The 72,089-nt window shown below is 39.5% G+C and overlaps 4 protein-coding genes across 4 annotated transcripts; 2 read left to right on the top strand and 2 right to left on the bottom strand.

Annotated features, from left to right (window-relative positions):
- Positions 1-17,846: 17,846 nt before the first annotated feature.
- nsun3 (NOP2/Sun RNA methyltransferase 3) lies at positions 17,847-23,768 on the bottom strand. The gene is made up of 6 exons (XM_058089523.2): positions 23,537-23,768; positions 22,764-22,858; positions 22,182-22,681; positions 21,169-21,323; positions 19,862-19,983; positions 17,847-19,167 (listed from the first exon to the last, which is right to left on the bottom strand). The coding sequence occupies exons 1-6, from the start codon at positions 23,735-23,737 to the stop codon at positions 18,828-18,830; spliced, it is 1,413 nt and encodes a 470-aa protein (XP_057945506.2). The 5' UTR covers positions 23,738-23,768; the 3' UTR covers positions 17,847-18,827.
- A 542-nt stretch (positions 23,769-24,310) lies between these two features.
- On the bottom strand, positions 24,311-26,055 carry LOC131139423 (ATP synthase F(0) complex subunit C3, mitochondrial-like). The gene is made up of 5 exons (XM_058089051.2): positions 25,960-26,055; positions 25,595-25,686; positions 25,023-25,094; positions 24,756-24,955; positions 24,311-24,682 (listed from the first exon to the last, which is right to left on the bottom strand). Exons 2-5 carry the CDS (start codon positions 25,631-25,633, stop codon positions 24,568-24,570), a joined length of 426 nt encoding a protein of 141 aa, XP_057945034.2. The 5' UTR covers positions 25,634-25,686; positions 25,960-26,055; the 3' UTR covers positions 24,311-24,567.
- A 1,519-nt stretch (positions 26,056-27,574) lies between these two features.
- rrad (Ras-related associated with diabetes) lies at positions 27,575-30,295 on the top strand. The gene is made up of 5 exons (XM_058089185.2): positions 27,575-27,674; positions 27,782-28,175; positions 28,902-28,975; positions 29,073-29,277; positions 29,376-30,295. Exons 2-5 carry the CDS (start codon positions 27,803-27,805, stop codon positions 29,651-29,653), a joined length of 930 nt encoding a protein of 309 aa, XP_057945168.1. The 5' UTR covers positions 27,575-27,674; positions 27,782-27,802; the 3' UTR covers positions 29,654-30,295.
- A 234-nt stretch (positions 30,296-30,529) lies between these two features.
- Positions 30,530-68,767, top strand: cdh16 (cadherin 16, KSP-cadherin). Its single transcript, XM_058089181.2, has 18 exons — positions 30,530-30,574; positions 30,794-30,840; positions 30,935-31,030; positions 31,796-31,930; positions 33,654-33,783; positions 35,454-35,612; positions 37,331-37,527; positions 44,574-44,699; positions 46,893-47,043; positions 49,184-49,396; positions 52,934-53,010; positions 58,532-58,723; positions 62,657-62,898; positions 62,974-63,104; positions 64,035-64,274; positions 67,215-67,331; positions 68,279-68,395; positions 68,539-68,767. The coding sequence occupies exons 2-18, from the start codon at positions 30,796-30,798 to the stop codon at positions 68,637-68,639; spliced, it is 2,469 nt and encodes an 822-aa protein (XP_057945164.2). The 5' UTR covers positions 30,530-30,574; positions 30,794-30,795; the 3' UTR covers positions 68,640-68,767.
- The last annotated feature ends 3,322 nt before the right edge of the window (positions 68,768-72,089 follow it).

The following is a 72,089-nucleotide window of genomic DNA, read 5'->3' as shown; positions in this document are numbered from 1 at the left end:
CATCACTGCATGTACTCCATTGTGAATCTTATATTAGTCCCTTGCTTGGTATACATTACTGTCCTGTCAGTAGATCAACTGCCTTATTTTCCCGACAATACACACATCATTGGTTGTCCGTGCAACAGGTGAAACATTTTGAGAAGCTGACACAGATTGTGACTGTGAGAATAATTATACACCGCCTAAGTGTGTCACTAAAATCTCCAAGCACCTTTTGATTATACATTTATTATGCATGATGATAACTGGAGTACTTGTGTAGATCCATTAATTCATATGCATTATTCATATAAGCGAGCCACGCTTGATGAATGTGGCAAATCAGCAGCAACTCTAAAGAAATGTCTGTTTATGTTTTCACACCCATTCTTTTGATTACAGAGCTCCCCCAAGGTGCTGCTTTTTTCCTGGCTTAGATGGCTGATATAGTTTCTTCACGCAAATTAAAACATAAAAACAGTTTTATATTACATGGGCCTTTTTGCTGTTTTGCCTTTGGTTTGCTTTTCCAATGTATATGTGTCCAATAACATACAGTATACTCACCAGATATATTACGTACACTTTAAAGGGGACCAATTATGCTTATTTTTGTCCCTTTGTATTGAGTTGTGGACTCATATAGAGCTGCTACACACAATAACCTGCATAGAAAGCTTTGCAGATCTTCCAGAGTCTGCACCTAATCCAGTTGTATTTCCTTGGAAATACAGGTTTTTACAGATGGGTGACAGGGGATCATGCAGGAACATGAATTATTATACATGATGTTATTGTGCCCCTCACATGTACACAGGGACTTTAGTGTATTTATGCAACTCTTCAGACTGGAGTCAGCCTCCCTTCCTCCTTAGTCTTTCTCCTCTGGGTGCATGGCCTGAAAATGTATGTTATGGGTCTTGAGTGCTGAGTGCACTTGTGAGTTTCACAAGAACATCAAAACACAATCAAGTTGCGTGGATCCCTGAGGCTCGCGGCCGGGAGCCAGCACTTAGGGAAAGAGAGGATTGGATGAGGAGGGTGAGGACTTGAAGGGATTAGGGCAAAAAGGGGAGCATGTGCTGTTTGGAGATGGATGAATAAAAAATGGTGTTCATAGTGGATGCACGTGTTGGAACCTGAGGTGCAATTTAAGAACTTACATTACATGACATAAAAGTAAAGACTTCCTAAGTATTTATTTTTTTAGTAACTTTTGACGCATACATTTTAACCCATAAAGCCAGTACTTTCTTATAATTGCTTTTGACAAGTATGCAGAATAGCTGGAATTGCCTGCAGTTCCACTTAACACATAACCAGATAGCCACTTTCTCCCTTCTTTTCCTTTTGGTTACCAAATTCAATACATTTTAGAATAACATCAGTAAATACCAATACAATTCGTATTAAATTAGTACTTAACCCATCTTCAATAGTTCAAGAGCAACAGAACACCGGCTCTTTGTGATGTCACAGTGAGCTCACAGTGAGCACAAGCACTGAGTGGAGATGTACTTTTTAATAAAGTCCAATTGTAGTTTTAATAATGCTGCAAGATGGATGCACCTGTGCTATAATAACCCTGGACTCTAAATTATACAGTATGTATATTATAAATTCATTCATTCATTTTCTACCGCTTATCCTCACGAGGGTCGCGGGGGTGCTGGAGCCTATCCCAGCTGTCTTTGGGCGAGAGGCGGGGTACACCCTGGACTGGTCACAGGGCACATATAGACAAACAACCATTCACACTCACATTCATACCTATGGACAATTTGGAGTCACCAATTAACCTAGCATGTTTTCGGAATGTAGGAGGAAACCGGAGTACCCGGAGAAAACCCACGCATGCACGGGGAGAACATGCAAACTCCACACAGAGATCCCAGAGGGTCTCCTAGCTGTGTGGCCTCTGCGCTTACCACTAGGTCGCCATGCAGCCCTAATTGTGTTAACTAAAAAAAATATATAACATTTAGAACTTTCAACTTACATTCTTACATTTCTGCTATCAACTTGGAGCATTAATAACTGGTGATTGCCGATGCTTGTAGAGTTGAAGGGGGATCAATATTTAACTAACATGACAAAAAATGAAAACTTTTCAATTAAATACATCTGCTCACTATGAGTTAAAATATCTGGTTGACAATCTGACCAACAAGACTAGGGGCCTCCAATTTGCTCTATCAACCAATCAGAGGTGGGGGCCTGCAAGTTGGCCCTCAGTAATCTAGCTAGTAATCTAGCTAAAAAAACAAACAAACAAACAAACAAAAAAACATTGCTAATAGCGTGTTTATAGTATATATGTGATGGGACATGCACCTTGATTCTGAAGGCTCTGGGCAGATTACGTTGATATTGTGATAAATAGAAACTGAAATCTGATTGGACAAAAAATATATAACATACACATTCATGACTGGAAACAGTGCAGCCAAGAAACAAACTATTAAATGAAGATAATAGATTTTTGGGAATAAACTACCGTAATTTCCACATTATAAGGCGCACTTAAAAGCTTTTAATTTTCAAAAAAAAAACATTGAACATTGAAAAAAACACTGAATTCCAAAATCTGTAAAAATGTTGTTTTGCTACTTTGTTAAGCGGTCCACTTGATTGACTGTGGGACCATTTCCCACTGACACAGTAATACGTACTCTGGCAGCGATAAACCAATCAGACAACATGACTTAATATGTACAGTACATACGCTTAATGTCCACCACGCCTACGGGGCTGCAAACCAACATTGCACCCATCTCTCCAATACTGTGAAAAACCAAGTGAAGCCATCATTCCAAGAGGATTAACAAAATAATTCAAACCGCTGGCCACTGGTATAAACTGGCTGTGCAAAGTGACGTTGCAGACTGCGTGAGAGTGATGGATGAAAGACAGCCACCATATGTGAATGGATTGTGGATGCTGGGGCTAAGGTATCTGCTTTAACTGTTGTCCAAACTTTAGCAAATGCTGGCATCATTGCTGAACAGCCACCTGACAACGAGACTGACTCTGACAATGATAAGAGGGAACCCGGCATGTTTGATGGTGAAGTGAATAAAGTAAATGACTTTTATGGATTTGTGGGAGAAGATTAATGAAAAATTATGGTGAGTGTATTGTTAAATAGTGGAATAAAGATTGACTTTACTTCTGTTGACTTTTTTTTTTTTATGAATTCACCCCGGAACTATCAAAGTTGAGGGTGTTGCCCGAGTAAATGATATTGCGCCTTATAATTACACCATAATTATGCTGTGGGAAATACAGTAATCCAAATATATGGAACAAATATTACAATTTAAGTTAAGTTAAGAGATTGGCCCTGATTGCTCACCACTGTTATTTTATAGTGCATGTTGTTCAAATAAGGTAAATGGCTCCCTCAAGGGCCAAATAAAGCACCTCTTTTTAAATTATATGATTGTAGCAAGGAAAAATACTTTATTACCTTGTTTCACTCCGCTGCTTTTCGACTATAGAATAAATTAAAGAGATATGTGACATTTATTCAGGTGTGTCTTGTACCTAAGAATACGTTGCTTGATTCTTGATCACTGCAAATGAAAAAAAAATATTAAAAAAAACATATTGACAAACGTTTTATACATCTCTTCTAACAAATGTAATCTTGATAAACCCCTTTCCTAATTCCAATACCTCAAACTCTCTAACACAAAACATATTATTTTGTGTGCACCACTTGTAGTTGTGCAGCTAAAAAAAAGTGTGCTGTATTTCCCCTGTGGAAACTAGACGTGGCTGGGTGTGTTTGTTGTTGATAAGGACAATCAAGAGTTTTGCTGTCACCATATTTATTTTACCGTGTATGAATTTCAGACCTTTTCTCCTCACCTCATTTAAATTTACCTGGCTCTTCCAACGCACCCACACACATAATAAAGACACATCGGGGGGGTGTCATTAAGCAGTGGAGGATGGGGGAAGTGATGTCTTAGTGTATGCTGCACCACAAGGCAGGGCAAGCCTTAAGACATTAATAAGCAGAGAAAAGCCATGCAGCATCACTGTCTGCCTCCATGTAAGGACCTGGAAGATCAGAGCGTTTGTATGAGCCAGACGAGGTGGGGGGGTTGGGATAGAAGAAGACACAGACAGAAGTAGGAAAAGAAAAAGTTATCCGGTGACAAGGAGACAGAGGGAGAAGCACAGAAGGACCCAGAGGAAGGTAAAGAAAACACTGACAGGGAGGGAGGATAAATAGAAGACATGTTCCTTCTGCCACTTGCCTTTGCTGACTCCAGATTATGCGCTTCATTGGCCTCGTGTCACCTTGTGTACGTCTTGTGAAAAACATTGCAAAAGCCAGCCACTGAATGCATATGGCCAGCGCACTGACAAGTGAGTCGGACAAAACTTTCTGTAACGTATACAAATGAAAAAAAACAAAACAAGAACTAAGAAACTTTGTTATGTTTGCTGTACTGGTCCACTGTGCATTGGGATGGAGCCATTTACATGATTAATGAGGCACAGACCTTCAGCGTGATTGTAATGTAATGTAATGTAAAGGCACTGTAGTGCATAAGAAGGCTAACTGAGGTATTCCGTAATTATATTTAAATATGACCAGGAAGATCACAATTTGGCAGATTCAAACATAAGGCTTTATAAGGAAGAGAGTAAAGTCAAAGGGTAAGGGAAGGTTCCTTTTAGCACACTTACAATTTAACTTTTACGACTACGTTTTACGCTTCAAATTTTGCGGTTTCACTCATCACGGTTTTTCAAAATATATTAATGAATAAATCAGCTCCGTTTTGTGGTTGACTGTGGTCTATTATCAGCCAAATATGCATATTTAAGCAAAGTTTAGGTCATTTGTACATATTTCTGGCCTAAATTGAGCTTTTTGGAGCATAAAAATGGTGTATTGTTGTATTATTGATGGTTAGCATGTGATGTGATAGCGGTGGTATTAAGAGGTGGCTCGCTTAAGTCCCCACTGAATGCCCAAGCACAAAATGCACCTCCCGCCCATTTTCTATACTTAAAACAAAAAATCAGTAAGCGCATTACCTTTTACATTACCTAATATTGTGGCAGTTATACATGTACATTATAAATAACATTTCATATACTATAAGGCAGGGGTCTCAAACTCAATTTACCTGGGGGCCACTGGAGCTAGAGTCTGGGCAAGGCTGATGCGGATCAGGTTTTCCAAAAACAACAAAAAAACGCATTTATTAAAAACAGAAAAATCTACAAACTTTTTCAGTGCTTTGGTTCTGATTTTCTACAATAAAAGCGCTGATAAAACATTCCACTGTTTATTAAATATCTAATTATATAATTAAATATCTTAATTTTTATTTTTCTGCACAAAATAAGATGAAAAATAAAAAAACAAATCAAGAATAAAGAAAATCAATCAATCAGTAATAAATAAATATAATAATAATAATAAAACGGCAAATAATAAAAAACGTAAGAAACCACATATTGTTGCTGGGTAGACAAATTATTTTTTTCAGATTAAAATTAACAAAGCATTATTAGAGCCCTGTAGACATGACAAAACATGACTATAGTCACATTTATACTCTTTTTATTGACAACATATTGCGCAACTGCAGGGTCTTGAGACACATGCTAACTCGCAAACTAGAGAGCTAGCGACCTAAACGGTAGCCTTCAAGTTATTTCCTTTAAACTTAAATAGCCAAAAACTTACCACTTCCACACGGATAGGATAACTACTAACAGTTATTTAACCTTTGACATGAACATTAATCAAACGTAATAATTTTTTCTGGGTACATGATACCATACAGCATCCATATCAAACTTGCGCGGGCCGCACTAACATTAAACTTTCATATCAAGGTGGGGGCCTCAAACTAGTGTCCTGCGGGCTGCGTGTTTGAGACCCCTGGTATAAGGTCAAGTCAAAAACATTGTTAATGACTCCTAACCATGTGAATTATACCCCCTGACAACTGGATGTTATATAGCAGTGACCTTTGGATGAAGAAGTTAATGCTCATACTTTCCCCTCACACCAGGAAGGCCCACTCCAAAAATGTTTGAAGTCTGCAAGTATGACGTAAATTATTTTTTTTTCAAAGTGAGATGAGGGAGCTCATTTTGCGAACATCATTTCTGGGTGAAGACTTCATTTGAGAGCCTGTGTATGCTGAAGGAACCGAGGGTGCAAAACAGAAATCCTTATGTGGACCTTATCGGATCAGATCCACATGGCCCGCCGCAAAGAGAGGGGTGCATTATTTAAATTATATAAAAGGGAGATGAACTAAACCCGCATTATTATTACTATTTTCCATTTCAATTATATATTTGATATCATTAGAGCGTGTCTTTAGTTCTATGAGCTATTATTACGTTTGAGATGGTGACACTGCACCGCTTTCATGCTGACAATGAAAACGTAATGACATTTAATTATCTGTATGTTATTTTTAAAGCAAAATCTTAATTCAATATGCAGACTTACTTACTGTAGATCCCTGCTTTGCATGGCTTTACGTTACGGGACCACAAGCGAATTAGTGTGTGATTGGTAACCCATAAAAATGACTACTTTTGACACAAGGCTCGCCCCCACCCCAAACTTGACGCTGATATTCTCTTCTTGTCCTCACAAAGACTTATGACAGCTGTTTTTGGACGAGAGGCAGGGCCTTGGAGAGCCACCAAACTTGATGAAAAATAAAAATAAAAACTAACAAGAACATAAAAAAATAGTAATATTTGTCCTTGAACTGTACAAATTTTAAATGTATTTTTGTACAAGTCCAATAATTTCCAACATATTAAGTAAAAAGGGCTAAATTTGCACAATTGTGAGGCATGCTTGCCTGAGTTGGATCATGGCACCTGCCAGTTTCTGTTTGTCAGTTTCTGTTCCTGCCATAATGTTGCCATTACCAATGACATTTTACCGCCATGTAGTGTCTTTAATGTCATTTCATTCATTCATTTTCTACCGCTTTTCCTCATGAGGGTCGCAGGGGGTGCTGGAGCCTATCCCAGCTGTCTTCGGTCGAGAGGCGGGGTACACCCTGGACTGGTTGCCAGCCAATCACAGGGCACATATAGACAAACAACCATTCACACTCACATTCATACTTATGGACAATTTGGAGTCGCCAATTAACCTAGCATGTTTTTGGAATGTGGGAGGAAACCGGAGTACCTGGAGAAAACCCACGCATGCACGGGGAGAACATGCAAACTCCACACAGAGATGGCCGAGGGTGGAATTGAACCCTGATCTCCTAGCTGTGAAGTCTGCGCGCTAACCACGGTATAATTAATTTTGATAATCAGACAATAATATATAGGAATGTTGTATGAGAGATGGTACTGCTGCACCCTGAAAGGGTTAGTGTCACGCCACGGAATAGGTTGGACCCCAAAGGATGCACGCAGCTTTTTTGCTCTTAATGACGCGGCAACAAAAACACTAAAGGCACCATGAAAAAAGGCTAGCAAGGTTACACAAGCTCAGGTAAGGCTAAAGGGGGCTATGAGCAGGGAGCAGCTACCTGGCTGGCATAGGTGTGCCTAAATGGGAGAAGTGACAATGGAAAACACTTGTGGGTGGCCGGGTAGCTCCTCCCATCAGCGCTGAGGGGAGAGAGAAACCAATGAGCTGCTCACCTGGAGTGGGAAGGTGGTGTCACAGCAGAGCATGGCAGGTTAGGTGTGCGTGACCTGGAAGGTGATTGTCACTGCCGTTCTTCCATACAGAAAACGACCAGCCTTTTTTTTGTTGTTGTTATTTTTAAACCAGCAGCAAGAGCTAGAAAAAAGTCAAATGCATTCAAGATATTTTGATGCTCTGCTGAAGGAATGAAGGAATTTGACTGCCAAGATGGAGGATACATACCCAAGCTCACCAGGACGTGATCAGACTATTGCAACATAGTATCAGAACCTGGATTTTCCTATAGAAGGAAAGTCTGCATGTTTTTTCTTTAATAAAAAATGTAATAAATGGGACTAAGAAAAAAAATAAAAAATAAAAAAATAAAAAAATAAAAAAATAAAAAAATAAAAAATAAAAAATAAAAAATAAAAAATAAAAAATAAAAAATAAATAATAAATAATAAATAATAAAAAATAAAAAATAAATAATAAAAAAAAACAAATTAAATGTTTTTTTTTTTTTAATTTTAAAAATGATCCAAAAGAGTCAGTGGCTGAGCAGCCATGAACCGCAAAGCACTGACAGAATCAGCACACGGGACACAACTATGGTGCATTCAAGGAGAGCTGACCAAAGTGCGAAATCTGAACACTATTATTAGTGAAGTGTCAGGACATAAACATGTAAAACAGGTGTGATTCTCTAAGAATAGTACATGTATGCTGCATATTGTCTTGTATTATCAAGTATTTAAAAATGACCAATTAAAGTGAATGTGACCACAACTCTCCAAATTTGCGGGGGTCATGATTCCCGAATCGCAAATGTGTGGAGATCTACTGTATATTTCATTGGTTTGGTCTAAACTAGATTGTTTATTTACGCTTTCAAGACTGTATGTGGAAGTTTTAACATCATAACGTGTCATCGTAAAGTCATGTTTTCAGAGCTTTTGAGGTTGAAGTTCATTGTTCATTTCAAAGGTTTTGTCTGTTCAAATTCGAACCATATCAAATCAAACGACTCACCTGAGAATGAGAAAACATCTGAGTGTTTGTTCAAGGCTAACTGCAGAGTGCTATGTGATAAAGTGTGCTGAGAGACTTGTGTAATAATACCCTGAACTGTACGTCCTTTGGAACTGCGAGAAAGAGGTAACATCCATAAAAGCTGCATGAGAAGACAAAGCGCACACTCTGCAGACTGAAGGCAGGACAGATTACCCCGGCGCAGACTTTCATCCATCACTGAGGAAACAAAATTGATTGGAAAAAATAAAAATAAGCTCTACTGATGTTTTTTTTTTTGTATTAAGCAACAGACCATCATCTCTCACTAGAAATGAAATGCAAAGTACAGCATAAGATGAGTAAACGTAGGCAAGAATTATGCTAATTTGCAATACAGACTCACACTCAAAACCACTCTAATTTATCAATGACTAAGCACTTATGGGATCCTATTCAGGTTCAGGGGGCTATCACTATTCTGAGTCTTATTAGAATATTTTAGTGCCTGAGATCTCATTCATTTAGTTGTGTAAAGACCCAACTGGCTATTATGGTGTGTGGCTCACTGTCGGCCACAGCAGGTCAATCAGATGAGTGGTTTAGTTTCTGCCGGTATTTTATTTCTGTGCTTTTATTTTGAAGGCCTCACTTTAGTGGCTGTAAAATGTGGACTGGAAGGTTTTTTTTTTTTAATCATGAAAGTTAAACTATGGGAAACAATTCAAATGGGTGTCTTGACAGGTATGATTTATGTTTGTGAGGTGTTGTTTAGTATCATGAGGTATTTTTTGTCAATTTGGGCCCCACAGTTCTAATATTATTTTAATATTTAGCGTACCTATATTGAAACAGAGCGTAATAAATGTGTGTTTTTAAAATATATTTTAAAAAAAAGTGCATCCTGTGTATGCGGTGTGTTTTTTTTTTTATCTGACAGATATCAACTGGGAGGGATGGGAGGGGGTGTCTTTTCATTTCCTTGAACTTGAAGTTGCATCAGTAACTTTCTCCCTCCATCCATTAATTTTCCTCTGGCGTTGCCTGTCACTGCTGACATTGATGGTACTGATGTCTCAATAATGAAACTCAAGAGGAATGTTTTCTTCCACATTGAGGAAAACAGTCTGCTCAATGCAGGATTAATCAGAAATGCTATTATGCATATTTGTCAACACCAAATGAGAGATGGTTCGGACTACCTTGGTAGTCATGGAACAGCTGATTGTTTATTATAGCTCTGTTGGACTAGAGGTGCCAGTATCATGGTTCCCTAGTGGTCTTTGACAAAGAAACTGCAAATAACGCTAACATGTGTAATATCTTTTGCAATGAATGCAGCCTAATGAATAGTACTGGCCCAAAGTCAAATGCGGTGTGACTGGAGCTGTATCTGTATTGATCCTCCCCCTGTTTCTACCCTCTGAGGTCCGTCATGTAACAATCAATCAGGTGCAGCAATCCCTGCCTCTCACATCCACTGATGGAATATTGACAAATTATGACATTTGAAAAGAATGATGGGTGCCCTGAAATGTTGTAAATCTATGGGGCCACTTGTTAACTGTCCAGCACCTCAAGCATTTTCACTGGCTAGAAAAATGTTGGATTGATGGATAAATAAAAGAAACTTGAAACTTCCTCACACCATGTTCTTCACGGAAAAATCCAAAACCAAGTCAAGTTCATTCATTTATTTTTGACTTTTTAGGACTAAATTGTCGGGGTACTGATCTGTTGCTGAGCTTCCCAATTAGCACCCCAATGTCAAATTCACATTTAGGTTAGATTAGAACAAGTTTCATCATAATTCATCCATTCATCAATTGTTTATACTGGTCATGACACGTGGGGGACACCCTAGATTTGTCATTAGTCAAACACAGGACAAATACAGTAATGTGAAAAAGTGTTTCCTCCCTTCCTGATTTAAAAAGGTGATTGCTCCCGCTGTTAAAACAACTTAACTGAGATTAATTGAGCTCTATGAGTCTAGAAAAGGCATAGAGCCATGGCAAAAACATGGAAAAGTAGTGAACCTTCCCAACAATGGCCGGCCAGCCAAAATTGCTTTAAGAGCGCAGGGATGACTCATTTAAGAGGTCACAAAAGACCCCACAACTACATCCAAAGAACTGAAGGCCTCTCTTGCCTCAGTTAAGGTCAGTGTTCATGACTCCACCATAAGAAAGACACTGGGCAAAAATGGCTTGTGTGGCAGAGTTCCTAAACCAAACCCACAGTAAGGTACCCAAAAATACAGTACCGAGGAACTAATGAAAAACTAATGAGGAATTAATGACTAAGGCACATACATTTAAAGTAGATACTGAGGAACTAATAAAGGGCTAATGAGGACCTAATGAGTAGTGCTTAGGATTAGGGTTAGGTAGGTTTGTTCATTAACTAATGTAATTTTGTGTCCCTTATTGGCAAGTTTTACCAAAACCACTACTGAACAAAAAAGAACATTAAGGCGCGTCTCGGTTTTGCCAGAAAATTTTTTTTACCATCTTCAGAATCATCCCATTAGACGCTGCAAAAGTACATCTTACCAACAGTAAAATATGGTGGTGGTAGTATGATGGTCTGTGGCTGTTCTGCTGCTTCAGGACCTTGCTGTGTTAAATGGAATCATGAATTCTGCTGTCCACCATGAAATCTTGTAGGAGAATTCTGGCCATCTATTCGTGACCCTAATATTAAACCAACTTGGGTTCTGCAGCAGGACAAAGAACCAAGACACACCTGCAAGTCAACCTCTGAATGGTTGAAGAAAAACAAAATGAAGACTTCGGGGTGGCCTAGACCAGTGTTTTTCAACCTTTTTTGAGCCACAGCATGTTTTTTACATTGGAAAAATCTTGTGGCACACCACTAACCAAAAATGTTACAAAATGTCACCACGACCTCACACGTGCATCAATAAGTCTATCGGAGGAACAAGGTAGGTGTTGCCACACGGACCAATATTACATTGCTCTGCCAGTCTTTACACCACAGACACTCCACAGTAGCCACGTTTTTACATGACCAGTTTTTCTCTTTCCGAATGACCTTTCGGGAAACAATGGTATCCATAGAAAGGAATATTCCAATCTCTTGTCTACATGCGCTGTGAAAATCAACCAGAATAGTCAATAGGGAATCCCCAGTAAAACGTAAACATCACGTGATACCGGCTTCCCCAAGTTTTTCTTTCACTTGTTGGAATAACTCCATATTGTCAGTTTTTCCGTCTGTCCAGTCTTGAAATTTAGTTTGAATCAAAAACAAACTTTGCTTAGTCCAGTGCCGATTGCTGGCCTCCATTTTTAAAACTGAAGAACGTCTGGATCTGTGTGTTACGTCATATGTGAGCATGCGCTGAAAGAACGCACCCGGGATAAATTTAAACAGGAAAAGATCAAATTCAATCTTGCTAATATTTTATAATTAAACTCAGGACATGTTTTATATAGATATATATTTTCTTTTTTAATAAAACTGCACTTGTGAATAAAGTATAGAAGGGTTTAGATTCTGTTCCACAGATGGCGCTAATGCATACGAAAGCTGCTTGCCAACCGTCAATAAACAACAGAAGAAGAAAAACACCACGAAGAAGAACGCACCCTGACAACTTTCCGTTTGAGCGGGTACAAGATACCTCAATCGGATTGGTTAAAGGAATATTCCATCCCTGTTCAATTCTTTCCGTTTGAGCAAATAAACCAAATACAATTGGAATATTTGGGTCCATGTATACTATTGACATAATGGCTATTGACATAATATTTGCAAATGATGATTAATAAATGTTAATTATAAAAAGTGATATTGGATAATTCCTCACGGCACACCTGACGGTTTCTCAAGGTACAAAATCACAAGGTTGAAAATCACTGGCCTAGACAAAGTCCTGACCTGAATCCTATTGAGATGCTGTGATGACCTTAAAAAGGTGGTTCATGCTGGAAAACCCTGAATGTGGCTGAATTACAACAAATTTGAATATATGAATAGGCCAAAATTCCTCCGCAGTGCTGTCAGAGACTCATTGCAAGTTATACAGTGAAGAAAATAAGTATTTGAACACCCTGCTATTTTGCTATTTCTCCCACTTAGAAATCATGGAGGGGTCTGAAATTTTCATCGTAGGTGCATGTCCACTGTGAGAGAGATAAACTAAAAAGAAAAATCCAGAAATCACAATGCATGATTTTTTAACAATTTATTTGTGTGATACAGCTGCAAATAAGTATTTGAACACCTGTGTATCATCTAGAATTCTGACCCTGAAAGACCTGTTAGTCTGCCCATTAGAAGTCCACCTGCACTCCATGTATCATCCTGAATCAGATGCACCTGTTTGAGGTCGTTAGCTGCATAAAGACACCTGTCCACCCCATACAATCAGTAAGACTTTAACTTGTAACATGGCGAAGACCAAAGAGCTGTCCAAAGACACCAGAGACAAAATTGTACACCTCCACAAGGCTGGAAAGGGCTACGGAGCAATTACCAAGCAGCTTGGTGAAAAAAGGTCCACTGTTGGAGCTATCATTAGAAAATGGAAGAAGCTAAACATGACGGTCAATCTCAATCGGAGTGGAGCCCCATGCAAGATATCACCTCGTGGGGTCTCAATGATTCTAAGAAAGGTGAGGAATCAGCCCAGAACTACACGACAGGACTTGGTCAATGACCTGAAAAGAGCTGGGACCACCGTTTCCAAGGTTACTGTAGGTAATACACTAAGACGTCATGATGTGAAATCATGCATGGCACGAAAGGTTCCCCTGCTTAAACCAGCACATGTCAAGGCCCGTCTTAAGTTTGCATATGACCATTTGGATGATACAGAGGAGTCATGGGAGAAAGTTTTATGGTAAGATGAGACCAAAATAGAACTTTTTGGTCATAATTCCAATAAGCGTGTTTGGAGGAAGAAGAATGAAGAGTACAATCCGAAGAACACCATCCCTACTGTGACGCATGGGGGTGGTAGCATCATGCTTTGGGGGTGTTTTTCTGCACATGGGACAGGACGAGTGCACTGCATTAAAGAGAGGATGACTGGGGCCGTGTATTGTGAGATTTTGGGGAACAACCTCCTTCCCTCTGTCAGAGCATTGAAGATGGGTCGTGGCTGGGTCTTCCAACACGACAACGACCCGAAGCACACAGCCAGGAAAACCAAGGAGTGGCTCCGTAAGAAGCATATCAAGGTTCTAGCATGGCCCAGCCAGTCTCCAGACCTGAACCCAATCGAAAATCTTTGGAGGGAGCTCAAACTCCGTGTTTCTCAGCGACAGCCCAGAAACCTGACTGATCTAGAGAAGATCTGTGTGGAGGAGTGGGCCAAGATCCCTCCTGCAGTGTGTGCAAACCTGGTGAAAAACTACAGGAAACGTTTGACCTCTGTAATAGCAAACAAAGGCTACTGTACCAAATATTAACATTCATTTTCTCAGGTGTTCAAATACTTATTAGCAGCTGTATCACACAAATAAATTGTTAAAAAATCATGCATTGTGATTTCTGGATTTTTCTTTTTAGTTTATCTCTCTCACAGTGGACATGCACCTACGATGAAAATTTCAGACCCCTCCATGATTTCTAAGTGGGAGAAATAGCAAAATAGCAGGGTGTTCAAATACTTATTTTCTTCACTGTAACTTGATTGCAGTTGTTGCTGCTAAGGGTGGCCCAACCAGTTATTATGTATAGGGGGCAACCACTTTTTCACAAAGTGCCATGTAGGTTTTTGTTTTTTTTCCTTTTAATAATAAAAAAAATAATTTAAAAAATGTGCTTTGTGTCATCAATGTTTAATATTTAAATTTGTTTGATGATCTAAAACATTTGAGTGTGAGAAATCGAGAAACAGAGACAATGCGCTTTTTAAAAATGGTGATAAATGCATATAAAGCAGCACTTCCTTGGCAGAGGTAAGAACCTTTAATTAGGGAATACAATACCCCATACAATATCACAAACTATCAATATGAAGGGATAAACGCAACACAAATTAACTCCATTGGCAGACCAATCCAATCATCGTAGCGCTCTCCTTATTCACTCACACTACATTTCCTGCTCTAATTTCCCCTCCTCCTCTCTCATTATTGTCGATGACTGGGGTTTTAATGATTGCATCTGGCGGTGCCACAAATTAATTCCTGCCTCTCTGGCAAAAATCTGTTCCCCACCTGATTATGCAAAGCAGGCCTATATTCTCCCTCTTTGAAGTGGAGGGAAAGCTGCTTAGAGATTCTCCCCTCGAGGAACCGCTGCAACATGGGGAACATCAACAAACCAGAGTTCATTCGGAGGTCAGCAAAATGGCTGGCCATTTTGTACCCCCACTTCATCGGCCCATATCATCTTCACCTATCTTTTTAAGTTGCCTTTCCGTATGAACACGCTTGTGATGAGATGCGGTGGTTACATGTCAAAAGGCGGTCAAAAAAGTAGAGCAGTCAATAAAAAAATAAAAAAAAGTGTGTTCACCCAGTGAAGGAGGATGAAACAGACTTGGGGTTATGGCAGGTTTCCCGATTTCAGCAATGGTATCCTTTGCAATGTAATGTTTCCTCAATGTTTGCTTATCACCAGCATCGGTGGCCCTTTTTTAAGGAACAAAATAAATCATTGTATTCATTATAAATTGCTCCAAGAAATTTTACATAATTTTTTTTCAAAACAAACATTGTCCTTGTCAAATTTGTAGTACACAAGCCCTCTAATGTAAAACACTACAGATCATTTGCATCTTTGAATGAATCTTCTGAATGCCTTATTTATATTTTAGTTTATTTCTTGTTTGAAAATACTTCATTTAGGTCAGGGGTCTCAAACTCAATTTACCTGGGGGCCACTGGAGCTAGGGTCTAGGCAAGGCTGGGCCGCATCAGGTTTTCCAAAAAAAAAAAAAAAAAACACATTTATTAAAAACTGAAAAATATACAAACTTTTTCAGTGCTTTGGTTCTGATTTTCTACAATAAAAGCTCTGATAAAACATTCCACTGTTCTCAAATATCTTAATTTTTATTTTTCTGCATAAAATAAGATGAAAAATAAATAAACAAATCAAGAATAAAAAAATCAATCAATCAGTAATAAATAAATATAATAATAATAAAACAGCAAATAATAAAAACTTAAGAAACCACATATAGTTGGTGGGTAGACAAATTATTTTTTCAGATTAAAATGAACAAAGCATTATTAGAGCCCTGTAGACATGACAAAACACGACTATAGTCACATTTATACTCTTTTTATTTACAACATATTGCGCAACTGCAGGGTCTTGAGACACATGCTAACTCGTAAACTAGAGAGCTAGCGACCTAAACGGTAGCCTTCAAGTTATTTCCTTTAAACTTAAATAGCCAAAAACTTACCACTTCCACACGGATAGTGAGGATAACTATTAACAGTTATTTAACCTTTAACATGAACATTAATCAAACGTAATAATTTTTTCTGGGTACATGATACCATACAGCATCCATATCAAACTTGCGCGGGCCGCACTAACATTAAACTTTCATATCAAGGCGGGGGCCTCAAACTAGTGTCCTGCGGGCCACATTTGGCCCGCGGGCTGTGTGTTTGAGACCCCTGATTTAGGTAAAAGAACAGTTGTTTAAATATATACAGTGAAGAAAATAAGTATTTGAACACCCTGCTATTTTGCTATTTTTCCCACTTAGAAATCATGGAGGGGTCTGAAATTTTCATCGTAGGTGCATGTCCACTGTGAGAGAGATAAACTAAAAAGAAAAATCCAGAAATCACAATGCATGATTTTTTAACAATTTATTTGTGTGATACAGCTGCAAATAAGTATTTGAACACCTGTGTATCATCTAGAATTCTGACCCTGAAAGACCTGTTAGTCTGCCCATTAGAAGTCCACCTGCACTCCATGTATCATCCTGAATCAGATGCACCTGTTTGAGGTCGTTAGCTGCATAAAGACACCTGTCCACCCCATACAATCAGTAAGACTTTAACTTGTAACATGGCGAAGACCAAAGAGCTGTCCAAAGACACCAGAGACAAAATTGTACACCTCCACAAGGCTGGAAAGGGCTACGGAGCAATTACCAAGCAGCTTGGTGAAAAAAGGTCCACTGTTGGAGCTATCATTAGAAAATGCTAAACGAAGAGAAGCTAAACATGACGGTCAATCTCAATCGGAGTGGAGCCCCATGCAAGATATCACCTCGTGGGGTCTCAATGATTCTAAGAAAGGTGAGGAATCAGCCCAGAACTACACGACAGGACTTGGTCAATGACCTGAAAAGAGCTGGGACCACCGTTTCCAAGGTTACTGTAGGTAATACACTAAGACGTCATGATGTGAAATCATGCATGGCACGAAAGGTTCCCCTGCTTAAACCAGCACATGTCAAGGCCCGTCTTAAGTTTGCATATGACCATTTGGATGATACAGAGGAGTCATGGGAGAAAGTTTTATGGTCAGATGAGACCAAAATAGAACTTTTTGGTCATAATTCCAATAAGCGTGTTTGGAGGAAGAAGAATGAAGAGTACAATCCGAAGAACACCATCCCTACTGTGAAGCATGGGGGTGGTAGCATCATGCTTTGGGGGTGTTTTTCTGCACATGGGACAGGACGAGTGCACTGCATTAAAGAGAGGATGACTGGGGCCGTGTATTGTGAGATTTTGGGGAACAACCTCCTTCCCTCTGTCAGAGCATTGAAGATGGGTCGTGGCTGGGTCTTCCAACACGACAACGACCCGAAGCACACAGCCAGGAAAACCAAGGAGTGGCTCCGTAAGAAGCATATCAAGGTTCTAGCATGGCCCAGCCAGTCTCCAGACCTGAACCCAATCGAAAATCTTTGGAGGGAGCTCAAACTCCGTGTTTCTCAGCGACAGCCCAGAAACCTGACTGATCTAGAGAAGATCTGTGTGGAGGAGTGGGCCAAGATCCCTCCTGCAGTGTTTGCAAACCTGGTGAAAAACTACAGGAAACGTTTGACCTCTGTAATAGCAAACAAAGGCTACTGTACCAAATATTAACATTCATTTTCTCAGGTGTTCAAATACTTATTAGCAGCTGTATCACACAAATAAATTGTTAAAAAATCATGCATTGTGATTTCTGGATTTTTCTTTTTAGTTTATCTCTCTCACAGTGGACATGCACCTACGATGAAAATTTCAGACCCCTCCATGATTTCTAAGTGGGAGAAATAGCAAAATAGCAGGGTGTTCAAATACTTATTTTCTTCACTGTATATATGTTTTGCTTAGATCATATTCAACCACATAACAGTATGATTTATTAATTACTGTATTTTATTTTATTAAAAAAAACAAAGTGAAGCAGCAAAATTTCAAATCACAAAGAGTGGCAAGCGGCGACTGTATACTGCATGAATTTTAATGGTACAACTCTGGCATATGCAGAAAGTGTGTATGTTAATTAAGGTGTGCTGTTTGGTGCATATCCAAATTAGGATTGTTGGGCCATGGCATAAATGCAAGGATACGTTCATAACATTTCAAGCATGACCCCTGCCACGGCAGGAGTCATGTAATGACCAACCGGGGGTGACAGAACTTAAGAGAATGACTTGTTAAAGTGTGTAAAATTTGAGCTAATGGGAGTGTATACTCGACACAGAGATGGCCGAGGGTGGAATCGAACTTGCAGTGTGGCCTGCGCGCTAATCACTCGTGCAGCCCCAGCACAGAACAGCAGCGCTCTAAATTGTTGATGTGATTACTGCTCTTATCTTGACAGACAAAAACACATTTTTAGAAAAGACATAAAGATGACCAATGATGACAATGATAACATGAATTGCAGCAGAAACTTGAGGCATTGCAATCAGGCTGAGTTTCAAAATGTAAGCTTGCAATCAGAACCACTCTAAAAAGAGTTTAACATATCTAGTCAATGGTAGTCAAGTTCAATTCAATATCAGTCATTTAGGTTTAATAGTCTATAATGACAGTCATTGACAGTCTGGATAGGTCTTAGTGTTTTAATTGAGCAAAAATGGCATACGCAGCATCTCTAAACTACTAATTTACCTACGCATGGTAAAGAATTTTCAACTATGAGGAAAAATTTAAATTTTTAAAGAAACTGAGGAAGCATATTTATTAAATTCAGATGTGTATTACATTTTTAGAAAGGTACAGTTCAGTCATCTCTTCCTCTTTCTAAGCCTAGACAAAAACATTGGTCCCCAAGTTTTGCATGGCTGTGGAAGTACTAGAATTCCCAGTTTGTGGTCATATGAGGCTGCATGGCTACGCTGTGGCTGCAGGGATTGTGTGTGGGTTACCAGTCCGCTAACACGGTGAGCAGGACGAAATGTGAAGTAGTTCGATAAGGGAAGAGCAATTTCCTCCCAAAGGTCCTCGGGTTCAGCTTCAGGACAATCTCTGAGCACTGCCTCCACCACGGCAAAGTTTTCCCCGGTGGACAGGGTGCATGTAGAATAGACCACAACGCCCCCTGGACGCACTGCTGACAGTGCAGATCTGCACGGATCAGACAGACGTCACACTTCATTCTAAATGTGTCTGACAACAATTTTTTTTACTATATTTTCTCCTCTTTCAAGTGACATTTAACTTTAAATTAAAGTGACTATATTTCTCAGCGGTATCAAAGGGTAACTGCGCTTTTTGGGGAATTTTGCCCATCATTCACAATCCTTAACATGAAACATGAACACATATTTTTTTCCCTTTGTGTGCATTCTAGCGCAAGAAGAGTTTAAATCAGCTTGCTAGCGACGGGCGTCATGGGAAATACCTATTCTGATGCTAAAGCCCTCACAAAAAAAAAATGGCAACAGTGTTTAATTTACATACCTGACTTGTATATTAACCAAGCTACAGCCATATTGTTATTGTAGCAGCTGCTCATTTTCTTATGTTATAATGCACAGAAAAGGGAAATAAATACATGTTTCATTTAAGGATTGTGAGCTGTTGTAGCATATTGATAAATGTATAAAATCTCTCAGTAACACTAACTATGTCAACCTGAAATCAGCAATAACAAATAAATTGATAAAACGATCCCCTTTCTGACAGTAGTTCCAACTAATTTGTTATTGTTTACAGTTTATGGTTTTCTAAATCAATCAGTGACCTAAATGGTGGTATGTTTATCACAAAGTGTAACTCTGAACAAATCTTAAGAGACTCTTCTGACATTTGGACTTGCCGTAGTAGTTGGACCTGGAGCCGTGGCAGTCTGCTTCTCTCCTTTAACCTCTGTTCCACCTGCTGGTCAGCAGATGAGAACAGCCAGCTCCTGTCATTGGAGCACGGAGCATCAACCAGGACCTGTCACACACACAGCGACATGTGCAAGTGAGATGTTGCTCGTGCTCTGCTGCGAAATCCAGCTTTGCTATTGGTTTTCACTGAACCACGCTCTGCTTTGACACATGAACAGATATGAAGGCAAGCGCCCAATCAGAACCCTCGCAGCAGCTTTCTCCGAAAATTGACCCCCCCCCCCTTTTCACTCTGATCTTTATCCTAAAGAAAATGTCTTACCCTCCAGCCATTGCAATCTCATGCAACACCCTGATATTTGATTTATCGCAGCAAGACCTGCGCCATCAAAGAATTTCTAACAGATGTTGAAGTAAAAATATGGTTTTAATCGGTAACATTAATTAATCAAGTGTATGACATTAAGCACGTTATTACTAGTAATTACTTTTTTTTGTTCCCTTCCATACATGGCATAACATTAAGGTAAACTTGGAAAATTTAATGCAGTACATTTTTGATAATGTGATGGAAATATTTATATAACAATATATTTATTATTATTTCATTATTTGCAAAAAATACACTGTATCGAGCTGAAAAACTTATCAAATGTAGCAAAACAAGGTACCCAAGAATACTACAGACCAGTGCTGCACAGAACCACACAATGCACTACAAATTATTGGATTATTGATTAGAATCACTTCATTCATTTCAATTTACATGTTTGAGTCTGCCAATTAAATATGAAAATGATAGTATCTAAAGAAGAAAAAACATATTCATGTTGTATTATTAGCACTGAAAGATGACTCTTTAGTTGATCTTCTCCTTTTGGAATAAAATGCATGTTAACACAAATTTGCAGAGCTATCCATTAGTAAAGTGATTCATTTTTTTTTTGTTTGTTTTTTAAAATATGATTTGCCAAGTGGAATATAAAAATACATACAATCTGAGGTGTCTTCTCCCACTGTCAAAAATTACACATCCGGTATACAAAGGCTAACCTGTTTAAAATGGTTGGTTATTTCTCAAATTGTTTTTAAAAAGTGAACTAGTGCTGCTCACTAAAAATGCACTTATATTACTTATATTAAAATAGCAATGTTTGGTGAGAAATGATTGGCTGTACAAGGGTGGGTTTAGGGAATTATGAAATGTGACTGGGAAAGGGTTGATAACTACTGCTCAAACATAACTAAAGATAAATTACATGCATATTTTGTAAAGCGTTTTGTTGCTTACCTTGTCATAATTCCCTGCTTCCTTTTGCCCAAAGGACCGTCCATCCTGGGCCGACACAACCACTCGGCTGCTCATTGAATGCGGCAGGAAAGACTCCAATGTTTTAGCCAGCCTGTCCCGTCTGTGAGAGTCGGGTTCATTACAGCAGAGGAATGCTGGAAAAAACAATGCACAAGAGGTTATTGGGTACAATCACTGCAAAGCCACAATAAAAGCAGAAGAAAAGATTGAAAAAAAACATTTTATTCTGGTTTGATGTACTGCCAATCGAATCATCGTCATGGTTGAGAGTAGGGATGCTCTGATCAGGGTTTTATGCTGCCCATTCAGATATCAATTACATGGATTAATTATACATTTTTCTATTGATGATGAATGCTATTGGCCAGGGGTGCCTTATAAAGGGGAAAAGTCAGGACAATTCCAATGTCCCTTGACTCCCAGGGAGCCCCAAAAATAGATAATTACTAAAATAAGCAATTATTTATTACACAAACATTATTACAAAAACATATTTCACTTACTTTTTCAAGAGAACATATATCATATATTATATCCCATTTGACTGATGAGCACACTGTGAGCCTTGAGTCTTTGTTTATCAAATGCTATGTTAAATTACAGCTTTTTAACGTGCTAGCCCTACAAGGTTTTCTGACATGTTTGGCAGGTAAGTTCCACCTCGCAGACATTGTGAGTGTGAAGGAAAGTCAAATATGATTTTTCAGGAAAATCTGTGACACTAATCGGTGGCCAATTGATCAGAGCATCCCTATTTGGAAGTACAGTAACAACAAACTAAAAGGAAAATCAATCCACACAGTAGTAATTGAAAGAGAAAAGAAAAATGCATGGAGAGACTAAATGATCCAGACGGTTTCTCTTTGGCGGACCAGGTACCATATGTGTGTTATGCATCTCAAATTATATTGAGCAAACTGTAACAACTTAAAGTGGTGCATCACTTTTCGAGGATTAATTCTTAAAAGGCTGCTTAAGCAAAGCAGCGTCACCTGGGGTTGCACACTGCATTATAGCTAAAGCTTTGCCCCCGGGAGCAGAGCACAGATCCAAAACTTTATCTTCATTTCTAACTTGCAAAGCAAGTACTGGAAGCAAGGAGGCGGCGTTTAGGAGGTAGTACTGCTTCAGCTGTCCGGGCCTGTGAGCCTGTGATGGAAAACGCAATGGATACGGGTGGATGTAACACTGCAATGACAAAGAGGGCAGAATGGGGCATCGTTCTGATTCGGGCTGCTGAATGACTGCATGAGAGCTGTTCTGAAACTGCAGATGGGAGTCATCCTTGGGACATTTGGCATGAGAGTTTTTGGATGTTTGACAGTCGGCATTGAACACGGTGGGCACAACACTAGGCAATGTCAGGGCTTCTTTTTGAGGCAGTAGTGTGGAAAAGCCTTGTGACAAGAGGACACGCTTGATGTCTGTCACCACAGTGAAGCGGTTCAGCAACACGCCGTACTGCCAGGAATGAGGGTTGAGGAGCACAGATCTGTGGAACAGAAGCAAAGCAGCACCAGTGGGCAAACACTATGCAAAAAAAATGATGCAGTTACATTCTCAACTGTACTGACCTCACCGATGTCCACAAATCCCCTAGCTCTTCACTGTACTGCTTGTCAAAATGGTCCAGAATAGGCTGACACTCTTTTTTGCTTATTCTATTTACCTGAAATGCACAGAATAAAGCATTGAGATATATGATGGCCCTACTTGTCGACAGGCGACATCCCATAGGATACAGCACTTCAATGTTTATACAGGGATGAGTCATCTAACTTTGGAACCTCATTTGATTCCCTACCAGGATATCATTTTAAGAACATTAGTAACATTCCCCAAAGTTCAATGAAGAACCTTATCTACCAAAATATTTGCAACCCCTCACTGTGATACAGAACGGAATTACACATCAGACACCCTAATGGATTTTACAGGAAATCCTGACAGTCATCATTGAAATTAAGGAATGTTGCGTTTTCATGGTATTATTTCCTTCTATAAAAGGCGTAAAAGATGTAATTAGTGTGCAAATGTATCGAAATGAACAAAAATACACTCGCGCCGCAAATGCTTGCTTTGTGGCGACAGCTGCTGGACAATATGTGAATTATATCCAATGCCAACATTGCATCTACTGTAGTTATAATGGGACTTGTTCTGCTTATACTCTACTTTGTTTGATTTGTATGTTGTAATTATCCAAGGAAATGTACATGTGGTATTAAATTATAGCTATCAAAGTAGTAACGACAGGTATTGAGAGATAAAATCATCTCTCCTCTCCAGGCAAATTGAAAATGAAGCTTCAGAAGCAAAGTCACGACAAGGGGAGCGATTGTGTTACCTGGCTAGCGGAATCTTGTTGAGGCTTCTTGGCTTTAAAAACAGCATCGTGACCTGCCTCTCCATTAGACGAACACAGAGGTCTCGGGGTTACCTTCCCAAATATAATACGCAACGTAGACCGTACATACACTGGAAATTTAAACATTTGTCGTGCCCATAAAAAAAATAAAAATGTTGTAGAAGGGCTAAAACTGATCATTTAACAGCCACCTCAGTGTGGGTAGGCTTCTTCTTCTGAATTGAAGGCGGATTGCTCGTAAGACCTTAATGATGCACAGCGCCACCTGCTGCACTGGAGTATATGCAATGTAAACATATACTGCAATCGGGAGAAAAGATCACAGTATTGTCAAGTAATTTAACCAGCCGGATACAAAACCTGGTATTTTAGTGTTTCCTTATTTTTTGTGCATATCTATATCACAGTATTATGTTTGTAACCTCAACGTTCATCTCCCTTCTCATTACTATCTTAGTGTCATTCCCAACAACATGATTTGTCATCAGTACTCTAATTTATTCACCTTCTCAATCTAATGAAATTCAGATGCTCAACTTTATTTCATCTTATGGTGTTCTCCTGGATGCTTGACGTATCTATTGCATTATATTGTGAGCATTTGGCTGATTCTGGTCACTTTGACTGTTTGGCGTGGTTAAATAAAAAGGGACTCAGAGTATTCAAAATGCCTCTGACTGAATGTGTTGACAAACTAAATGCCTACGACAGGAATAATAAATACAAACCAAAAAATTAAATGTCCACTCAGAGTTCACAAATTAAATGTTTTTACTTTTCTTCTAAGTTCTTTAACAAAAACATTTAATTAAATATACAATATACTAGTAAAATCCATCAAAAATGGTTCGCCAAATTCCACACATCACAGATTTCACAATCATGACAGACATCGATGATGACGACTAAGCACCATGTTTAGATTAACTTTTGGTACCATTCATGGGCGCCACGACTGCTCATTTTTGATAATATTATGATGTGACCCTGGCGGTAGACACCTTAATGTGTTACATTGCAAACAGGATGAGGAACGCAACCATCAGACAGAAGAGACCCATGGCCTCAGACAGAGCAAAGCCCAGGATAGCATAGGAGAACAGCTGCTGCTTCAGTGAAGGGTTCCTGTTCAAAACAGAAACAATTAAGAAAAAAAATACACCTTTAAAAATGCTGCAATTGATAAAACACGGTTTACCTGGCATAGCCAATGATGAGGCTACCGAACACGGTCCCAATACCGGCTCCGGACCCGGCCACTCCAACAGTGGCAGCTCCAGCACCAATGAACTTTGCTGCTGTGTCAATGTCACGGCTCACTGCGCTGGTCTGAAATCCACGCAGTGCCACCTGTTGCTGGGAGATGGCGATGCCGTGTGGTGGCAGGAGTGCAGCAGTCTAAAAATGCATAGTATTCAAACCCTCTGCTGTTGTTGTTGTTGTTTCAGCAACGGTAGCTTCTTACCTCTGCCCTCTTAGCATCTGACATGACAGCTGCTGACAATGGCCTGTACAGAACCCGAGATCCAGCACGGACCTGTATTACGGGAGAAAATTATTGTCATTATTGTAGCAGTGCTGTAGTAAAAACCAACTGACAGACTAACAGCCTTCACAATCTTCTAAAAGTGGTCTGAATAAGACACCAAACTTGCAAGCCCTATACAACACAGCAACACCCCATATCTCCTGTGTTGCATGCTGTGGGATGTGTGTGAAATGTATATTTAAATAATTTTTAATGCTCATTAAAAGACAGTACAGATTAATGAGTAATACAAAGTAAAAACAAGTGTGCTAAAAGTACATGTCCCATTTAGTTATAAATGTTGTGTCTCGTATTTACTACTGGAACACAGAGAGACGCCCTTGTTCTCACAAGCTAACTCGTTAGCAAAGGGCCATTGGCAGCCACAGAAGCACTCTTAGCAAGTTAGTGTTAACATACCAAATGCATTCCCTAACAGCCTCCATGCTAATTGAAGGCGCTATGTATGTGTGTAGTTTGTCATTTTACATCCACTTGTGTAGCCTCACCAGGGAGGGCGTTGAGACGAACTTAGCATAAGCATACATCACGACAGGGTGTCCTCGTTAGGTCAACCACGGCAGCTGGAGATGATCAAGGTCTGTTCAATCACAAATACACATAAAACATCACAAGGTGAACATCCATTAGGACGCAGAAGGTAGCGTGCTACGAAGACAGGAACCATGTCACAAGAGTGGCTGCACACAAATAAGGTCGTTGGTTGCAACCGAAAAGATCGCTGCTAACAACCTACTTAGAACACAAAGGAGGGATGTTTTTTTGTTTTACATTTCAATACAATTCATATAGGTGACATAAAGTCAAGTTGCGCTGCAAAGCGTGCAGAATGACAGATGAGATAAACCCTTACCGGTGACGAGTGGAGGTCGAACGCACGAGAAGATTGCGCATGCGTAGCATTGCATTCAGAACGTAACTTCCGGGGTTATTGGAAGTTCTGCCGCCTTCACGCCTGCGCGTTAGCAGCGTCCTTCAACGACAGTTAAATTGAAATTTTGACCTATTAATAGCTAAGCCAACTTTAGTCCCTTTGCACTATCGTGTAACATATCATCTACGTTTGATTGTGCGCATGTATGCTATTAATTGCGAATATGTACGAATTAAATGACCGCCGACCTGAACAAAAGGCAATATAAATTCACTTTGGGAGCAACCTGCAATACAACATTTGGTCATCAGATGGCAGCAACATTCAACGAGTAGTGCAAACATGCAACGTATTCATTGTGCGAGGAACTGGCCCAACATTAGGTACACCTGAGTTAGGGCAAGAGGTTTCAAAGTGGGGCCCAGTGAGAATATAGTTGGGGCCTCCCTTACTTCCTTTTTGGAATCATCTGTTTACTCTCGCTGTAGGAACTACAAGTCAAATTCAAGTCAAATGTTCTTTGTCTTTCTCAAGCTGCTGTACCTAAAGTCTTTTAGTGCCTCCATAGGGCCACCTCAAGCTTGAACAATTGAGCTAGATCACTGATGACAGGCTACATGTATAGTGGTACTCCAGAACAACAAAGTAAATAGCAATAATAATAATGCTTAACTAACCTAATTTGCACAAGTGGTTAGCGTGCAGGCCACACAGCAAGGAGACCAGGGTTTGATTCCTCGCTTGGGTATCTCTGCAGTTTGCATGTTCTCCCCGTACTCCGGTTTCCTCCCACATCCCAAAAACATGCATGTTAGGTTAATTGGCTACTCCAAATTGTCCATTGTTATGAATGTGAGTGTGAATGGTTGTTTGTCTATATGTGCCCTGTGATTGGCTGGGCCTGCCTATCGCTCGAAGACAGCTGGCATATAGGCTCCAGCATTGCCGCTACACTAGTGGGGATAAGAAAATGTAAAGAAAATGGATGGATAACCTAATTTTCCTCATATAGGTACGTATAGAGAGTCACATTTAGAGTTGAACTTGTCTTTTATTTTCAGTTTGTCCCATTAGATGTCCCCACAGCGGATCATGTGTTTCCATCTTGTCAGTGCCACTGCATTTCCTGTTTAATCACACATCTAGAAACCTCCTCTTTGCGCTTATGCTTCTTCTTCTCCCTCATTTAATCTGCTCATTTCTAATCCTGCCTGTCCTCGTCACACCCAATTAAAGCATCTTCAGCTCTACCACCTCCAGCTGTGCCTCCTGTCTGTTTGTCCGAGCTGAGGTCTCCATCTATAAGAATGCATCGACTCGCACATTTAGTGGTGTATAGATATGCCTCTCGGAGTTTCTAAATTGAACTCCCAAATTAAATATTCATAGCACTCTAGCTTTTAGTGGGCTTCCCCTTCACAAAGGTGCACGTAGGAGGAGGATGCTCCATTTGGCTTTGCGGAAGGGAGATTCCTTCACTCTTCCAGTCACCTCCCCCTCAACTTCCACCCCCTCCGCTCTGTGATGTGGCCGTGACGCACCACTATAATAAGCAAGAACCGCGATTCCCTCTGACGTCACAGCCTCTTCTGTATAAATTGCGGTGTGGCTGGAGCAAAGTCACTTTAGAGCTACTACAACCACTGAGGATTATTGGAGCCGACTTCGTTGGATTTTTTTTTTTGCAGTACCCAGTAAGTGATTTGATATTCGTATTCTAGTTAAGATTTTATGAAATGATATGAAATCACACTGTGGTGCCAGATCACACCAATAAGACATATGCACCATGTGTCCACAGGTCCTCTGTTTTTTAAGCACAATGACTTTGAACAAGAGCGACAGATTGCGAAGCATGGACAAGAGAAGAGGGAGCACCCCCTTCCCTATGAACATGGCCAACTTGCACAGGAGAAGCATGCCGGTGGACGACCGGGACCTGCACGCCACTACAGTGCCTCAAAGCGGACAAAGCGACGAGCTGTCCAAGCTTCTACGCTGCACCTACTCCCCCGGCGAGCAGCACCGGGGAAGTTGCGCCTCCGAATCCTCGGACTCGGTCATCTCCACCGGTAGCGAGGCTGACTCGCAAGTCTACAAGGTTGTTCTCCTCGGGGAACATGGAGTGGGGAAGTCCAGCCTGGCACGGGTCTTTGGAGGACTGGAGGATGCTGGTCACGATGGCGATGAAGCAGGTAAAATGATGGGGATGCAGATGATGAGTCATCATGCATTACACAGCATGTGTCACCTTCCAGCACAAAGGTCAATTAGTCATGCTGCATTCATTATCTTATCTTTAATGAAGTAAAAAATCTAAAGAAAAAGCCCACATTTTATTTTTGTAACTATAACAGTTATGGGAATCAGTGATGGATTGGCTTCTTATTGTTGCACGCAAGCGTGTGCATGTATTGATTATTGCTATTTCCATCTGCCAGGCACCAGGGCACAAATCAAACAGCATAAAACTAAGTAAAAATATGTTGTAAAAATACAAGTGATAAAGGATAATAATAATATAATAATACGTTTTATTTGTATAGCGCTTTTCAAAATACTCATAGACACTTTACAGATGAACGAAGTTGAATAAAGCAAGTAAACAGAATAGAAGACACAGCAAAATACAACATTCATTGGTTAATACACAGTTAAAACATGAGTAAAAGCGGGGCGGGGCACAGCAGTCAGATATAAAAAGTCCAATGTGTGGCTCAGGGGCCATTTGGAGTCCAAGGTTTATTTTATTGGCCTGTGTGGTGCATTTGGGGAAATCAAATTTAGCAAAAAAAAATAAATCCAGCAACAAAATAGTGCAAAAATGCATGATTTTAACATGCCAGCATGATTACTGATGTACACTGCAAAAAAGATGATTTATTATTTTTGTGTAACATATTACTTATCCCTCCCTACAGGAAACACGTATGACAGATCCATTGTGGTGGATGAGGAAGAAGCAGCTATTATGCTGTATGACATCTGGGAACAGGTGAGGTACATTTATATATACGGATTCATATCACATCGCATAAATGCATCACATGTTTAATCATGTATGAACAATTTGACTATTATTTTCTTTGAAGGATAACAGCCAGTGGCTAAAGGAGCAGTGCATGAGAATGGGCGATGCCTACATCATTGTGTACTCAGTAACAGACAAATCAAGCTTCGAGAAGGCATCAGAGCTGCGGATTCAACTGCGCAGAGCCAGGCAATCTGAAGATATTCCGATAATCCTTGTCGGCAACAAGAGTGACCTGGTGAGGTCCAGAGAAGTGTCAGTAGATGGTAAGTCAATAAGCATCTTGTATTTCGAGCTTTTGTGATGAAATCTGGTTTAAATGTTAAAAATGTCAGAGAAATAATACTTCCTCCGTTTTCTTCAGAGGGAAGCGCTTGCGCAGTGGTGTTCGACTGCAAGTTCATCGAGACGTCAGCCTCCCTTCACCACAACGTGCAGCACCTGTTTGAGGGCATCGTCAGACAAATCCGCCTGAGGAAGGACAGCAAGGAGGAGAATGCTCGGCGCATGGCTAACTGCAGGCGGCGAGAGAGCATCAGCAAGAAAGCCAAAAGATTTCTGGGCCGCATAGTAGCACGCAAGAACAAGAAGATGGCTTTCAGGCAGAAGTCCAAATCCTGCCATGACCTTACAGTTCTCTGAGAACCAGAAGTGACTCAAGGACTTTTATTCTTTTCTTTGGCCTCTGAAGACCCAACGCTGTGTGTGTGTGTGTGGTTTTTTTTGTGTTTTTTTTTCAACACTAACGGACTAATAGAGCTGTACAGATATATATTTTTAATTTTCAGACACCAAAAGTGAAGACTTGATTCATAGAAAACTGACAATGCTTGTCATATCATGTTAATGGTGTTCTCATGCATGAAGTTTTGCATATTTATTAAAATACATTGGTTTAATATGATCAGTTGTGCAACAAATCCACAAAAGCATTGCTTTTTTCCTAATACGTTGCAAAGATTGTCTTTCCTTTTTTTACTGGAAGGGAGATGTATAAATTATGACATGAATGATGTTGAATGCAACATAAATACATCTCATTATACTCAAGGATATAAAGCATCACAATACAGTCATGGAGTCACATATACTGTACTTGACAGGCGGTACGCAGGTTCGTTCCTCAGCCAAGTTCAATGAAGCCACAGCTCAAAGAGAATGGTCAGTTGTTTAAAACCTCTAAGTTCAGTTTGTGAAGCAATAAGTTATATTTGTCTTGTAGTCATTTTGGATTCTTTGTTTTGTTTTCATTGTTTCATTTTTTTCAATAAATCTGAAATAATAATACAACAGCTTCTATTGTTTTTACTGGAGCAAGAATCATTTGTTTTGGTTGACAGAAAGCGAGCCCATTGCATGCTGTTGAATATTCATTTGAGGCTATCAAAGGAAATGTGGTGCTCTGGCTTTGGTTTTACAATCAGGAAACATAGTAGTTAAGCATGTTTGGAGGTGTTAACCATTAATCCAGTGAAGGAGTACAAAAACACACTTTTTTTCCAGCCAATTTAAACTCTGCTCACACCTCGTAAAGGGATCACACTCATCATTTGGAGAAGGTAGGTTAGAACGCCTAAGTTCCTTTAGAAATGATACTGCATGCTACTTAAAGTTGTGCGTTTGTTCCAAGTGGATTGTTTACGCTTCAAATCAAATTCGTCTCAAGTTCATAAGTTACATATTTGCATCAATTGGAAAGATTTTCATGTTTGTGATTGAGTAACAAGAAGGACATTGTGTTGAGGCCATGTATGTTTGAAATATGTTGATATTCGCAGGTAGTCATGGTTGCTAACAAAGCTGGACCTCTGCTCGTGTTTGTTGTCACAGTAAGATGCTTATCTCAATCATCATGAAGTATTACATGTTATGCATGTGGTTAGAGGACTATGTGCGGAAAAAAATGTCATATCGCTTTTACAGGTGGTTATGAACATATTTGCATCTTCCTTGGGAGCTAATGTTAAAATTGGTGTTCCGGAGAATTATGATGGCATTTTCCCATGGTATTTAGCCAAGGTAAGACCTTTCTTTTCACAATTATTAAAAAAAAATGCTTTATTATCTTTTGATATGGTGCATGTTAGACCAACAGGTATGCATATGACGGGAATGGTGATTTAAAATGCGCCACTTCAGTTTTATGAACAGCAATACAGATGAATCAGTGTCCTTGGTCACAGAATATAAGTATAGTTTTATATGAACATTGCTAGCAGCAGAATTTATAATATATTCTGGCTTCCATCAAATCAAATAATAGTGTACCAGCTATGAAGGCATCAGTCTCTTTCTTTCCTCAGTCTGCACTCAAGGTTTAGGATGAGAGCAAATGCTGTCGTCATCCCCTGACTATAATAGGAGCACTCACAATTGCTTTTCAGACGTCAGACTTCTTCATGCAGTCCAGCTGGTCAGCAGGCAATATTGTCTTCATAACTGTCACTAAAGTGCCTTTTTGATTGGTTGCATTGTGTTTCCTTGACACATAACACATTTTCACTCACACATTCAGTGTTATTAACGCTTCAAATAGGATGGAGATGTTGGATAACAACACCACTTTGCCTTTTATGTTTTAAATGCATTACAAATAGTGTATATCTTAACATAAACCATGGGTTTTGCCAACACATCTGATTGGCTTTATGTTGTATTCTGCTTTATTCAAAATGACAATGTCATGAAAATGTGAATTTCAATCCAGTGGGCAAAGCAAACATGTGTTATTTTATTTGTTAGCTGCAAGCAGTTTGCTTTTTAAACTAACGTTGTGCTCTGCAGCTTCACAGCCTGACAGGCAATTACAGCGACTTAGTGGTAACAGGGGACGATGAAGGTATATTTGGAGTGGACGCTCAGTTCCTTTATGCTCTGAAACCACTGGACCGAGAGAAGCAGCCGTCCTACTCTCTCCAGGTATACATTTATGCATTCTGTAGCAGTTCTTAGTGAAATATCACACATCATACAACTTAAACTCAAATGATACAGTATCATTATTCAACTCATTTGAATATCTGATGGTAAATCTTATTTTCACTCTGTTGTATGTGTATTGTGTTGCATGCATAACACTATGCAAGGAGAAGTCTAGAACAGAGTGATGACCAAACAGTATTCCTGAGTTGAGGCCAGTCATTGCAGACAGCATTTGCAATTCCCTCAGAAATGTACAAAAAAGATGACTAAATAAATGGCACAATGTTGATGATTCACATATGACAGCATTACACAGCAGCAGGTCTGGAAAAATAGTCGACCACTGAAGGTCAGCATGTGAGAGCTCCAGCATACATGCGACCCTAGTGAGGATAAGCGGCATAGAAAATAGATGGATGGATGGTTGGTTGGTTGTTAAAATCTGGGTGTGGGATATTTTATGACAAATGTCCGCTTAACATTTCTATGCATGCATATAATTGGCCCTGATAAAGATTAAGACAGAGAAACATGGGCATCATAGGTAAATCCTTAACCGGGAACTGCGCTTTTTTGCAAATTCACAATCATTCAAATCATTCACAATCCTATGTGAAACATAAACACATATTTCTTTCCTGTCTTTGATTTGATATATGATATGAAGATATGATGGGGCAATTCATACAAAAATATGCATGCTGGTTCAGACAGTTACATTAAATAGCGGTTGCTATGATTGCTTATTGCATTGAAATATGTCTGACACTTGTGAAGTTTTGGTGGCATGTGTGCACTGCGCACCTGTCAGCCAATTTACCACTGTGCAGAGGGTGCCTGCACCAAGAATACACCAGGTTGGAGCTGGCAGTGTTTCATGGCACCTTTTGCGTGCTGTTTTGTCATGATATTGTCACTGCGTCAAGCTGAAAATGTGGAAACCTCCCTTGGTGCGCTGCCACGGCCATCTCGGCGCAACCCAGTCCCCCAAATTACCAATTGCACAGAGGTGCATGGGGTCTGGCACGCTCTGCCACCTTGCACTGTGGTACTAAATTAGAGCTCTCAAAGTTTATTGAATTAAAATGTAGCACAAATTGTTTAAGGAAGTTATTTTATATCACTAACAAAATGTCTTTGTAATATTTATTTACTGGTATTTTTTCGTAAAATTTACTCTGCTCCTAAGAATGCACCATGTGGATCTCCATCAAATACATTTATTAATTCATTCATTCATTTTCTACCGCTTTTTCCTCACGAGGGTCGCGGGTGGTGCTGGAGCCTATCCCAGCTGTCTTCGGGCGAGAGGCGGGGTACACCCTGGACTGGTCGCCAGCCAATCACAGGGCACCATCAAATACATTTGTTTTTCTATTTTTATTCTTACATGGTGCTTTTTTGGTCTTAGGCTTGAATCGTGCAAAGTGTGTGCAGCAGAACTGTACTTTAAAAGTGAGCAAAATGTTGGCAGTTTAAAAAAAAATCTAATTTTAAATAAAAGCAGGGTTATTATTTTTGTTTTTGAATTATTTGTATCTAATTTATTTTTTGCAATGAGAATTTCTCAGATCAATAATCTGTCTGTGTCCATCTACCTACCTTCCAACTGACCAAAATACCTACCTACCAACCTACCTACCCACCTTAAAGCATACTGTGAAAATGTGCCTTCAATGTTGTTTGATAAGTGTGTGTGTGTGTGTGTGTGTCTCACAAGGTATCTTTTAGAACATCAGGGCAACGGCAGAGCTTCACGGTCGAAGTGTGCGTCATTGACAAGAACGACAATGTGCCCACTTTCATTCAGGAGAGCATGAGAGGCAGCGTGCAGCTTGGGCTTCTCAAAGGTAAGTGCGCATCACAAGGTTCATCTGGATCACGGTAAAAATAAACCAAATAACCCTAATGGGAGTAAAATGTTATATAAGAAGAAATATGTACCAGACTCATTGAAGATATACTTCAACTAGAAAGAGTGCATGCAGCAAACAAGTATATAGTGCAATGCAATGCTTTTTCCACTTCACTGTATGTGTGATTGAGGGGTTAGGCCACACAGCTAGGAGACCGGTGTTCGAGTCCCCCGAGATCTCTGTGTGGAGTTTGCATGTTTCTTCAGGTACTCCGGTTTCCTCCCACATTCCAAAAACATGCTAGGTTAATTGGCCACTCCAAATTGTCCATAGGTATGAATGTGAGTGTGAATGGTTGTTTGTCTATATGTGCCCTGTGATTGGCTGGCGACCAGTCTATGGTGTACCCCGCCTCCCGCCCGAAGACAGCTGTGATAGACTCCAGCATTCAACTTTCTTGCCGACCTTCAAAATGACAACAGCAGTGCTCAACAGTGCTCAAACTCACAACACACGTTACTCCGTCATTGTCCACGCAAGCAAAACAACACTCAACAAACACCAGAATTCTCAACATTAACGTCACACATGCATGTAGTTGCATTCACTTAATTTTGTTCAATTAATACACGACTCTTGCATGTAAGATTAATCAGTAAATACCATTGCAATGGTAGTCTAACATAGCCGTAATTATGTGTCAATTATCATTTTTCTGCTCAAACTGTGCAATGAAACAGTGGAATGTACAGTATACACTTAAAGTACTGTAAAATATTGGAAAGTTTTTTGGTATAGTCCCTGTGTTTTGTATTTCTGATGGTTTTACTGTGATAATTACGACAATATGTTGTGAATATCATTTCATATTGCTGGAATTGCTAAATTAGCTGGGGGTGTGGCATGATGGCGAGCGTCTGGTGGCCGGGCTTGCACCCATGCACAGCCAGAAGAGGCAACATGGGTCACCCCTTGTTGTTCATAGAAGGGGTCAACGCTCCTGTTGGCAGTTACAGTGAGAAGAAAGGTGGAAAGGTGTGATTGGGGGGAATGACCACCCTGACCTGAACCAAAGGGGTGCTTTGTTATTACGCTTGAACACCATTAAGATATGCCTTTATTCGTCCCTCAGTGGGGAAATTTGCAAGTATAAAAGTGTCCACATGTGCACATGGGACCAGGACACCATAGGCTGCAGTTTGATGATTAACTTTATTGTTCTGTCATCGGACTTGCATGCTTTGGACACTTGGGTGAAGAGAGGGGCGGAGCTGTCAACCAATCACCACTTGGTGGTAAATTGGCTCCGATGCTGGGGGAGGATGCCGGACCTAGCAGGACCAAACGCATTGTAAAGGTCTGCTGGGAATTTCAACTCCCACCTCCAGAAGAGCTTCAGACATTGAATCCGAGTGGGCCACCACTCCATTATATTGTGCCTCCATTATCAAGGCGAAAGTTTGTAACTTGGAATTTGGGGAAGCCAACTTCTGGTAGGCTGTAGAGATTCTGAACCACAATCTGCAATCTCAGGAGGGGGAAGAGGTATACTGTCAATGCCTTGTATACTGGGGATAGTGGGGCGCTGTTGTAAACCGGTGAAAGGAACCTCAGAAAATAAATCTTTTTGTCACATCATACCAAGACCCAATGTCTCTTCTCAGGGATACCCTTCATGCAGGTGGAGGCGCTGGACCGTGATGACCGCAAAACTGCCCATGCTGAGCTACGTTTCCGTCTGATGGAACAGACACCCAGAATCCCTTCCCCTCAAATGTTCTTCATTGACTCTATCACTGGAGAGGTTTCCCTCACCGAGGACGGTTAGTCCTGTATTGGCACTGCTTGGAAGTTCCCTTTGTTGATCTACTTCTTTCTCTTTCAGCTTTTCCCTTCAAGGGTCACTACAGCAAATCAGTCGCTTCCATCCAACCCTGTCTTCTGCATCTGTTTCTCTCACACCAACTCCTTCACTACATCCATAAACATCCTCTTTGGTCTTCCTCTACGCATCCGACCTGGCAGCTCTAAACACAGCATCCTTCTAACAATATATTCACTATCTCTCCTCTGGACATGTCCGAACCATCTCTCTGACATCTCTCTAACTCTCTCTAACATGTAACGTCCCTCTGATGTACTCGTTCCTGATCCTATCCATCTTGGTCACTCCCAATGAGAACCTCAGCATGCTTATCTCTGCTATCTCCAGATCTGATTCCTGTCTTTTCTGGAAGTGCCCTTTGTTAACAACGACAAAAAATAGACAGGATGGTGTCCATTTTTTTACCCGATCTTGCTCAAAATTGTCAGTCTCCTAAAGATGTGTACCTTTTGGTGAAATCTCAAGTCAGACCAACCTATGGGGTCAAACTTTGAGTTGTAATTTAAGTACAGTAAACCTCGGATATATCGGACTCGGATATATCGGAAATTCGCTCACAACGGACAGATAAAAAAGAACCAATTTTTCTGTAATGCATTTCCAATAAAATTCATTGCATATATCAGATTTTTTATAACGGATTTTGCCTATTTCTGACAAAATATCCAGTCCCGTTCCAATTTCCCTCGCATATATCGGATGGCCGCATCGTGGCCTTTGATCCATCTTTGATCCATGTTCACAGCCAAAGCTGAAGATTATAACATCTTTGTATAAATTACAGACATGTACATGAGCATGTACAACGAAATAAAAAAAAAAATTCTCAAATCTGTAGAAATGCCTTCTTGTTGCTATTAGCGAGGTTTAGAAACCAAACGATAAACGTAAGTGCAAACGATAATGACGTCACATGCTATTGAAATGTATGGGAACTTGCCAATAAAGTTAAATTCTCATTACCTTACGTCTCTTTTCATTGCCCAGTCCAGTTACATTGGAAACATAGTCAAGGAAGTGCCTTTTTATAACGGATAAAATCTGATTTATGCATATACCGGATATAAATCCGATATATGCGTAAAACGGACATTTTCCGGTATACGCATATAACGAATTTCGCTTATATCGGACAAAACCAGCGGGAACAATTGAATCCGATATATCCGAGGTTTACTGTACTACCAAGTGGTGTATTTGTTAGACAAATAATAGCACAAGCATCACAATATGGTTGCATGTTTTGCCAAATTTTCACCCTATTTTGTACAGCGCTTAGTAGAGTACAACAGTCATCTTACACAAACAAATATATGTTGTATATGTTTATAATGAAAAAAATAGGACATCTGAATGGACACCGTAACGCTGTTACAGTTACAGTTGTAATTGCACATTTGTCACACACCAGAGCAGCTTTCCAGGGCCTAGAGAGCAACTGTTAGCTGCTTTATTCCATGATATTTCAGTCGTGACAATGGATGGGATGCATTGGGGAGGAGTGTGCGATGGTTCACTTTCCAGTCTCCATCCCTATCCTGGCCACTTTCTTAACATGTCAGTCCCTTATAGTTGCGGTCAAAGGTCAAACTAGTCAATCTATAAATATACTGTCAGGTGTCATAGTGTATTGAAACGTGCTTGTACCCTCACCAGGAGCCTCAACACTGGACCCTGAGATGTGCGGCAGATATAAACTGTCAGTGATGGTGAAGGACATGGCCGGGAAGTCAAATGCATTCTTCACCACTGGAATTGTTACAGTTGAGGTCACCGGGAATACTTGGGCATCGCCTGATCCTGTACGATTACAGGAGAACCTCCCGGGCCCGTATCCCATCCCAATCTCCCAGGTGAGCCTGTTTACTCTGATACGCCGGAAACAGAGAATTTATGCTCATTGTGTTCCATCTATGATATTGTGTTACAATGAAACAAACTGTCAATAATCTGAAGAGAATAAAGCGGCATCACATTGCCAGTTGCTGTTTTTAGGGCCTCTCGGGTCCTCCTAAATGAGCAAATACTGAATTATTGATACTGTTGAAATGCCATGGAACCTTTCTGGCTACATCCTGGCATCACTTTTAACTCCCATTATCACTCAATTGCCCTCCGACCACTAGTTCCAATGGGTATTTACAAATTAAAATGTAAATGGGATGTGTACTTCACATTTTACATCATATCATAGCTTGTATTGTTGTTTAGAATTAACATCTGATTGAAGGTTATACTTGTTATTCATGGCTATCAATTGTTGTACCGTATCACCATTCTGTAGCTAATTCCTGACTACATGTATAGATATTAACCCCTTACACATAGTGTTGCACTTGGGAGAACTACTGCACGTCATCACCTGAATGGCAAAACACATTCAGAAAATGGCTGAAAAAAAGGCGCTTGTCAGTACGCACCGCAGGTACTGTACATCACAATACCTCCCATCCACCTCCTGCTTTCCCTCTCTTCCCACACACTCGCCCTCCGCCTCTCATCTCTGCTGTTATAACAGCCCCATCCACCCACTGAACATGTGTGGATTCACAAGTGTAGGAGCTTTTGATTGCCTTGTCGGAAATTATTGCACGTGTAGTTCAGGTTAAATCGGGGTGATGGGGTAATAGACCATGCTCCCTGCTTGTATACTGTAGGCAAAAAGTGCCTTTATGTAGGCTACTGTATGTAATGACATTTTGTTAAAATATTCATAAAACACTATCGGTTAGAAGTAAAAAAAAAAAAAGAAAAGTATGAATCTTACTGGGGAAAGCCTCACTTCGCCCCCACGCTAAATCATTCCTAAATTGTGTTAAGTGGGCGGTCGGACAAACCACTCAAATGACACATCTAGAGGTCGTCATATTCAAGTACTCTCTCTGTGAATCCCACCTACTCGATATTGCCTGGAAATACATAAAGATACCATGATCACCTCTCGCTTATCACTCTTGTCCAACACGTTTTATTATGATGCTAATCTCTTTTTCAAGTACAATTTTGACAAAATATATTCTCAGTCATTCTAAAATTATATTTCAGCTCATACTTGAACATTTCTTGCAAACCTGTTGACTATTTACTACGGCTCGTGTTGCAAGATTATACCGGTGTGCTTTATTAGAACTGTACAATATGTGCTTTATGTCTTCAAGTCTAACCTACCTGGATGTTCCCAGCGTCAGTGAGTGTCGTGCGGCTATTTTTGTCATCGGAGTTGACCAGCTGCAGAGCCATTTTAGTGTCCAAGCAAAATCTGTAGTAATTCTACATTTGATCAAAACTACTGAATATTGAATATTTATATATATATATATATTTATATTTATATATATATATACTGAATATTTGTCAGATCAAAACACATAGCTGGTCAGACTTGTCTAAACCCTTAATGTGTTTTCATTTTAGTGTCCAAGCAAAATCTGTAGTAATTCTACATTTGATCAAAACTACTGAATATTGAATATTTATATATATATATATTTATATTTATATATATATATACTGAATATTTGTCAGATCAAAACACATAGCTGGTCAGACTTGTCTAAACCCTTAATGTGTTTTCATTCATCTGGTAATCTGGTTTCATTCATTTGAGGCATACATACAGTTTACATCAGGGGTCTCAAACTCAATTTACTTGGGGGCCACTGGAGCTTGGGTCTGGGTGAGACTGGGCCGCATCAGGTTTTCCAAAAACAAAACAAAAAAACGCATTTATTAAAAACCAAAAAATTTTTAAAAACTTTGCTTTGGTTCCAATTTTCTACAAGAAAAGCTTTGATAAAACGTTCCACTGTTCTCAAATATCTTGTTTTTTATTTTTCTACACAAAATAAGATGAAAAATAAATAAACAAATAAAAAATAAAGAAAATCAATCAATCAGTAATAAATAAATTAATATAATAATAATAATAACCCGGCAAATAATAAAAACTTGAGAAATCACATATAGTTGGTGGGTAGACAAATTATTTTTTTAAAATTAACAAAGCATTATTAGAGCCCTGTAGACATGACAAAACACGACTATAGTCACATTTATACTCTTTATTTACAACATATTGTGCAACTGCAGGGTCTTGAGACACATGCTAACTCGCAAACTAGAGAGCTATCGACCTAAACGGTAGCCTTCAAGTTATTTCCTTTAAACTTAAATAGCCAAATACCACTTCCACACGGATAGGGAGGATAACAATTAACAGTTATTTAACCTTTAACATGTACATTAATCAAACGTAATAATTTTTTCTGGGTACATGATACCATACAGCATCCATATCAAACTTGCGCGGGCCGCACTAACATTAAACTTTCATATTTGACTTCCATATTTGGCCCGCAGGCCGCGTGTTTGAGACCCCTGGTTTACATTGAATGCTTCATGTTGCAATTCACAATTGCACATGTCCGTAAAGGAGTCGGAAGTAGAATTTATTCAATCCTACTCTCTCTCCAATCTCATCAATTGCTAATGTTCCCTAAACATTGAGGGAACCAAATTACCAAATTTAAAACTAAATTTAAATGGGCCAAGGAAACCAAATTAGCAAATTTGATTCACATTGTATGGACTTATTTCAGAAGCAAAATGCGAATGAAGGGTTTGAAAAGCGTGCTACCTTTTCTTTACTACTTCTCTATTCGTCTTATTTCTAGGTGCATGTGTGAGTGAAATGCTCACACTGTACAGCCCCAATCCAGATCGTTGATATATTTGATATCACTCTTGCTTCTCCTGGACTTCATTTAGTCCTTTGTATCGTTCCATGCTTCCTCAAGTCTTGTGCTTTCTTGGCGATGTCAGCGTTTTTGTCAGATGCTCATCCATGTAGGCCTTTGATTGAGCTGACAAATCTTTAAGTAAATTTAATCAAAGTAGCAAGAAACTGTTTAACAATCGTAGACGGTGTGAACACCATTAGTTGGATTGCGAGGTGTGCTTACAGCACTTAATGTGCGCTTCCAATAATAACTTGCACGTGCCACTTCCACATTACTGTATTATTATTCATAGTAGAGATACCTTGGTTCGCAGTCTGATTGGATTCTGGCTGCCCTCTTCTCACGATACAGTTTTTCTGCAAACAAAATATCTCATTTTAATCTTGATGGATCTCAAGTGATGAGGTCTCACGACACGCTATTAGGTAATTTAATACAAACGATCACCTGACATCAACTAGCTTTCCTGGTGAAACATGCATGGGTCTTCAAAGTGTGGCCCAAGGACCATCTGTGAAAAGTGGCTCATTGAAGAAATAAAATAGTTATAGTTAATTTTTTTCATTGTAAATATCAAATGACAGCTGCAAAGCAGTGACGTAAACAGACAAAGACAAGTAGAAGGCTAATTTCATTCTGTTATCTACCACATGCTTTTGATTGCCTGCCTAAAAGTTTGATTGTGGAAAGTAATCAGTAAAAGCACTTGAGCTCAGTAATGCAATCTACTGAGACTTTGGAGTGGAAGCGAGGTGCCAGTCCCTGTGAATGAGTTAGTCAAGGCTCTTTGCTGCATTGCATGACTTTCAGTACAAATCAGATTTGTTGCATGCAAAGTGGATGTGTGCGAATTTGTCATGAGCACTTAATCTATGATCTCATCATATTCAAATACATGTGCAGCTAATTGGTTCCTTGAGTGGTACAGCGGAGTGAGCACTAAATTTAATTTAAATGAGTGTCATAAATAAAACAGCGTCACACAGCTTTTATAGTGGCAACAATGACAGCGGTGCTATGGATAGATAGATAGATAGATAGATAGATAGATAGATAGATAGATAGATAGATAGATAGATAGATAGATAGATAGATAGATAGATAGATAGATAGATAGATAGATAGATAGATAGATAGATAGATAGATAGATAGATAGATAGATAGATAGATAGATAGATAGATAGATAGATAGATAGATAGATAGATAGATAGATAGATAGATAGATAGATAGATAGATAGATAGATACACTTTTTGGTGCATCACTGATAACAATGCCGTTAGCAACTGCAAGGAGGTTGTCACAGAGGGCTTTTTGATTCAGAATCTGTCAAGGTCTATGACGACGGTATCGCTTTTTTTAAAAAAAATAAACAATTCTATTCTTTGTCCTGCAATTAGTCATTCGTCACGACAGTGGGGGTGGGCTTCAGATGCATGTTAGCCCTGCGTCAATTGCCTTTGTCATACAGGAGGCAAAAATCAATATTAAAAAAAAAAAAATCAATATATGGAACTATCACAATATGTAATCCTATGATGAATTATCATGCACTCGCAGTGTATGTTTTTTTATATTATTAAAATAATTTTAAAAAAGTGCATGTTTTTTTTTATTATTAAAATACTGCAGTGTATGTTTTTTATATTATTAAAATAATATAAAAAAGTATGTTTTTTATATTATGAAAATAATATTAAAAAACATACACTGCGAGTGTCTGATAATTCATCATAGGATTACATATTGTGATAGTTCCATATATTGATTTTTTTTTTAATATTGATTTTTGATTTTTGATAATATTGATTTTTGATTGATTTTTTGATACAGCAGGTATAATTTCACCGCTCTCCCTCAGTGAGTTTTCATTTTTTATTACCTGGGAGGTGTTCCTCACAAATGTGGCAAAAAACTGGTCACAAAAGAAGAAGAAGAAGGAAAAAAATGCTGCGTAATACAGTGAAGTTCATTCATTCATTCATTTCTACCACTTTTCCTCACGAGGGTCGGGAGCCTATCCCAGCTGTCTTCAGGCGTGAGGCGGGGTACACCCTGGACTGGTCGCCAGCCAATCACAGGGCACATATAGACAAACAACCATTCACACTCACATTCATACCTATGGATAATTTGGAGTCGCTAATTAACCTAGCATGTTTTTGGAATGTGGGAGGAAACCGGAGCATTGTGCAGTGGGGCCCGGTGAAAACCCATGCATGCACGGGGAGCCGAGGGTGGAACTGAACCCTGGTCTCCTAGCTGTGAGGTCTGCGCGCTAACCACTAGACAACCGTGCCGCCCTGCAGTGAAGTTAAATTGAAAAATGTCAAGGCATAGTTGAAATCAAAAGTGTGTCCTCACTTTGACTTTTATAGCATGGATGAGAGAATACTGGACTTTTGCAGGATCTAAGTAGTGTAGCACAAAAATATGACACACAGACGGCACGGAAAGTCATCTTGTTTGTCACCACGCTCGTGGAGTAATGTTGGTTTTTCTATTGAAAAGCTAATTGTTGTATGATTCAATCAAGAGATGTGTTTAGTTAAAAACCCTGTTAAGAGTTATGGTTCACTAAGAAATGGTAATGGTTTAATTTCATTTGAACATGCATCAGATTACAAGAATGCATTGAATGCATCACATAATCAGCTCACAGTTCCACATGTCCAAAAGGAGTAGGAAGAAGCAAAGCTTATTAAATCCTACCCCTCCATCTGGTACTTTTACAATCAGTAACTGTTACATTTGTTCACTTCCTGCTTTCCATAATAAGGTTTAAGTTTTTTTTGTTTTTTATTCTTTAATATTTAATACCGAAGTACAAGGTGATATGACCTTACAATGACATAATGGGTACCATAGTAAGTGTCAATATAGTGATATGTATAGCAATACTCTGTATTTAGCAAACATCAACTGCTTGTATTGTTTCTTGAATTGGCTCATCATTGTGCATTGTTTGAGGTCCTTACTCAATCCATTCCATAGTTTGATTCCACATACTGAAATGCTATGGGTTTTTAACATAGTCCTAGCATATAAGTGTTTCAAATTTAGTTATTTAGTTTAGTTCTTCCCTGAGATCATATTTCTCCTAAAGATATACAGTACAGTAATGTCTTGTTCATCATGATGAATTGATTCCAGTATGAAATCCCCATAAGCAGTGTAGTGCATCAACAGTGATTTACTTCAAGAGTTCTGGTCGGATTTCGGTGATGAAGAACGTAGTCCTCCTACTTAAGGCTTGAACTTTTACACAATATTTTATTCTTTTCACATGGCTCTGTACATGAGTGTATTGTTTGAATCTCCCTTCCACTCTGTGTGATCGAAACTATTATCCCACTTGAGTACTTTCAACTCCCAACATGTCAGCTTTATTTATGTCTGTCAGTGACGGATACAAAATATGAATTCAGAATTTGCAATGTTACATTCATTATTATTTTATCACTGAAACATAGATTATTTTATGTTCAAACACACTAACACTGAGAGGCAGCTATCCGGGTGACGTTTTGATTTGTATACAAAAAGCATGGCGTAATCTCCAAAACAAGGGGAAAGTGTCTGACAGTGGATTGAGGAGATACACGTGCCGCTTGTGCTGGCCTCCACTCCTTGTTGGGTGCTGTTTGATGGCTACTGAGGCTCTTTCAGCCCCACTGCACAATGCTCGGTCAAGGGCTGTAAAGCAGAATGGAAAATCCCCTTCAGCCTGCATAGTTAGTTTTGGCAACACTCTCTGTTCCATTGTTCATTGTCAGTTCAGTTGGCTCTTTCTCATGTAAACAACTGGTAGCGTAGCTTTGCACACAGGACAGCTTAAATGGCATAAATATTCACCTTTTGTTGCATATGTTAAGCAAATTTGCTATATATTTTTTTCTTTTTTTCAATTAATAATGTAATTCTGAAATACAAAATATGAGTTGTGGCTACCTGTATTTTTGGTCAGGTGAAGCAAGCATGGTTGGTTTGTTAGGGTTGAAATAAGCTATGAAAATAACTGTTACAAAAATGTAAATGTAATTTTCAATCTGTAAAAGTAGAAAAAAAACTTTGGTGACCATTGCTATATTTGCTATGATTGTATAATACAGTTCCTTGAATTGATAGCACTTCATGTTGAGTGTGGATGTTTATGCAGGTGAAATGGAGTGGAAGTCGAGTAGAGTACAGTCTGGAGGGGGAGTTTCCAGAGATGCTCTTCACCATCAGTAGGGAAGGAGTCATTTATCTCAACGCCCCCCTGGACAGAGAAACACAAGACCAGGTCTGTAAAGCCTGCAAACTAAACATCTCCAGCACCTAACAATGACTGCTCTGCTTATAATTAATGTTGAAAAGTATAAACATGGCCACATTTGCGGTTACACTGCTCTGTATCTACAAGCCCATGTTTCTGCTTTGAAACTTCATTTATTAGCTGTCAAAGACAACTAGTTTTTTTCCCTTTAAGACATCTGTAATACGATACTCTTCAACATTTAACAAGTATTTGTAGGCAGATTCTAAATTAACGATGTGTTCAGGTACTGATCAGAGTGATGGCCTAGGGGAAGAAACTAAGCGGAGGAGTTTGAACAGTTTGTGTGCATTGATGTCCCCGGCCCACTTCCTGGCCCTGGGCCGATACAGGACTTATATGGAGGGAAGGTCTGCAATTTCTGGGCAGATTTAATGGTCCTTTTGGAGTCTCTTCCTGTCCTGTTTGGTTGCAGATTCCAGTGATGGAATTGCACAGACTGAATGATTGCCGTGTAGAACTGGATCAGCAGACCTTTTTACGTACAATGCACTGAAAAAAATGGTTGTTGAGTGAACATAATTTTATGAAATGGTTGCACGGAATAATTTGACCAGAAACTAAATTTTTGATAATGTTGACTGAACTAATAATGTTCAAGTATAGTCAAATAAATTACATTACAAAACACAACCTCAACTATTTTGAGTAGATTTTACTCATTTTTAAGTAAATCAAATAAATGAATCCTACTTCAGCTGACTTCAGGCGAGATACATACGAATGTGCCCTGCAATTGACTCCAGGGACCATAGTATACCCTGCTTCTCGCCTGAATTCAGCAGGAATTGGCATTTTTTTTTTCTTTTTTCTTCAGCTGGAATTGGCTCAACTTATTGAAGTACATTAGACACATGGGTTTAGTTTGCCTTCCTAAAAAATATGAGTAAAATCTTCTCAAAAATAGTTGAGATTGAGTTTTACAATATAATTTATTTTACAATACTTAGAAATTATTAGTTGAGTCAACATAATTAAAATATCTAAATTCAGATAAAATTACACTGTATCATAGTCACTTCATTGCAATACCGTACATATTACTGTTATTATATATTGTCACATCCATACTGTGCATAGTGTTTATAATCTGTATAATCTGCAATAGCCATATTACAGTCATTTATATCCCTGTACATATCCTCACTGTATTATAGTCACAGCCTGTTATAGTTTGTACATAGATCTGTCCATTTACAGCTCTATTCTATTTCTACGTTTACTTACTACTAAGGTACTTGTAAAATTGCACTTCTGGTTGGATGCTAACTGCATTTTGTTGCCCTGTACAAGTGACATGAGGAATAACAATAAAGTTGAATCTAATCTAATCTAAAAAAAAAAAACTTAAATCCATCCATCCAACCATTTTCTATGCCGCTTAATATCACTAGCGTTGCGGGTATGCTGGGGCCTATCTCAGCTGTCTTTGGGTGAGAGGCGGGGTACACCCTGGATTGGTCGCAACCACTTACAATAATAAAATTATGTTCATTTTTTTTTATGTTCCATTTTTTTCAGTGTTTTTATGTGTGATGACCACTTTAGGTCCTGGGAATTTGTGGTTCCCAAAACCCTGAAGGTGTCCACATGAGACAATGTGCTGTCAGGCATTATTATTACAGTCATCTCCGCTCCAAATAGTTCTGAGTTCTGAGTTCTAGAGGAGCAAGTTGGTCCACCTCCCATCTGTGTGCGGACTCCTCTCTGTCCCGGATGAGACTGTCATGTTGTCTACAGAAGGGTCTGCTGTGGTGCAATCATTTGTTTTGAGAGAGAAGAGCTGTGGTGAGAGAAGACACCATTGGGGAGTGCTGGAGTACTGGTAGTATGGAAACTGAATGTGATGCTCCCCAGCCTCACCTCCTGGATCCTGTCAGCCAAGAAGCTGGTGATCCCCTGACAGGCAGAGGCTGAGACAGTAAGCTAGGAAAGCTCCTGGTTGAGAATCTCATGAATGATGGTGTTAAACGCCAAGCTGAAGTCCACAAACAGGACCTTTGCATATGTCCCTGAAGAGTCGAGGTGTTGCAGGATGTAGTGCAGTCCCATGTTGACTGCATCACCTACCAACCTATTTGCCCTGTAGAAACCCGCAAAGAGTTCAAGACTTGTGGATCACATGTAAATATTAAACAAAATGTCTTTTTGCGGATTCAGTTTGTGATCAGCATCGTGGTGGAGCGTCCAGACGGCCGAGAGATTGCCAAGCCGGTGGAATTAAGGGTGATGGTGGGCGACGCCAATGACAACAGACCCACATTTCCACAGGCACAGTATCACACTGTGGTCAAGGAACTGGCAGCTCGAGGTAACAGAACAGTCACTTCTTGTATAAATATATTTACACAGTAATACTATGCAAATGTTTTGGGGTACCAACAGTATAATAATAAAATACTAGGAAAGACAATGGCATTAATTCACATTTCTATTCCAGGCCTTACCGATACGTATGTTAAGAACTTAAGATCATGGTTAACTTATGTATAGTCTTAACGTGCATACAACCCAACTATAATTATGAAATTGACAATAAAACAGCAGCCACAGCAAATAGTGCTCCATATTGCTGCTATCACTGCTAATATTGCTACTTTGGCTGAATATCATTTTTTTGTACTCTAGTTAAAGAAACCAAGAAATAATTACCTACACAAACATACTAACTCCTTATTTCTAAAATCACAAATACTTCAACTTGCTCATATAGTTAATCTTCAAACAGCTAAAATAATGCATAAGGCTAAAAACAACCAATTAGCTAAAAATGTCATCCAATACTTCTCTACAAGAGAGGAGAAATATGATCTCAGGGAAGAAGTACATTTGAAACACTTATATGCTAGGACTACGTTAAAAAGCCATAGCATTTCAGTATGTGGAATCAAACTATGGAATGGATTGAGTCAGGACCTCAAACAATGCACAACGATGAGCCAATTCAAGAAACAATACAAGCAGTTGATGTTTGCTAAATACAAGGATGAAGAGTCTTGAACCAGTCATGATGTGCAATATATATCACTATATTGACACTTACTATGGTACCCATTATGTCATTGGATGCTCATATCACCTTGTACTTTGGTACGAGGTACATTATTGAAAAAAAATTGTAATATGTAATAAATTGTATTATGGAAAGCAGGAAGTGAACAAATGTAACAGTTACTGATTGTAAAAGTACCAGATAGAGGGGTAGGATTTAATAAGCTTTGTTTCTTTCTACTCCTTTTGGACATGTGGAACTGTGAACTGATTATGGGATGCACTCAATTGTAATCTGATGCATGTTCAAATGAAATAAAACCATTACCATTACCATTACCATTACCATTACCATTACCATTACCATTACCATTACCATTACCATTACCATTACCATTACCATTACCATTACCATTACCATTGCATGGCAGATGAGTGGTGAGCGTGCAGGCCTCACAGCTAGGAGACTCGAGTTCAATTCCACCCTCGGTCATCTCTGTGTGGAGTTTGCATGTTCTCCCCGTGCATGCGTGGGCTTTCTCCGGGTACTCCGGTTTCCTCCCACATTCCAAAAACATGCTAGGTTAATTGGCGACTCCAAATTGTCTATAGGTATGAATGTGAGTGTGAATGGTTGTTTGTTTATACGTATGTGCCCTGTGATTGGCTGGCCACCAGTCCAGGGTGTACCCCGCCTCTCGCCCGAAGACAGCTGGGATAGGCTCCAGCAGCCCCATGACCCTTGTGAGGATAAAATGAATGAATGAATGAATGAATGAACGAATGACCTACATTATTGCTAACAATAAACCAAAAAAATGTGGTGAGATTTATGTTAATGTATGTTGCCTAGTAAGAGGATAACAAAAAGGAGATAATTTACTTTTTCAAAATACTTCTTTCTGGTCCGTATACGTATAATAAAGACATTTGTAAATTCAAAAATGTTTACTTGAATGTTAAAAGAAGAAAATGTTATAATATATATCATATAGATATTATAATACACATTTATCATCATGTGCCACCCCTGGCTGCACATCACAGACAACAAATGTAATGATGGTGTAACACTTTTGTACTGTACATTTAGGACACGTACTGGACAATACTGAAATAATAACAATATTCTGGTTCACTAAAATGTGCCAGTTTGGTAAATACTTTTTATCTACAGAGCATTAAAACTTGAGTTGTTGCAACAGAGGTTAATCCACAAGTTTATCCACATTTATTTGAACAATTAATGCCAGATACTATATTAGAAAGACGTATTAGAAAAAGATACGAAAAAACGTTGTCACTCCCTTGTAAAAAGCTTTAAAAGACTGCTGTGTTGTGACACATCAGGTCTTAGAATAAAAGCTTTTTTGGCCAGGCTTTGACATTTTAATTTCAGGGAAAACTTGTTACAAAGAGCAGCGGCTGAAAACTGGCTTTTGTATTTTGTATTTCTGAAGGGACGGAAATCTTGACAGTGCAGGCAGCTGATAATGACGATCCTAAGACAGATAATGTACGGATCTTCTATCGATTGGTTGGACAAATACCAGAGAGTCCTCGTGCTCTATTCCGAGTGGACCGGGACTCTGGGGTCATCTCAGTCCAAGCAGACAACATGGAGGGAACAGCACCACAGTACACACTCACCATCGCTGCTGAAGATGCTAAAGGTGACTTGTGACCCTTTTCAATAGACTGTTTGCATTTTTGAATAATTATGGCTCACTAAAAGGGTGCATTATCAATGCAATATTATCAATTTGCACCTTGGCATATACAGTGCATCCGGAAAGTATTCACAGCGCTTCACTTTTTCTACATTTTGTCATGTTACAGCCTCATTCCAAACTGAATTAAATTAATCTCTTACCTCAAAATTCAACACAAAATACTCCATTATGACAATGTGAAAAAAGTTTTTTTTGACATGTTTTGAATTTATTAAAAATAGAAAACAAAAAAATCACATTTACATAAGTATTCACAGCCTTTGCCATGAAGCTCAATTGAGCTCAGGTGCATCTTTTTTCCACTGATCATCCTTGAGATCTTTCTACAGCTTAATTGGAGTCCACCTGCAGTAAATTCAGTTGATTGGACATGATTTGGAAATATAATAACTGTCTATATAGTAAGGTCCCACAGTTGACTGTGCATGTCAGAGCACAAACACCAAGCATGAAGTCAAAAGAACTGTCTGTAGACCTGCGAGACAAGATTGTCTTGAGGCACAAATCTGGGGAAGGATACAGAAAAAATTCTGCTGCTTTGAAGGTCCCAATGAGCACAGTGGCCTCCATTATTCGTAAATGGAAGACGTTTGGAACCACCAGGACTCTTCCTAGAGCTGGCCGGGTTTCTAAACTGAGCGATCGGGGAAGAAGGGCCTTAGTCAGGGAGGTGACCAAGGCCCCGATGGTCACTCTGTTAGAGCTCCAGCGTTCCTCTGTGGAGAGAGGAGAGCCTTCCAGAAGGACAACCATCTCTGCAGCAATCCACCAATCAGGCCTGTATGGTAGAGTGGCCAGACGAAAGCCACTCCTTAGTAAAAGGAACATGGCAGCCCGTCTGGAATTTGCCAAAAAGCACCTGAATGACTCTCAGACCATGAGAAACAAAATTCTCTGGTCTGATGAGACAAAGATTGAACTCTTTGGTGTGAATGCCAGGCGCCATGTTTGGAGGAAACCAGGCACTGCTCATCACCAGGCCAATACCATCCCTACAGTGAAGCATGGTGGTGGCAGCATCATGCTGTGGGGATGTTTTTCAGCAGCAGGAACTGGCAGACTAGTCAGGATAGAAGGAAAATGAATGCAGCAATATATAGAGATATCCTGGATGAAAACCTGCTTCAGAGCGCTCTTGACCTCAGTAGACTGGTCATGTACCTTGACCATATAGACAGTAGACATTAGCACACAGCCAAGATCTCAAAAGATTGGCTTCAGAACCACTCCGTGAATGTCCTGGAGTGGCCCAGCCAGAGTCCAGACTTGAATCCGATCAAACATCTCTGGAGAGATCTGAAAATGGCTGTGCACAGACGTCTCCCATCCAACCTGATGGAGCTTGAGACTTATTGCAAAGAAGAATGGGCAAAACTGCCTAAAGATAGATGTGCTAAACTTGTGGGATCATATTCAAAAAGACTTGAGGCTGTAATTGCTGCCAAAGGTGGATCAACAAAGTATTAAGCAAAGGCTGTGAATACTTATGTAAATGTGATTTTTTGTTTTCTATTTTTAATAAATTCAAAACATGTCAAAAAAAACTTTTTTCACATTGTCATAATGGAGTATTTTGTGTAGAATTTTGAGGTAAGAGATTAATTTAATACAGTTTGGAATGAGGCTGTAACATGACAAAATGTAGAAAAAGTGAAGCGCTCTGAATACTTTCCGGATGCACTGTATGTAAAACAACAAATAAAGCACAACAATTAAAATACAGTATATAATACTACAATTTCCTTTCATTATTTTCAATTATAATTATTTTATAGTCCATTTTTTATTGTTTTATTTCCCTTTCTTCACTGATTGGCTGAGCAGACCATATGTTTTTGCTGCCTTATAATGAGGTATGTGGTGAACATGTCATTGACATAGTATTTGTGTAACAAAAAGAATGAGTACTGTATAAAGTGATGAGATTATGACATGAGACAGAGAATATACAAATATTTGAAAATTATATCGTAATGACATCATTAAAAAAAAACATATTTGTTGCATACTGGCCATGGCTGTACATTAATCTAAACAGCCATCACCAAATGGTGAACTTTGGTCAGGATGGCCCTTTACGGACCCACAACCAGCTGAAGTGAATGGAAAATATAATAACATATAATCATGCTCATGGACCGATTACAGTGGCAGTTTGCGAGCATACTTACTGCATCTATTAGGGTCACTTAAAATAAGCCAATGAAATAGTTTGTTACTTGCTGAGAGAAATGAGAGAACCATGGTTTGCTAAAAAAGTAACAAAAGTTGATCGAGAAAAACTATTATTTAAAAGTGAATGCACAGACCAATATACAGTAGTGTGTAAAAGTGTGTGCCCCCTTCCTGATTTCTAACTTTTTTGTCACACTTAAATGTTTCAGATCATCAAACAACACAACTGAACACAAAATGCAGGTTTTAAATGAAACTTTTTTTATTATGAAGGGAGAGAAAAAAAATCAAACGACATGGCCCTGTGTGAAAAAGTGATTTCCCCCCCTGTTAAAACATAATTTTGCCAGGAAACATCTTGATTTATCCCCATGAGATAAAAGTTCAAAAACTTTTTGGAAGGTGTGTGTCCGATGACACCTCGCCGTAAAAGTAACACCGCATTTCAGAAAAAAAAAAAACATCGTACCAACAGTAAAATATGGTGGTGGTAGTGTGATAGTCTGGTGCTGTTTTGCTGCGTCAGACCCTGGAAGACTTGCTGTGATAAAAGAAATCTTTCTGCTGTCTACCAAAAACTCCTGAAGAAGAATATCCGGCCATCTATTGGTGACCTCAAGCTGAAACCAACTTGGGTTCTGCAGCAGAAAACCAGAATGAAGACTTTGAAGTGAGTCAAAGTCCCAATCTGAATCCTATTGAGATGCTGTGCCATGACTTTAAAAAGACGCTTCATGCTGGAAAAACCCTCCAATGTGGCTGAATGACAACAATTCTGCAAAGATGAGTGGGCCAAAATTCTTTCACTTAATTGCAGTTTTTGCTGCTAAGGGTGGCCCAACCAGTTATTAGGTTTAGAGAGGTTTATGGAGGTTTTCTCTCTTAATAATAAAAAGTTTCATTTAAAAATTGCATTTTGTGTTCAGGTGTTTTGTCAATGAGTGAGGACTTTTAGGGCTCTAGTTACGTGGCGCAGCATTGGTGCACTACGCCTGCGCCTGCTCTATGAAATTAGAGCCCTTAATGTTACGGTAGACTTGCCAACATGTACAATTTTATCATAATCAACTTGCTGTGTAAAAACACATACATTCTCAATTTTAATCGAAGACCCCTGATCTAAAAAATACAAGACCAATAGCCTTGTTGATAAACAGGAAGTATGTGCTTGCATGCTGCATGAGTCATGCATGAGGATGAGATGGAGGCAAGATGAGGTACTCGCTGTTCCTTTCTCATCTTTTATTCGTGAGCTGGCCTGACCTGAGTCACCAATAGAAGGTGTGATCATGTCCCCGGTAGGTCTGAACAGTTCCTGCACGGTAGTGGTGACGGTGCAGGATGAGAACAACAACCCACCAGTCTTCTCCCAACATGAGGTACAGTGAAACACGCTATAATGAACATGATCAATAATCCTTGGAAATAAGGCTAGCCAAATATCTTAGACCAAAACAAGCGAGCATGACTCTGCAAGTCACTGATCTAATTTTCCTGGTGGTGAAGTAAATAAAGCATGCCCTGTAATCCCGGGCTCATGGCGATGTCACAGTGTTATCTGACTTTTATTCTGTTCTTTGTGCTGTACATACACAGTGCTCTTAGAGTTTAATCACATTAGCTTCCTTTGGAGAGAAGTTTCCACTGGTGTATTTTTAGAGCAGTGTAACATCATCCCTGCAGCAGATGCATTATCTTGTTAAAAATGACATCAGAAATGATTTCATAATCGGTTCTGTGTCACGTAGTTTTACATTACTTAACACACATTTTTAGCCCAAGCAGGTTGTAAAGAGCTTGTAGTTGGCATATGTAGAAATAATTATAGCTTGTCAATATAGTATGGTATGGTTTATTTGTTTCAGACATGGTTACCATTTAGCATTATGGAACATCATTAAAAAAAATGAATAGTGATTGATGCGTATTTCAAGGTTCCTCTGACCATGCCTTTTTGTCCTGGTGCCGCTGAGTTGTACCGTTTTTGCATCCTTGTTAAAACTTATTGCTTATGCTATTTTTCTTCTGAAAATTAATTTATTCTGTAATGGTGCCCTACAGCTACGCAACTTCTACCATCCTTCAGAATGCCCAAAAGACCAACATTTGTGCGATGGTTTAAATCAGGGGTCTCAAACTCACGGCCCATGGGCCAAATGGGGCCCGTGAGACGCTAGTTTGAGGCCAAAGTTTAATGTTGAAATGACAGCTTAAAGCTGCGTGCACACCGGACACAATTAACATGATTTTGCCCTGCCCATACTGTTACCCTACCCTGTTACCCCGCCCTGTTTTGCTTTGGATTAGCAATGAAGCTAAAGGCTTATGACGCTGGATACAAATACATGCAGGAAATGATTTGGAATAAAACGTGAAAATACACGTCAAGATAAAGCATCTCATCAAACATGTTAAAGTTACGACGCTGCTCCCAGATGGAACTGAGTACAATGCTAACTTGCTAATTGGGTCAAATTATTAAGTTTCATTAATGTTCATGTTAAAGGTTAAATAACTGTTAATACTGTACATTTGAATCTGAAAAAAATAATTTCTCTACCAACTATGTGTGGTTTCTTAACTTTTTCTTATTTGCTGTTTTATTATTATTTTACTTATTTATTACTGATTTATTGATTTATTGTCTTTATTCTTATTTTTTTTATCTTATTTTGTGTATAGAAAAATAAAAATTAAGATATATTAGAACAGTGGAATGTTTTATCAGATATTTTGGTGTGGAAAACCGGAACCAAAGTACTGAAAAAGTGTAGGGTATAGCAGAAGCAAAAGCATTGCTAGTTTTTTTATTGATTTTTTTTCCAGTTTTTAATAAATGCGTTTTGGGGTTTTTTTGAAAACCTGATGCGGCCCGGCTTCACTCAGAACCTAGCTCCGGTGGCCCCCAGGTAAATTGAGCTTGAGACCCCTGGTTTAAATCTTCCTCTGCGTTTTGGGTGTCACAGCCGGTGACTTGGTCGGTGCGGAACATTTCATCGAGATGTGGGTTTTGTCGGAGAGAAATACAGCAATTCAGAGTCACACTGCTAGCGATCAAACACAACAGGAGAGGAGATGTGATTGACAATGGTCTATAGTTCCTTAGCCAATCAGGACGCAGAACACAATTTGTGTTCCTACGCTGTAAAAACAAAACAAAACATGCACAATTGCACTTGAAAAAAGGCAACGAAAGGTGAATCGCAATTTAGTGATGAATGGCTGTATATAAAAAACAGTATCGACTTATGGGGCATAGGTGCAAACAGCATGTAGTTTGGAACTGCACTGAATTGTACTGAAAGCTGTTTATATCTTCATTCATTTTTTCATTTTCTACTGCTTTTCCTCACGAGGGTCGCGGGGGGTGCTGGAGCCTATCCCAGCAGTCTTCGGGCGAGAGGCGGGGTACACCCAGGACTGGTCGCCAGCCAATCACAGGGCACATATAGCCAAACAACGATTCACACTCACATTCATACCTATGGACAATTTGGAGTTGCTAATTAACCTAGCATGTTTTTGGAATGTGGGAGGAAACCGGAGTACCCGGAGAAAACCCACACATGCACGGGGAGAACATGCAAACTCCACACAGAGATGGCAGAGGGTGGAATTGAACTCTGGTCTCCTAGCTGTGAGGTCTGCGCACTAACCGCTCGACCGCCGTGCAGCCCTGTCTATATCTTTGTTACCTTATTTAGCTGCATAAGAGGAGCATAATACAAGAAACACCTCTCAGTATGATCCAGTTCCCAGACAGCATCACCCAAAACTGAGCATTGTAATCTTTATAATAGGTGACTATGGATAGAGTGACAAAAGTCAGCTGGGATAGGCTCCAGCTTACCCCCAAGACCCAAGGATGGGTGCATGGCTGGACTATGGATAAAGCTCATTTGTTGTGCAACTGTACTAATGGTGTCACTCACCTGATTGACTGACTGGCCATCTGCATGGCATGACCCCGCCTCTCACCCAATCTCATCAGCGATAGGCTCCAGTCACCCTACATAAGATAAGGGTTAGAGATGGTGGAGAAAAGTGCCGTTATACTGTATAGAACCATGTCACATGTGCTATATAACATATGAGAGAACAGGTTGTGAGAAACATGGGGGATATATCATGCTGTGATAATTGCCAGTCAAGCCTTAGTTTTTTTTGTGAGACTGTTGTGACACAAAATGGCTTTAGGACCTATAAAGAAAGAAATAACTCCCCCCTAAATCAGACTCCTAGAAATGCTTGTTTCGATATGTGTGGGTGTCACATTGTAGGATTAACCCACAAGGCTTTTCAGAGTTCCAGCTGTGACTGCCACTCACATACCCACACACAAGCAATGAGGTGGAAAATGCTCTTGAGCAGGTCACGCCTGAGCAGCGCAGCATTTTCCATGGCCTCGTGAAAGCAGCACCAACCGGGCTGATGTGGGAGGTGAGTGGTGACAGGGCTGGGTTCAGCGACCCTGCTGCTGGGGCAGCTAGATCAGAGGCATGGCTGCTCCAGTGGAGGACACAAGTGAGTGGCAGATTAAAAGGCTGTCTAAACACATAGGGGGTGCGTGAATAAAGGTCAGCTAACACCAGGGGGGCAACAGGGGTTAACATTACATTATATGTACATGCATTGGGGCAAATTCTCATCACAAGAAATTAGTTTAAGCCTCCTCTTGTATTAGGGTTGGCACCGACCCGTTTTACATTTTAATGCATAAAAAGAATCACAACATTTGTTTATTGCATCAAGGCTTTTTGACTTTGTCAGGAAACTCTATTTCAACAAAATAAAACCAAAAAAACAATTTTTACTACATTTTAAAATGATCTGGTTGAAATTATGACCACTGTATTGATAGGTTCGGTTTTCGACCCGGTTATAATAATATCACTATAAAGCAGGGGTCTCAAACTCAATTTACCTGGGTGCCACTGGAGCTAGGGTCTGGGCAAGGCTGGGCCGCATCAGGTTTTAAAAAAAAAAACAAAAACGGATTTATTAAAAACAGAAAAATATCAAAACTTTTTCAGTGCTTTGGTTCCGATTTTCTACAAAAAAAGCTCTGATAATACATTCCACTATTCTCAAATATTCATTCATTTTCTACCGCTTTTTCCTCACGAGGGTCGCGGGGGGTGCTGGAGCCTACACCCTGGACTGGTCGCCAGCCAATCACAGGGCACATATAGACAAACAACCATTCACACTCACATTCATACCTATGGACAATTTGGAGTCACCAATTAACCTAGCATGTTTTTGGAATGTGGGAGGAAACAGGAGTACCCGGAGAAAAAACAGGAGTACCTGGAGAAAACCCACGCGTGCACGGGGAGAACATGCAAACTCCACACAGAGATGGCCGAGGGTGGGAATTGAACCCTGGTCTCCTAGCTGTGAGGTCTGCGCGCTAACCACTAGACCGCCGTGACCGCTGCTCTCAAATATCTTAATTATTATTTTTCTGCACAAAATAAGATGAAAAATAAATAAACAAATCAAGAATAAAGAAAATCAATCAATCAGTAATAAATAAATATAATAATAATAATAAAACGGCAAATAATAAAAACTTGAGAAACCACATATAGTTGGTGGGTAGACAAATTATTTTTTTCAGATTAAAATTAACAAAGCATTATTAGAGCCTTGTAGACATGACAAAACACGACTATAGTCACATTTATACTCTTTTTATTTACAACATATTGCGCAACTGCAGTGTCTTGAGACACATGCTAACTCGCAAACTAGAGAGCTAGCGACCTAAACGGTAGCCTTCAAGTTATTTCCTTTAAACTTAAATAGCCAAAAACTTAGCACTTCCACACGAATAGGGAGGATAACTATTAAGAGTTATTTAACCTTTAACATGAACATTAATCAAACGTAATATTTTTTTCTGGGCACATGATACCATACAGCATTCATATCAAACTTGCGCAGGCCGCACTAACATTAAACTTTCATATCAAGGCGGGGGCCTCAAACTAGTGTCCTGCGGGCCACATTTGGCCCGCGGGCCACGTGTTTGAGACCCCTGCTATAAAGCAATATTTTGAGCCACAACCCAAATCATAAGTGTACAATTAGCCAACACAATGACAACCAGCTCCTCTTCTCATCATGTAAGCTTTAGGGGATTCTCATTTTCACCGCTTTTCCAGTATACCAGCAGAAAAACAAGGTCCAGACATGTGAGGGGAATTCACTCATTTGACTGATGGCTGATTTCACATTTACAATTTGGATCATGGAAAGAATGACAAGAAGTACAGTGAACCAAGATCTGGACCTGTTCTGCTTTTTCATTTCAGTTTATACTAAAGTTCTGTTGCTGAAAACAATAACTTTTTCTACCTTTTCTTGACATTAATATACGTATATGAGTCAAAATTGACCCCAACACCAAAGATGTTTCTTTAGTGATTAATACTAAAATGAGAAAATAAATAAAACTAATTGATTTAAGAGATATGTTCAATAGCCCTCAGTAATAGCCAGGTAACAAAAGAACCTTCAATTTATTAATATGATAATTTTTAGGTTCATTTTACCATTTTTGGAAATTAAAATCGAGGGGTATATTGACAAAAAAAGGCCTACATGCCCACACCAAAAGTATTAAAACCAACATTTTCATGGATGAGGAAGCCTAAGAAGGTAACCAAGACATGAGAAGCAAATTTCATGGTAACTTATTGTTTTTAGTGTATTTTATAGCTGATTTAATACACGGGTCAAAACCCACCCGTTAACATAAGAGATGATACCAGAAAGCTAACACAAGGGGAAGGTTAAGAGATTCTTTGTCCATTTAGTCATCATGCAATATCTAGTTCTATTAAGCCTCACTGTGTGCATGCAGTGACACATTTTCTGCTTCTTTCCTCGCAGTATGGACCATTCCACATCCCAGAAGATGCTTCAGTGGGCACCATTGTAACAGCTGTGCTGGCAGGGGATGCTGATGTGCGGGGAGGAGACAGCTGGCAGGTGAACTACCGGTTCGAGTCTGGAAATGAGGAAAATGTCTTCTCATTGACGACAGACGGGCAGACCAATGAGGTCTCACTTGTCCTTTCAAAGGTAAACAGCTTTCCACCCTTAACCATTCCTCTTATTATTCTTTATCTCATTAAAAAACCTCTTAAGATATCATGCAGAAGAATTACAGTATTGTACAAAAGTGAGTACATCATTCACATATTAACATTACTACAGATTTAATCTCTCGTTACAGCCATTATTGTGTAAATAGCGAGCAAACTTACAAGACAGTATAAATGGTAAAGGTAATGGTTTTATTTCATTTGAACATGCATCAGATTACAATTGAATGCATCACATAATTAGTTCACAGTTCCACATGTCCAAAAGGAGTAGGAAGAAGCAAAGCTTATTAAATCCTACCCCTCCATCTGGTACTTTTACAATCAGTAACTGTTACATTTGTTTACTTCCTGCTTTCCATAATACAGTTTAGGGGGTTTTATTTTTTTTTTTTTATATTTAATACCGAAGTACAAGGTGATATGAGCATCCAATGACATAATGGGTACCATAGTAAGTGTCAATATAGTGATATATATAGCACATCATGACTGGTTCAAGACTCTTCATCCTTGTATTTAGCAAACATCAACTGCTTGTATTGTTTCTTGAATTGGCTCATCGTTGTGCATTGTTTGAGGTCCTTACTCAATCCATTCCATAGTTTGATTCCACATACTGAAATTCTATGGCTTTTTAACGTAGTCCTAGCATATAGTAAGTGTTTCAAATTTAGTTCTTTAGTTTAGTTATTCCCTGAGATTATATTTCTCCTAAAGATATACAGTACAGTAATATCTTGTTTATCGTGATGAATTGATTCCAGTATGATGCAGTGTAGTGCATCAACAGTGATTTACTTCATTCCATTAAGAGTTCCGGTAGTAGTTCCGGTTAGTTGGTGGGACCACGTAAGTAAAGAGTTTGATTTCACAAAACAATTTGCTTTCAAAAGAGGAATACATTTGCAGTATTAACAGTTGTATGTATGTATATATATATATATATATATATATATATATATATATGTATATATATATATGTATAACAAAATATATTTCCAAACAAATATATTTACTTTGATAACCCTATAGAAAATGATGCTGTACAGAAGTTCATTGTACTCAACATTTCCAGGTCAACTTTTTTAGATTAGATAATTAGACTAGAAATTGCACATTTTTCAAAAATTTTACAAAAGTTTATGTGTGAGGTGGCAACCCTAAATCTCAATGGATTTCCTCAAAACTTTGCAAAATACATTTTTATGTTCATTAGAAAAAATGGAATGCCAGCCAAATTGATATTATGAAATTAAAATTTCCCATTCAAATTTGATGCACCTAATATATATATATTAGATGTTTTAATGTCATTTTTGATTGGATGTCTGCGAGCCATACAGAATGGATGAGTGACCCACTTTTGGTCCAGACCCACCAGTTGAGAATCATCATCCTAGGGAGTTGTGTAATTTGTACAAACAGGCCTTTTAAATATAAGATATTTAAGAAGTTTTAGTCGAAACATTTCTGCAATCTCGTCATTAAGGGGTGCTTTGGGTCCCGCAGCCAAACCAGATGAGAACCAATCATCTAGTGCTCATTTTCACTCATAAATTGGTCTGTTAATAATAATAATAACAAATAATGAAACACAATTGCTTAGGAGTAAAAGGTTGGGAAGGAAACAATAATGAAGCTCATGTAGAGTAACTAAATGAAATAAAGACAATGATGAAAGCTCTGTCAAAGCTGTCACATATGTCACAAGCCTTTTTATAATATCACAATGGCAACATATGAAACACTGACAAAAACAAAGCAGATGTAAATGAATATTGTATCTCATCAATAGGTGTGAACCAGCCTCAGATAAAATGAGTCCTGATGACAATGGAATCTTTTAGCCCAGTAATCTCTCCCTGTCCCTGGGGCACATCACTCTGTGCCTGACTCATGTAATCCAGTGGGGTGTTTTGGAAGATGTGTGTCTGTGTGTGTGTGTGTTTGCTCTAAATGGGTCAGCTACCTTTCTATTAAAGCATCTGAATTTAATAACTGTACTGCTCTGCTCAGAAGTCCAAAAGCAGAAACCTTAACACACAAATGTCAGTTTTGTCAAACAGCATTGATTAGTTTCAATTACTTGAGAGTTCCAGTCCTTGATTTTTAGTACATCCAACTGTTTGTAAGTGTTTCACAAAAGGGCGCTGTTGTTTATTTACTTTAATTAATTTTTAATAAAAATCTTATATCCTTCATAAGTTGAACCCCAGTGGATAAGACTCACTCTTGCTACTCCTTTAATTCATTTTGTCACCATGTGAGGTCATAGCCGAAAGGAAGACACATTTCATGATTAGAAATCACACAGTGTTCACAGCACTGGGGAATAATCAGATTGAGCGTGCAGACACCAATGGTAGTTAAGCACACGGGCTGGGGCCTGCCAATTAAAGTAGATGTATTACAAGAAAGGAAAAAGTGAGCAGTCAATGTGAAATTATATTTGAAATATAAAAATATAGGGTGGGCGGCATGGCGGATGAGTGGTTAGCGCGCAGACCTCACAGCTAGGAGACCAGGGTTCAATTCCACCCTCGGCCATCTCTGTGTGGAGTTTGCATGTTCTCCCCGTGCATGCGTGGGTTTTCTCTGGGTACTCCGGTTTCCTCCCACATTCCAAAAACATACTACGTTAATTGGCGACTCCAAATTGTCCATAGGTATGAATGTGAGTGTGAATGGTTGTTTGTCTATATGTGCCCTGTGATTGGGCTGTGACCCACGCAACCCTCGTGAAGAAAAAGCGGTAGAAAATGAATGAATATAAAATATAGGCCTGAACAGCGGATGGGTGGTTAGGGCGCAGGTCACACAGCTAGGAGACCAGGGTTCAATTCCACCCTCGGCTATCTCTGTGTGGAGTTTGCATGTTCTCCCCGTGCATGCATGGGTTTTTTTCTCCGTGATTGACTGGCCACCAGTCCAGGGTGTACCCCGCGTCTCCCTCGTAGACAGCTGGGATAGGCTCCAGCACCCCCGCGACCCTTGTGAGGATAAGAGGTAGAAAATAAATGAATGAATGGATACAAAATAGACAGTATGTACGTATACGTCAAAAATGTTAAATATAGCTAAAATAATGGAAATTAACCTACATTGTGTGACATAACAAACAGGATTCTCGGGGTGTAACAATACATCTTGAGGTTCAAAACACAAAGTTGCTTAGATTTTGTGCAGCTTTAACCTACAAAAACCTACAAAACTGCAAAATGCTCCAATGAATGACATTGGGATCTGCAGTGGAAATACCCAGTGGTATCAGTGGTACAAATCAATTAATACATACCACTTACACAGGGCTGGCACAGACTGTCCACTCTCACATACACATATTGACTTTTAAAAATATTTGACTAAACAAAAATGTATGTTTTCAGACTCTGGAACACAAGCACATTGAGCACATGTACTTGCTTAAATGAGTTTATTTACAAGATAGCGTCTGCATGTATTGTGCTGATGCACGCTGAGTAGCATGATGCGTCACTTCCAGTCACAATTACCCATCACCCCCCCCCCCCCCCCTAAAGGTCTGTGTTCTTTCACCCTAGCAACAGAGATGCACTCAGCGTGAGCAACCTGATGTCAGACAGCAGGGGTGTGATAATGTCTTGTTTAATGGCAAGTGAGAGCGCTGGAGCACATTTAGAGATAAAAGTCGACATCAAACACTGGCTTTGGACACTATAAAAGTTGACCTCGAAAAGCAATTACTGTCTGTGCTGGAGTTTGAGACATTGTTGCCCCTCTGCACTTAATCCATTAATGTCATCGGGTCACTGGTGTACTGTTCTTATTTCATCATTTTAAACAATAAATGTGTTGTGTATGAGTATATGAAATTCCAAATGTTATGCCTCTCAGGTTTTATTATAATGTGACCCGTTTCTCTGTGCAGGTTCTCGACTTTGAGCGAGAGAGTGAATACATCCTGGTTCTAAGTGCCCAGAACCCAGTAGCTTTGGTCCGAGGCCGCTATGGTCCTTCATCCACGGCAACTGTATCGATCTATGTTGATGATGTAAACGAAGGTCCAGTTTTGTCTCAAAGCCATTACGAGGTGACCGTTAGAGAAGGTGAAGAACCAGGGAGGGTGATTGCCACCATCCGAGGCTACGACCCTGATTCTCACCCAATCAGGTATAGCTTTTGTTCAATCAATCAGAAACTGAATTAACATCTCTGGAGTTGCAACAGAGTTTTTTTTCTGTCCAGATATTCTCTTCAAGGAGACACCAAGAAGTACTTTTCAATAGGAAAATACTCCGGTGAACTAAAGACTGTGCAGGCCTTGGACCGAGAGGAGAACAGCACATACACCATGGAGGTCATTGCAGTTGATGGACGTAAGTTAAATTTCAGTCATTAATTAAGTCATTAATTAATCAATTAATATATTCATTCATTCATTCATTTTCTACCACTTTTTCCTCACGAGGGTCGCGGGGGTGCTGGAGCCTATCCCAGCTGTCTTTGGGCGAGAGGCGGGGTACACTTTGGACTGGTCGCCAGCCAATCACAGGGCACATATAGACAAACAACCATTCACACTCACATTCATACCTATGGACAATTTGGAGTCGTCAATTAACCTAGCATGTTTTTGGAATGTGGGAGGAAACCGGAGTACCCGGAGAAAACCCACACATGCACGGGGAGAACATGCAAACTCCACACAGAGATGGCCGAGGGTGGAATTGAACCCTGGTCTCTTAGCTGTGAGGTCTGCACGCTAACCACTAGACCGCCGTGCCGCCCAAGCGCAGTTCAGTGCTTTGTTTTTAAAGGCAATTTGATTGGTTAAGATTACACCCTGGACTGGTTGCCAGCCAATCACAGGGCACATATAGACAAACAACCATTCACACTCATATTCATACCTATTGGAGTCACCAATTAACCTAGCATGTTTTTAGAATGGGGGAGGAAACCGGAGTACCTGAAGAAAAACATGCAAACTCCACACAGAGATGGCCGAGGGTAGAATTGAACCCTGGTCTCCTAGCTGTGAGGTCTGCGCGCTAACCACTCGACCGCCGTGCCGCCCTCAATTAATTTATTCAGTCATTCATTCATTTTCTACCGCTTTTTCCTCACGAGGTTCGCGGGGGTGCTGGAGCCTATCCCAATTAAATATATTAAATAACTCAAATGTAAGCAAACAATTACAATTTGGATGGGGGCACACTAAATGGTGGGCCTCCTTATACACCCATCCATACAAAAACAAATAATGTTGGTTATTTAATGCTTTTCTTTATTTTTTTTCCTTGAAGGAAACGCTTCCTTATCCGCTTCAACCTTGGTCACGGTCCAAATCCTGGATGTGAATGACAACAGTCCAGTGTTGGTGGGTGACTACTCCTGGAAGTACTTGTGTACACCTCGCTGGGAAGACCAAGCACTTGTGTTGGCCTCTCGGGACAGCGACGGCCCGCAACATGGAGGAAGACTCAACTTCTCCCTACGGAGCGATGCCACAGTCCGACGCAACTGGAAGCTCACACCCATTAATGGTGAGATGGACTCAGTCTAGACACAAGCATGCCTTTACTGTTTGGTATATTTAAAAGGGTGCACACACCAAAGCCCTGTACAACCACAATGCTATGGATATGCACAAATAGACATTCGGAACATTGACTCAGCATCTGATGAGATTGTGTTGCACAATATTGTTGTTAGCACCTAGTAGTTTCAAATGCTAATATGATTTTGAATTATGTAGTGTATATCAATTTGAATTCATTTTCTTTAGTACTGTCCCTTGAGAGGATATAATACATAGTCGAGGTATACTCATTCATTAATTTTCTATACCGCTTATCCTAACCAGGTTCACAGGCGTGCTGGAGCCTATCCCAGCTGTCCTGGGGCGAGAGGCGGAGTACATGTTTTTTGTATGTGGGAGGAAACCGGAGTGTCTGCAAACACAGTGACACAGAGATGCCCGAGCGGGGAATCGAACCCCGGTCTCCTAGTTGTGTGGACTGCGTGCTAACCACTTAGCATAACATGCATGGAATGTGTAACTTGCAAACTCAAACACAGAGAAGCACAAATTGAGATTCAAACCCTTGCTTTTCTGAATTTTATGCTAACCCCTCATCTACCGTGCGGCTCTACCAGGAACAAGCATTTTAGCATTCATTCATTCATTTTCCTCACGAGGGTCACGGTGGTGCTAGAGCCTATCCCAGCTGTCTTCCGGCGAGAGGCGGGGTACACCCTGGACTGGTCGCCAGCCAATCATAGGGCACATATGGACAAACAACCATTCACACTCACATTCATACCTATGGACAATTTGGAGTCGCCAATTAACCTACCATGTTTTTGGAATGTGGGAGGAAACCGGAGTGCATTTTAGCAAAAAAAACCTAAATAATAAAATAATGAAAACTTAAGAAACCACATATAGTTGGTGGGTAGACAAATTATTTTGTTTCAGATTAAAATTAATAAAGCATTATTAGAGCCCTGTAGACATGACAAAACACGACTATAGTCACATTTATACTCTTTTTATTTACAACATATTGCGCAACTGCAGGGTCTTGAGACACATGCTAACTCGCAAACTAGAGAGCTAGCGACCTAAACGGTAGCCTTCAAGTTATTTCCCTTAAACTTAAATAGCCAAAAACTTCCCACTTCCACACGGATAGGGAGGATAACTATTAACAGTTATTTAACCTTTAACATGAACATTAATCAAACTTAATAATTTTTTCTGGGTACATGATACCATACAGCATCCATATCAAACTTACGCGGGCCGCACTAACATTAAACTTTCAAATCAAGGCGGGGGCCTCAAACTAGTGTCCTGCGGGCCACATTTGGCCCGCGGGCCGCATGTTTGCGACCACCGCTCTAGTGAATGTCACAGTGGTCTGGCCTTCAAGTTGTGCTTTTCAGTAGAGATATTCCCTAAGAAGTATCTTTTCATTGTATTATTCAATGTGCTTGTACAATGTACAATGTAACATTCAGAACCATAATGATAGCGTATGCTATGTGAATGTTACATTGTAAAAGTACTTCAAGTAGAGTAGAAATACATTTACTATTTAAGTAATAGATTTCTCAGATCTCAACCACCTTGCAGGTGTTCCATCTGCCGCTTCCCGTCCCCTCTTCCTGTTCTCGTTGATTGAGCTCAGCTGTAATTACAGTATAACTTCCAACTGAACTGCGTCATTTGTCTGGCGTCATCAATGATTTCTTGCCAGCTGATGGAGGCTAAAAATAGAATCACCCAGAATGTTTTGCATTTTGCCATCAATGCAGTTTTTGTGTCGTAACCCTGGAACGCAAATGAGACCCCACTTATGCCTAATTGTTCTGTGCAGTAAGTAGACATGATTCATCCAATTCTGTATTTACTGCATTTAATATAATCAACCTTTGTTATTGCAAAAGCGTCCAAAACAAACCTACAGAAGTGACAGAAACAAGGCGATGAAAAAAACAATATGTAATCAGCCTCTAAGTGCTACACTGCTCGTGTTGTTTAGACTGGAAAATGGAACATGAAGGGGAATGATGGTAAGGTGCAAGTGTAGGACCCTCAGATAAGGGTTCAAACAGTTTGATAAACGCTTCTCTTTACAAGGCTTGGCTCACGTCATACAACCAGGCGTGTATTTTAGACTAATTTGCACAGATAAGATAAAGAGTCACACCTGCCTGGGCTCTTCAGGGGAAACTTCTGACAAAATGTTGCAGAGGCAGAAGTCTAACTCTAACACTGTGTCTTAATGACGCTAAAAGAGCGAAACCATTCTAAGTTGGAGTGAGATGAGAGGCGAAACATCTTCTAAGACATCCCTTAACTGCGCAAAAGTGGGTCACAGAGCTGTTTCCAGTGGGATTCGGGTTTATGCCTCGCTCAAAAAATTACACAGTGGTGTGAAAAAGTGTTTGCCCCTTCCCGATTTCTTTTTTTTTTTTTTGCATGTTTGTCACACTTAAGGGCCGGCACGGCGGTCTAGTGGTTAGCGCGCAGACCTCACAGCTAGGACACCAGGGTTCAATTCCACCCTCATCCATATCTGTGTGGAGTTTGCATGTTCTCCCCGTGCATGCGTGGGTTTTCTCCGGGTACTCCGGTTTCCTCCCACATTCCAAAAACATGCTAGGTTAATTGGTGACTCCAAATTGTCCATAGGTATGAATGTGAGTGTGAATGGTTGTTTGTCTATATGTGCCCTGTGATTGGCTGGCGACCAGTCCAGGGTGTACCCCGCCTCTCGCGCAAAGACAGCTGGGATTTTTGTCTATTTGTATTTGCTGGTGCGTGTCCTTTCTGCTGTTACCAAACAGCATGATTTTAGTTTTACTTAAGTTCAAGGAGGTAAGGTAAATACAACATTAAGTCACAGTCCTTAACATTCAACATTAAGTCATTATAATAAATAAGTCTATTATTTGTTTTTTTTTTTAAATCTCAGATACTCACACCAACCTGTCCCTAAACACACCATATCTGGCCCCCGAAGTTTACACTGTGCCCTTCACTATCTCGGACAGCAGCTCTCCTCCCAGAAGCACCTTCATAAACCTACCAGGTAATAACCAAGTGTGGAGAGGTTGTGAGAACAGCACTAAGGAACAATGAAAAGAAATCTAGGAATGCACATTATTTTAAAACTGATATCGATACCATTAACTTCCTGTTTCCTGCCCAGGCCCGATACTGATTTTATATTGATTTTTTTTTTTTAAGTTTAGATTTTTTTCTGCAGATTGTGACTGACAAGAACGACTCAAATCAAGTTGGATCTGTACATTTTTCCTAATCAAATATTATGACATCACTAACTGTTTACAAAACATAGAGAAAAAGTACAAACATCGCACTAAGGTGTTTTACGAGCTGACAAAAACTGGTATCCTCAGCGACAGTAAAGGGCGCTCGCCATCTAGTACCATTGTACCAGAATGAAATCTCAGATCACGTTAATACTTGGTCTTCTCAGGCAAACCTTTCTTACTTTTCAAACTCTGCGGCGATAGGAACAAATCCCGGGCATTTTACTGATGCTGATGTTTCAGGTGGCTGATCAGGATTGATGTTTGATATTTTGTCATTTGGTGCAACTTGCACCTGAAATAGTAAATGATGGAGGAGAAATGAGGAGAAAAGAGGAGCACTTGATTCGGTCACCAGCACAGTACCAGTAATGTTACCTCATTGGAGTTTTTTAAATTGTTGGTTATTTGAGCTGTTTTTTTATGCTTTAAGATGTATCAGTATGATGTCATAAATATATGGATAATATAATATAATATATAAATAAATATAAAATATAATACATAATTATGGATAATTATCGTACACCTCTGATTAAAACCAACGTGCTGTTCTAGTGATTTAATGTTGCTTTTCATCAGCCAAATAGTTCTCCACCAGGCACTTCCTACCCTTGGCATGTCACTTCTCTTACATAAGTCAAATAGTCGTTGCGCTACTGCATGTTATGTGATGAGTGGGTCATTCTTTTTTTTTCTTTAGTGACTGTCTGCCCTTGCAACATCAGGGGCAACTGCAAAATGCCAGCCAAGCAGCTGCAGGGCATGCCAACTATCCAGTCTGCAGTGGGCATTCTACTGGGTACATTTGCTGTCATTGGTCAGTATTGATCACTTTGGCCTTTAAAGAGAATTACTGGGGGATGTTGTCTTCATAAAATAATAATAATCATTACTCATACAACAGGTGACATTGTGGTATGGTTTAATAGCTCAAGTGTTGTGCTTTTTTGTGTTTCATAGGTACTATCCTTGTTGTTGTGTTTGTGAGGCTGTCTTACCAGAACCCCAAACAACAAGGTAACACGAGCCAGGAGAGAGTTCCTCTGAAAATGTCAATTTAAACATGATGATCAGATGATCAGCTACCAATGCCACTTCAATGCCGCTCAGAAAATATAGATTGTGTATCGGTATTTGAAATTCATTAGAGTAGATGTAAAAAAGTAGGTACACCTGCCTGGGCCTGGGTTATGTGGCTTTGTTACATATTTTGAGTATTTTTTTTTTACATATTTCTTTAGTTTTAGTTATTGTTAGTTATATCAGATTAAAAATAATACTACATGTTGATTTCATTTATTGAATTTTAAAGACAAATTAAACAAGCTTTTTATTTCAAACGGACCCAGTACAGTAATACCTTTATAATATAAAGGTAATACCCACTTTTTTTGAGAAATATATTAAATAATAAATCGTGCTGCTTTGTGGTTGAATACAGCAAATTATTAGTCCAAAAATATGCATATTTCAGCAAATGTTATGTTCATTTTGCCCAAAATAATTTTTCACACAAACACTAGTCGCCAAAACAACAGATTTTAATTGCAGGACTGAATTATCTCACAACATGCACAATGATCCATTAACACAGGCGACTGTTGCCACACTAAAACTCAACTCTGAACCCCCGGCGTCACTTCCTGTCTCATCTCCCCAAGCTCCTGAACGCATTTACATAAACACACATGAGCACGAGTCTTATTTATGCTCATAATTGCTTATGTACTCTTATTAAATGCCTGAAAGGGGCTATTGGGGTGCTATTTCATGTGTAGAGGGCTCTAATAATGTGAAATCCTACTCCGCTGAAATGCACATATCACAGTAGTGTTTGGAACCAATTTACGAGGGATTACTGTATATTGTCACACTGATTAGACCATCCATTTTGTGTTGAATTTGCTTTATTTTTGCTTATATTTTGCCTCTGTGTTCAGCTCATCATTGTTTTCACCTGTCCTTTACTTCCCTTACATCCTGCTCACTTGTGCATTGCGTCATCAGTGTATTTATTTCCCCATTGTCTTTTGTCATGCCCTGTTTGACAAAGTGCATGTTTTGTTATTCCCTGCTTCCTGTATTTTTCATAATAAAATAACCTGAATTATGAAACAACCTTCATCTTCAATCATTTATTCAATTATATAAATACGTGTAATCAAGCGATAGCAGCTCCATTCTGGACATTTTCAATGTGCGATGACTCGGAGAATATTGCTGCTTGTAGACCACGCAGCCACCACCCATTTATAATAAACTATTTATATCCTGTGAGGAAAAGGACCCTGAGCGAAATGAGAGGGCAGAGGCGAAGTGGACAGCTTGTGGCTTGGGATCAAGTTTTTGGAGGCCATGAGCCTTCAACTGTGGCCATGATGTCTTCTAATGACTCCTCTGATGACAGGATGTTGAGCTGAGTGGGGGGGGCAAGGCCACAGAGAGGAGGTGAGGGTTCCCAATTATTCCAAGTAGCTTAGAAAAAGAGAGATAATCCTATTCCTCGGACTGGACACTGAAGGACAGAGGCCGAATCCATGTTTCCCCAAGTGGCCGGCCCATTTTCCATTACTCATTTTAAGACGTAATCCTCCCTCCTACTAGTTCATGTCCCCTCCATGCCCCAAGTTATTTTGGTCCTTTTTTGGTGTAGTTTCACTTTGCAAACCAGATTTCTTTCAGTCTAAGCAGTGCTTCTCAATTATTTTCTGTCACTTTCTGAATTTATTTTTTTTTACCGTGTTGCCAAAAAGCACTCACCAAGAGTGAGTCTAGCCTGCTTTCTGTTTCTATGTAACAACCCCTTGAACCCTGAAAGGTTAAAAACGTTAGCATTCTTCCTGGGAACACATTCTTAGTTGTTTCAGAATCTTACTCTTTTAGCCAATTATGACTAAATTGCTGGTAATTACATGCACTTAAGGAGGGTCACGGGCAAAGGGGGTTTTCCCATGTGAACAATAAATGGATGCAGTGACAGGAATGGTGTACCAAAAGAGCACACAACCTACTGGTGCATTAAGTTGCATCATTTGGACTGAAGTGGTGCAGCTGTTCTCTCTTTTACGGGAACAACGTTTATCAGGAGGTGCTGGTAATCTAGCAGAAATGTTGTAAATGTTCTTGTTATTGGAAAATACAATATTAAAAGACATTAGAATGCTTAATATTAGACAGATACACTGTTGATCTGGAAGAGAATTCACACAAGAACAGTGGCATTCGAAAACCAATGTTTCACACTATAACACATGGTTGATTAGGAGCCATTAGCTTAAAGGCTTTAATTGCAACATTCACATTTCTATGTATTCTATAGGTCGGATGAACACATATTGTACAAGAACCAAGGGTACACTTAAAGGTATACTGCAATTTCAAAATAAATAGGATGTCATGTGCAGCTGCACAGCAAATAGAGATTGTGAGATTTTAAAAAAATGCATCCCCTGTGTACTCGTGTAATTTTGTGTTCCGAAGCGGAAAAGAGCTTTAACTGCTTGTCAAAAGAAACAGACAACTGACACAGTATGTGCGTCACTCGTGCTATTTCAGGCACTTTAGAGCCTGTAATCACTCTTACATTTCAGACTTTCAGACAGGAAACTAGAAATAAACAATTTCGATTCAAGGAACAGGAGGAATAAATGCATGTGAAAGCAAAGTGGGCTGTAATGTTTCTTTGAGAAAGTGCAGCCCACTCCCTCCAATCAGTGGGCGCTCAGAAGTGACCGTTTTTTATATTGTTTTTGCTCCTATTTTTCATGAGATGAATTCAACATTTTTGCACTTTTTTCTATGTACACTAAAGGCATATTTCTCTCAAATATTGTCTAAATGTATTCATGAGCACAGGAGATAATCCATTCACTTCATAGGTATGGCATATCAAGATGCTGATTAAACAACATGGTTATTGCACAGGTGTTCTTTAGGTTGGCCACAATAAAAGGCCACTCCAGAGGCATGAAGGTTATGTGTGACAGAAATTTCCAACATTTAAAAATTGTCTTTGCACACCGGCACGCAGCACTTTACACATACACCACACCGATTTATGCAAATCTACTCAATGCCATGCAAAATTGAAAAAAACAAAACAAAAAAAAACATGCTTTATTTTCCGATCATATTTGAAAAGCAAAGATGCTGGAGAGCTCTTGAGCTCTTGACAAGACGCAGCCTCTATATTTGAAAGGCTGCAATCATTCCATCGCTTTCAGACTGCCTTCTTCCCACTCATCATCTACAAGCACTGACACATTGACACAAACACGTGTGCAGCATGACTGTACCACGCATTCTTTGCACAGATCAATGTGGAGATTCACAAGACAACAGAAATAGCAACAATGAACAACTTGAAGACTGTTTCGCGCGCAAAAAGAAACAGATACAATGACACATATATAGTAGCTACTAAGGAGACACTTTTTTAGCCATAATACTTACATGAAACATGAACATATATGTCTTTCCCTTCTCTGCATATTTTAGACAATGTGAATTTA

The sequence above is a fragment of the Doryrhamphus excisus genome, linkage group LG13 (genome assembly GCF_037039965.1).
Source record: "Doryrhamphus excisus strain RoL-2023G ecotype Guam linkage group LG13, RoL_Dexc_Guam_v1.1, whole genome shotgun sequence".
Lineage (NCBI taxonomy): Eukaryota > Metazoa > Chordata > Actinopteri > Syngnathiformes > Syngnathidae > Doryrhamphus > Doryrhamphus excisus.
This window is presented reverse-complemented; position numbering and strand designations above follow the sequence as displayed.

What these genes read in the sequence shown, in the direction of transcription:
- rrad (XM_058089185.2), top strand. Translation starts at nt 27,803, where the DNA reads ATGACTTTGAACAAGAGCGACAGATTGCGAAGCATGGACAAGAGAAGA. An exon ending in TGTATGACATCTGGGAACAG is followed by an intron (nt 28,976 to 29,072) that starts GTGAGGTACATT and finishes TTTTCTTTGAAG; the next exon opens with GATAACAGCCAGTGGCTAAA. An exon ending in CAGAGAAGTGTCAGTAGATG is followed by an intron (nt 29,278 to 29,375) that starts GTAAGTCAATAA and finishes CGTTTTCTTCAG; the next exon opens with AGGGAAGCGCTTGCGCAGTG.
- LOC131139423 (XM_058089051.2), bottom strand. Translation starts at nt 25,633, where the DNA reads ATGTATGCTTATGCTAAGTTCGTCTCAACGCCCTCCCTG. An exon ending in CAGATGCTAAGAGGGCAGAG is followed by an intron (nt 24,956 to 25,022) that starts GTAAGAAGCTAC and finishes ATGCATTTTTAG; the next exon opens with ACTGCTGCACTCCTGCCACC. An exon ending in CTCATCATTGGCTATGCCAG is followed by an intron (nt 24,683 to 24,755) that starts GTAAACCGTGTT and finishes TGTTTTGAACAG; the next exon opens with GAACCCTTCACTGAAGCAGC.
- nsun3 (XM_058089523.2), bottom strand. Translation starts at nt 23,737, where the DNA reads ATGATCAGTTTTAGCCCTTCTACAACATTTTTATTTTTTTTATGGGCA. An exon ending in AACAAGATTCCGCTAGCCAG is followed by an intron (nt 22,859 to 23,536) that starts GTAACACAATCG and finishes TGTGCATTTCAG; the next exon opens with GTAAATAGAATAAGCAAAAA. An exon ending in AATGCAGTGTGCAACCCCAG is followed by an intron (nt 21,324 to 22,181) that starts GTGACGCTGCTT and finishes TGTTTTTTCCAG; the next exon opens with CATTCCTCTGCTGTAATGAA.
- cdh16 (XM_058089181.2), top strand. Translation starts at nt 30,796, where the DNA reads ATGGTTGCTAACAAAGCTGGACCTCTGCTCGTGTTTGTTGTCACA. An exon ending in TGCTCGTGTTTGTTGTCACA is followed by an intron (nt 30,841 to 30,934) that starts GTAAGATGCTTA and finishes TCGCTTTTACAG; the next exon opens with GTGGTTATGAACATATTTGC. An exon ending in GGGTACATTTGCTGTCATTG is followed by an intron (nt 68,396 to 68,538) that starts GTCAGTATTGAT and finishes TGTGTTTCATAG; the next exon opens with GTACTATCCTTGTTGTTGTG.